Raw genomic sequence first — 62,470 nt, 5'->3', positions numbered from 1 at the left:
AAAGAGACTTGGCCCTGTAGGAATAGTTACACATGGCCCTGGGTTGACTTAGTAGGAAGCGAAGTGGAGGAAAACGCTCTCATTGCAAAGGGAGAATCAAATGGCAGTCCACATTCTACCGTTCATCCCTCCTGCTCCTTACATCCACTTGCTTGGGCCCCATCTTGGCTTTTTTATAGTCCTAGCATTATCAGTAACTAGCCTGGGGACTTTGGGCAGGTCATTTCATCTTTCTGGGCCTCAGAGTCCTCATCTGTAAAAGGAGGGTGTTGAGCTAGAATGACACCAAGGTTCTATCCAGCCCAAATTGATCATGAATCTGCACTCTTCTTTTCAGCTAGCCACCACCACCAACATTCATTCACGGGTTCATTGAATATTTATGGAGTTCCTCCTGTGTGCCAGGTAGTGTATTAGAATAAGAAATAACACAATGAAGGCTGATGTCTACTTTTAGTACGTCACTGATCCCTTCTGGTCTGGAACTTTGCCTCACAGCAGGTGCTAATAGTGACTTGCAGTGGAAATTAAAGCCCATCTCTTACTTAACTTCTGTGGGGTGTGAGTTGCTCATGTATAACTTGAACCGTCTCAAGATCCTTTCTCTTCTCACTATTCCAACACCTTCTTACCGTGAAGATTTCCACAAAGAAACAGCATGAGCAAGAGTACGGAGCAATGAGGGGCGCCTGGGTGGCTCAGTGGGTTAAGCCTCTACCTTCGGCTCAGGTCATAATCTCAGGGTCCTGGGATGGAGCCTGGCATCAGGCTCTCTGCTCAGCGGGGAGCCTGCTTCCTCCTCTCTCTGCCTGCCTCTCTGCCTACTTGTGATCTCTGTCAAATAAATAAATAAAACCTTAAAAAAAAAGTATGGAGCAATGAAATAGCAGTTCTGAATTGCTAGAGAATTTAGAGGAAGGCAGGCTGCAGTGGGAAATAAGGCTAGGGAGGCAGATGAGGGGAAAGTCATGGAAAGTGTTACATCCATGCTTAGGAGTTTGGCTTTTATCCTGTATATGCTGTACTTGTATTTGAGACAAATAGATGATACCGAATTATACTATTTTCCTACTTTCATGAAAATATTGGGTCTTACTGATATAGAAATTTAAGGTTAAAATTAAATATAAAGGAATTTTTAAAAGAGTGTCAAAGCCACTTAGCTTTGACAGGCACACTTAGCTTTAACAGGAATTTCTTGGAAGAAACAAGCAGAGAATAAATACCTGAAAGATACTCGACCTTAGAAATTAGAAAAATACAAATTAAGGTAATTTCACTGAAATAGTCTTTTATATCCACTAGCTTGGCAGAAATTAGGAAGATTTGGTGAACTTGTAATTGTTTGAAAATGATTACATCGAGTCTTTATTAGGCTACATATTTGCCAGTTATTTCAGTAACTTCTCCAATGCCATAGTTTCCAAATATCATCTCAGAAACTTTAAATGTGTTCATGTATTCCACGGCAAGTCTGATATCAAAATCCTGCAGTACTGTGGGTGTGATTTGTCCATCACAAAACAAACAGAAGTACTTGCATTTGTGGATTTAATACGAGTTTCAAAACCCTCGAACTACTAAAACAATCCGTAATCTAACTGAGTCTCAAAAACTCAAACGGCACGTCTGATGTCAAAATCCTGCAGTACTGTGGGTGTGATTTGTCCATCACAAAACAAACAGAAGTGCTTGCATTTGTGGATTTAATACGAGTTTCAAAACCCTCGAACTACTAAAACAATCCGTAATCTAACTGAGTCTCAAAAACTCAAACCCATCTCTGGCACAGCTGATATACTTTTCTAGTGAGTGGGCTTACCCAACCACCTGGTAACCACATCTCAGGAAGCTTATTTTTCTCAACATGTTATGGGGAAAATTATATCATGGTGATATTCACAATTTGAGGATTTACAAAGGTTAAGAGATACCCTTCCAACCCATTTCACATACATTCTGACTCTAGGAAAGATACACATACCCCCCTTTTTTTAATGACATCCTCATATTCTAAGACTTGTACGGGATATTAATCATTGAGGTCAAAAGATTCCTGGCTTTGACAGTAATGGATGTAAAATAATATTTTAAGAGAGAACATTTTGATGGCCCATAATGAAGCTGAATAACTTAGTAGAGTCTAAAGTCCTGTTGAAAGAGAAGAATGGTCAGGTTATATGAATCTAAGATATATAATTAGATATAATATTAAATATATATCTAGTATATTTGGGAAATATTGAAGTAAATTTTGACCAAAAGCAGCTTCTATCAGAATCTAAGATGTATGCTTTGAAATCATCTCATAATTTATGAAAACGATTATCGTGTATGATGATCTCTTCACCTTACAGAAAGGTCGACATACGTAGAAAAGCCAAAAAGAGGAAGGTTAGATGAAGATACAGGACAAAGAGAAATTATAAGATGTTTTTACTTATCTCATCCCTCTAAAATATTACTAAATATTTGCATAAAGATTATAAGAAGGAATAGTAGAGTGGATAGAAATGGTTTGAAAATCATAAGCTAAATACCATGTTTCTGCTGTTGGTAACCATGTCATAATCAAGAAATTTTCACTTTTTCTCTCTGCCCTTCTGATACTCTATTTTTTATTCTGTTGCACTGGCATTAATGAGTAAATAAGTAATTGAAGTAGTCTAATTTTTTTTTTCTGCTTGGTATATGCAGTACAAGGAAAGTTAAAGTACAAGGAAAATTAAAGAAAGAAAGAATAAATTCAAATGATATTAAAATATCTGAAGCATTGAGAAAATACTGCTTTATCTCCACCCTAAAGTGAGCACAAGAATGTCAGGAAGATAAAGAAGATCTCTGTTCTCTGTTTCACTTTAACAATTTAGTGCAATGACAATGTTCCCATATCAGCTAAGATCTTATAGGAAAAGAGAACCAATTAATTTCTTCTCCAGATGTCTTCCTGTTTATTTCCACTTCTAAAGAAAATTTTCCACTGACTCTGATGTCTTCAGCATCAGAGGCATTTTTAGGAGTTAAAAAACCCAACCAACTTTAAACTTTTGCTTTCCCATTGTTGGGTTTTTTTGTTTTTGTTTTTGTTTTTGTTTTTTAAGATTTTATTTAGTTGACAGACAGAGATCACAAGCAGGCAGAGGCAGGCAGAGAGAGGAGGAAGCAGGCTCCCCGCCGAGCAGAGAGCCCGAAGCAGGGCTTGATTCCAGGACCCTGAGATCATGACCTGAGCTGAAGGCAGAGGCTTTAACCCGCTGAGCCACCCAGGCATCCCTTTCCCATTGTTTTTATTCTTCCTTTTATGCTAGAGCTATTCTTTGATTTTTTTTCCTTCTCTCTACCTTTTCTGTATTCCTCTCTCACATTAATTTTTCTTTTCCATTTCCTGAATCATTGCTTATTTTAGAAGGATGCTGTACTTCTTCTATAGTCACTATAATGAATGAGCCTCTCTCATTCATATGAATGAGCTAACTTCTACTAAGTTATAGGGAAAGAACAAAACTCTGAACAACTTATATACTAATGAAATTAGAGTCTAAAAGAGTTAATTAAACTTTCATATGCCAAACTATCAGACATTAGCTCAGATTTGACCATATCTATGTGTATGTATGTATGTATGTATGAATCTACCTATCTATATCTAAATAATTGCTTTTATTACTATGAGAGGTACTATAGCGAAATAATGTGACTTTAAAAAATGTGTAATCACATGTGTATATCCAAATGAATATTGTTCTTCAGAGTAGCATTTAGTGAAGATAGACCCATTATTCCAAATATGTTGTCATTGTTCAAAAAATTTTCAGAAAACATTTTGGAATTGTAAATCTTATTCCGTAGTTATGGACTGGATGTTTATGTTCTCCCCTAAATGTATATGTTGAAGCCCTAACCCCTAATATGATGGAATTTGGAGACGGGCTTTGGGGGGTAATTAGGGTTAGATAAATTTATGGGGGCAGGGCTCTCGTCTAATGGGATTAGTGCTCTTATGGGAAGAGACATTAGGGAGCTTGCTCTCTCCCTGCCTGTGCTCCCACGAGGCAATGATAGCAGCCTACAACCAAGAGCAGAGGCCTCAGGATAAGCCTATTGTGTTAACCCTTTGATCTTCAACTTCTCAGCCTCTAGAACTGCGAGAAATTTATATTGTTGAAGCTGCACAGTGTAGTATTTCGTTATGGCACCCTGAGAAAACTAAGATGCTTCTAACAAGGGAATATTTAGAAATCATGATCAAAATTCATTTTGAAGTCATAGGGTGATCAAACTGGATTGAAAAATGAAATATGGCTAGAAGCCCTAATTTTGGTAACTCAGAAAGTGTCTCTGAGACAAATCTCAAAAGAGGAGCATCAGAACTTTGTTGCACAACTGTTGAAATTACTACAGTCCACCACAGTAACAGCATTTAAGAACAAATTTCATTTGGGTATAGTGAATATATTTGTTTTTTTTTAAAGGTCTCTATACAGCTATACCCATTAGACTATTAATGACAATTTAATTACATAAAGCAAAGAACAAGTTAACATAGTTTACTTTTTATATACTTACTGTTTTGTTACATAGTTAATATATTTTGTTCATCCCTTCCACAACTATTGGATGCTGGACTGTTGTCAAGCATATACAAGGTGCAATGAATACAAGTCCAAGAACAATACTGTATTTAAAGGAGTTGATACCATGAATATATAATCTTAATGTATTAGTAAATCTAAAGGTTACATGAAAATACACATTTCCCAGAAGAGAAACATGGCTTAATGAAATGTTAGCATGCAGTTATACTGTTTTGGAAGAAATGACTAGAAATCTTGTAAAATATTTGTTTTATGACCAGACAATGTATGACTGAAAAACATTTTAGTTAAACATTTATCAAATCCAGCAATTTACTTTAACTATTATATCCACCAATGTGATGAATAGTCCAAATTAGTTATCAAATCCTATTCTAAATTAGCTTCTTCAAAAATGATAAATTTTGAACTTCCAAAGTCCGTGTATTTCTTCAATTCTATCATTTTCTCCACAATAAACAAAATGTAAAATCTTGCAATTACTAAACTATATAAGAGAAAAATCTTAATTGCAACAAATTATCTTTCATGAACTTTGCTATAAAAACTCTTCAAGGAATTAATAGGATCTTCTCATTTTGTTAGGATGGCTTAGTATTTTCAGTATTTTCAGTATTTTTGTAGATGTTGTCACGTTTATGGTAGATGGCGCTCATGAACAGGCAACTGACTGTCTGTGAGTCCACCTAGAAGGATCTGTGATATAAATTCAAAATATTATAAAATGTTATATTCGGATTACATTTAATATTGAACACAACTGAACATGAATATGCATGACGATGCTTACTATGAGGAAATGCGATATATAGAATATACATTTTATATGTAACATTTGGAAATGTTACTAATTTTAAACGTGACATTTCAGATAATTAAACCTTTCCTTAATTCATGGGCAACAAAGTTTTTAAAAATAGACTTTCTATTGCTTTCCTAACAGTTTAGCATTTGTATGTAACACCTCCTGGAGAAAATACCAAGTGGAAAAAGAAAATGGCAGAGGAAGGATGGGCTCCTATGATTGACATTTACTTTGCATTATTTCCATTGTTTCTCATTTTGTACAAAGAGAGTTGAATAGTCCTCTTTCCTAAAATGGAATATAATAAAATATAGATTTCCTAAGTGTGACTTTTGTTGATGAGAAAATTTTGCCATTTAATCCTATTTCAAATTAACATTTTTGATGGATACCAATTAATTTTCCAATAGACCCCATTTTATTATTGACAATATAAGCATTATAAAAGATAATTTTATGTATACATCTCACACACTCTAAAGAATAAGAAACCATTTGTTTAATAGTGACAAGAAAAATCATATTCACTTAGTTGTCTGGCTCACGAGTCAAGCAGTTTATATTCTTGGGCTGCATATTCTGTGCCTTTTTCTTCTTGACTACATTCATAGGATTAGGCAAAGGAAGATATTTCATCAAGTTTAGCACATGTCCCGTAGTAGATTCTTAAACTATGTATGATTAAGTTACCTTTAAGATTTAAAATGATTAAAAGTTGGAAAAATGTTAACACACATTTTTGTAAGGATGTTACTCGGTTCTTTGTAGAGCAGAATTCAGGCCTAAATGAAACTATTACTGAACGTACTTGGCACCATTTATATAGCAAAGCAGGTCTTATTATTTCCTTGACCATATTTCTCTCCAAAAATAATAATAAATTTTTGTTTTAAATCTATCATCAGGACAAGCACTGAAACCTAAAAATCTACTAACAACGGGTTCCAATTTAACCTTGCTCAATTCATGAATCTTGACCCAATAAAAAAATAGTACCACTTGCCCTAGGCAAAAAAAAGTCATTGAGAATAAAACAGTCAAATTCCAAAAAGGAGACAAATAGGAGTCTCAGTATTTCAAGTCAGATCTGTCTGGTGGGCTTCACTGTAATGTGCTTTTACCTTTATGATGTATTTATGATTTCTTTTATTATGGTCAATAATAGGAAAATGAGAACAAGTGATGAGAAATATGAATAAATGGGTTAGTTTCAGTGTAAGTCTTCAATGTAAGACTTTATGGCATTTTTATTAAATCTATGTGCAGATGACATATGGGCATCACAGTGAAGAGGACTTTTGGCAAAATCCTAATGAAGGCCATACACAGAAGACAACGATTTCCAAACCCATTCCTCTGATCCAAAGAGCTAGGACTCTAATTCCCATCCACTTTAAATAGATAAGCTCCGCTTTACAAAAATCTAGTTCATGTGTTAGGATTGTGCAGAAGATTTCTTTCTTAAACCGCTGACCTAAGAAAAGAAAAGTTATTTACCTGATCTATTTTTAGTGACTTGGAGGAAATCATCCTCATCCTCATCACAGCTCTCGCAGTTTAATTGTTGCAGGATTGTTTCTGACTGGCTTTCAGCTTGATTTACATCTTTCTGCTTATTGAAGCTCCGAAGGGCAAGGAGCCGGTGATGTATTGCTGCGTACAGGCATCCTGTGTCTTTGGCGCTGGCCTGCGTGAGGAAAATTAAGTTGTTAAGAATATAAATATGGGCACCTGGATGGTTCAGTCAGTTTAAGCAGCCAATTCTTGATTTCAGTTCGGGTCATGATCTCAGGGTCTTGAGATCAAGCCCCATGTCAGGCTTCACACGCTCAGTGTGAGTCTGCTTGAGAGTCTCTCTCCCCTTCTCCCTCTGCCCTCCTCTTGCCTCCGCCAAATAAAGAAAATAAAATCTTAAGAGTATAAATAACTGGGGCACCTGGGTGGCTCAGTGGGTTAAGCCTCTGCCTTTGGCTCAGGTCCTGATCTCAGGGTTCTAGGATCGAGTCCCGCATTGGGTTCTCTGCACAGTGGGGAGTCTGCTTCGCCACCACCCCCCACCTGCCTCTCTGCCTACTTGTGATCTCTGTCTGTCGAATAAATAAAGAAAAATCTTTTTTAAAAAAAGTATAAATAACTTACTAATAGCCACATTTTAGAGATTTTTAATCTTTCACTATTAACAAGGAAGGGATCATACGGCATAAATCTAGACTATAAATAACCCTAAAAATTAAAGAGCAAAAAGCCACTCAACTTGAAGCAAATTGAATCTGAAAGTGAATAATCTTATAACAGGTCCCAATTTGTGCATTTTAAACTGAGAAATGAAATTCTGTGATTTAAAATTTCTTTTTTTAAGATTTTATTTATTTATTTATTTATTTATTTATTTAACAGAAACAGCGAGAGAGGGAACACAAGCAGGGGAGTGGGAGAGAGAAGTAGGGTTCCAGCTGAGCAGGGAGCCTGATGCAGGGCTCTATCCCAGGACCCTGGGATCACACCCCTAGCCAAAGGCAGATGCTTAATAACTGAGCCACCCAGGCACCCCGTGATTTAAAATTTCCATTTGAATTTAAGACTATCCTTTCTCCACTGTTTTACACTGTAGAAAAGTGTAGGGTGGATGAAAAAAGACCGCCTTTCCTTTACATAACCATGTTTAGACATTCCGTGCAAGCCTCCCAGCTCAGTGGGAAAACAGCTCATTAGAGCAGTCTATAATATTGCATCATAGAAATTCAGTGTGCCGTCCATTGGGCCACAGAGCCACCCTTACGATACTGTATTAGAAATACATCAGAAGTCTTTGCTCTCAGTATTTTCTATGCTGTTTTTATTGATGCGATTAATATAAAAAAATGATGGTAACGGTAACATTGGTATAACAGTTATGGTTACTACATTCTTTCTTTTTCAATCCTTACAATAAAACCATGAGTGGATTATTTATTTCACTTCTATTAGCAAAAGCACCCAGCACAAGTATTCAGTATATACTCATTTCCCACTTCCCCCTACAGATGAGGAGATTATGGCTCAGAAAGTTACAATGACTTGTGTGAGTGTATATAGCTAGTCAGCAAATGACTGGGCTTGAATGCCAGATCTTTGCCATCAGTGTTCTTTTTAGGTGACATGGCAGTGGTTTGCATTTTTTTTTTTTTATCTTTTCACAATTTCAAAGAGAATCTAGGTAAATTTTTCTCTTTGCTAATCCTCCAGAAAGCTGTCTTACTTTTCAAAACCAAGAAATTGAGGGTTGAACAAACTACATGCCAACTTTTTGGAAGAAGGGTTAAAATTATATTTTTTCATTTGAATGTTCTTAAGTTTCCTTAATTACTTTGGGGGGAAATAACTAAAAGTTAAATAGAATATTTTGTTTCTCATATTGTACTAAATATTATATAGTAAATGTTGAGAAAATAATTATTGACTCTTGACTGATTTCATTTTTTACATTATATGCAAAGGTGTAAGTTTTTCTTAGTAAGCTAGTAAATATTGAAAGAGTATTTGCAATTGAAATATAAATACTACTCTGTCACCTTGACTTTCTAACATTAAAATTTAAATATGTTTTCCACTAGTTAACATATTGCCTTTTGCCAAATTCATTCAGAAATATTCATTCAAGAAATTCAGAACAAGAAATTAAAAATAAAATCACAATGATATATTTTTTGAATAACAAATTTTCAGTGTTTAAAAGAATTATAATTCCCAGGAAGTACCATAAGAAAATGCTGGTGAGAATGAAAATTGATTCAGTTTTTCTGAAGAGAAATTTGTCAAGACAAGTCAAGAGGCGCCTGGATGGCTCAATGGGTTAAGCCTCTGCCTTCGGCTCAGGTCATGATCTCAGGGTCCTGGGATCGAGCCCCACGTCAGGCTCTCTGCTCAGCAGGGAGCTTGCTTCCCCCTCTCTCTGCCTGCTGCTCTGCCTACTTGTGATTTCTCTCTCTGTCAAATAAATAAATAAAATCTTAAAAATAAATAAATAAGTGTCTTTAAAAAAAAAAAAAGACAAGTCAAAACCTTATCCCAAGAAAATTAACATGTATGTACACAGAGAATTCCTCACAACTTTCTTGCAGAATTTATAATAACAAAAGACAGTAAATTACCTAAGTATTAATAAAGTAGAATTAGTGGAAATAAATTAGGGTGCATAATAGAATTCTTTTCACCTGTTAAAGATTTCTTAAAGACTGAACTATTTAATGACATGAAAACACTCATTTTCATTCATGAGTAAAAAGGTTACATACGTATACTTCATAATCAAATATTAACATTCTTATCTATTCAACCACTTTATAAAGTATATTACTATTATCTTTATTTGGCAGATGAGTAAAATCAAGTTCAGAGATCTAAATAACCTACCTGCAGATCATACAGTTTGTACAATACATACATAGGTATGCACACACATATATGCTAAAATATAAGACAAAAATGTTACTAGCGACCATCCCTTGGAAAGGAAATTGGGGTGATTTTTATTTGCATATAGTTTGCTTATCTGTAGCAGATATCCTACAATTTACGGAGTCAGTGTGGGACAGATATTGAACAGCACAATTCCATCTTAGCTATTGGTCTCAGTCACAGTATTAGCAACAAGCAGGCTGCTTTACTTGCTCAAAGTCAGGGGACCCAGCCCGGCAGAGTACCAGGGATTGTCTCCCTAAATGGATGAACAGCGTTTGGACATGCTCTTACTCTAACATCTTAATACTCAGCATCACTTACACCTAAGAGTACCCTTACTGGTAGTTAATAAAACCTTTGGTTTTTCATCACTGGGTACTTGGCAACTTTCCCCCCACCCCCCCACCGGCCGCCAGTACTATATGGGAGCTAATTTACTTCTACTGTTACCCTCTGCCTGGGTCACATGAGTACTCAGTCTTCGCCAGTATTCTGGGTCTCTGCCTATGTATGAAACCTAGCCTTTTTTCTGGTCTGATTCCTGCCAGCTCTCTCTCTTTTGTGCCTGGATCTTGTATTTGAGGTCAAGCATTCCTACTGCCAGGAAAAGCTAAGGCTGTGCTCCCATCCTGTTACCTTGGAGACTCACTCATGTCCAGAATGGGAATTTGCTCTTGGACTGTTGTGTTTTTTTTTTTTTTTAAACTTACTAGCCCTGTGTTTTTCCATTTCTCACTGGTTCCTTTCTAGTGATTGCAAAGCCTTCTCAGTTTCAGCATTCAGTATAAGCACTGGGCTATGTATTCCCCCGGACTCCTAGGAGCCCATCTTGACAACAGTCCCTTTGGTAGCTTTTTAAGATTGTTGATATAATTTCAATGGTAAAGAAAAATGTGGAGGTTTGAAGCAATGTCTCAGGACATATACCAACTGATTACCGTAGATTTTGGTGTCGAGCTATAAATTTCATATAAAATTTAAAACATATTAAACTGTAAACAACCAAAATCAGTGGCTGAGGTTTATTTGTTTTTTGCCAGTGGTACAGGTTACAATGAAATTAAACAAATTAGCAATTGCAGAGACCTAGAAATGTAGTAGAGTAATTCTCTAACACTGAACTTTGTTACTTACCTGAATTAAAAACACTTTGATGCTATAGTCTTCTAAATCAGTAGCTGTTATTCGCAAATTTTTGTGGTTCGCTCTTTGGATCTCCATTTGAGCCCAGAGTTTGCTATTGAGAATCAGCCTCAGGCTGCCTTGATTGCGCATAACTAAAATGGGAAGGTAAATATATAAGACTACAGAACAGTCGATTCCTTGACCCTCCTGGGGAATGTGCCATTTTTGAAAGCAAAGTCAATCATTACAGTTGTTTTTCAGACTGTATTTTCACTATGAAGTTGTAATTTGGCTTGATTATAAGTTGGTTTTCCAACCGAGCTTTATTATGTTGGAGGACTATGTTTAGCTTAAAAGCTGGAATTTATTTTTTTACTTTAGTATTAAAAAATGATGAAAATTTTAGAACTCCTTTGAGGACCTAGTGGTCTGAAGAATATTTATCCAAAAATTGTTTACAATGAAGAAAACTGGGCTTTAGGCATTCAAAAAATGGAAGTAGCGAAATAAATGATGACATGGCTATTCAAGATAATATTATGAATCCATTAAGAATTGGGAAGAAAGAGAATTACTGATGTGGAAAGGTGATCATGATATACCATATGAAAGGTAAAATCAAGGTACCCAGCAACGTAAACACCACACATTACAAATTTTGGCAGGCAGTAGAAAGAGTGGCGTGGGACAAGAGTAGAAAACAACTAGCATCCTGCCTTGGGAATAATGCTTGGTTGGGTTATTTGGAAACCTGTTTACCAGTTATAGAACTGAAGACCTGGTTCCTATTCTTTTAGTCTGAATTCTGTTCCTTACTGGGTTCTGAGCTCGGTATCTGAAGCTCAGTAAACATCCATATATGTGAATCCAACTTCTACCAACGGTCCCCTCCACAGCTTTGACTTCCCAGTGTTGACCAGGAAACCTACCCACCCTGCCCAGGGTGCCCACTTTCAGTTTGGGCCTCTGAACAAAGCCCAGTGTGTCTTTTCAGATGCCAAAAACTTTCTGAGTGTTTCAGTTTGACCAACTCCAGATTCTCACCATTGCTCTGGATGTCAGTAACCACACACCTTTATTTCCTGGGAAACTGGCCCTTTATCTCAAGCCACACGCCCTATGTAGAATGCCAAGAAGAAATGCCAGGGCAAATATTCTCTTTTGAAAAACTATTTTTCCTTCAAAACTAATGTCATCACACACCTTTAAGTCACACGGAGATTACGGTTGAGGTGTGTGCTGGGCTTGCTCAGAGCTGCTGAGGTGCATTATCTCAGGGAATTCTCCCAGTTGCTCCCATTAGTCATGGAGTACGAGTCTCCCCCTTGGAAACTGATGTAACTAGGGCGGGGAGAGATTAAGTACCTTGTCCAAGGTCACTAGTTAGTCAGTGATAGAGGCAGAACCAGAGCCTGCTCCAAACACGAAGGGGCTATAGCACATTAGAAACAACATTGTTTTCAACAGTCTGATTTGTTGACTCTGATAACACATCTCCAGAAGATGATGTGTATCTATTGGCAATTTTACTCTGAGAAAGAGTGGGTGGCTTTACAAAACAATTCCTTACTTAGTCTTGACTGGAATGTTCCACAGTCACTGCTTGCTGTGTCATTCAGCCTCAAAGCTCCTCTGCCCCTTTCAGTCCAGGACTGTGTTGTTTTGTTGAATATAAAAAGCTTGCAGTTGATCTAAAGGACAATTTTTTAAAATGTCAAATATATTAAAAAAATTTTTTTTCAAAGTGATTTCTTTCCTATGCTATAACACTTTTCCTTGTCTGACTTTACCAGAATAACTTCTGTTAATGATTTGTAAACCAGCTTTAAAAATTTATTTAACTTTTAAAACATGCAATTTTTGAATAGTTCAAACATCAAAAAGCAAAAAGATGTACAAAATGGAAAGTCCTTCCCAGCCCTACTTCTCCATCTGTCAGTTTCCACCCCCTGCAACAGGTGATCGCTGTTGCTGGTATTTTGTTTATCTTTCTAGAGATATTTGCATGTACGTACATGCCAATACGTATGTCCCTTATTTTTTCTGTAAATGGCAGAATGCCATACCTATTTTCTGCATCACTTAACAATATATTTATGTGTACCAACTTTTAAATGAAATTTAATGTTATTTGAGCTATGTAACTTAACGTGAAAGTAAAGGAATAGTGAAACTATTTGCATGTTTAAAAATTTTTGAGGAACACAGCATCAAAACTAGATGTGATACCCCAGAGTACCATACCATAATTTAATGCTTACCAAAATTATTACTGTGTATAAGAATCACCGAGATGACTTGTTAAAAATACAGCCTGCCAGGGCCTCAACAGCTAGCAATTACTTCACTTAATCTCGGTTTAATCTGATCTGAGAGTTAGGCTTAGAAGCACACTTGTACCATCAAATGTATCAGTAAATCATTGGAGGAGAGAAATGGAAAGATTTGGGGGGTAAATGCAGATGGAGAAAGAGAAAGGGAAACCTGCACCTTGTTGAGAAACGATTATGTCATAGTAATTACATTTCCTCTGCCTTGGCTGATCCCTAGGGCAATTAACATTCAAATCCTATGTATAATACTGGATACCACATCTGTGAAAGTCTTGCTTTATATGAAATCCAAAACTTATATAGAAGAACTTTTCAAGGACAAACAGAATTTTTTTAATTATCTTGAACTGAAATCTATTCATCTTATCATTTAAAAATGTCCAGGGTAAGGAGAACTTTTAAATCATAGGATGATAGCACTGATTATAAAAGTAGGCATGAGAAGTATAAAACATAGGTCTGAAGTTGTTTTAAGACAAGGTGCCTGGCTGTCTTCTTTCTAACAGACGAACGTGAATGCTTTTAAACCCAACCATCCAAATTCCTGAAAATTACATATACTAACGTACGAATACAACAAAATGTTGGCTTCGTCTTTGGAAGCCTCTCACGTTTTTATTGAAGCAGCTCTGTCTTCAGGAAAATGACACTTCTGCCTTTATTTGTAAAGGTGTTCCTGCTTATAGAAATTGGCTTCATGTATACACGTGCTGGCAGAAAGAGCACCGGGTGATATACAGACCTTTAATACATTATGCTCTGCTTCTTCCCCTGTTACAACATCAATTTTCTCTAGCAAGCATTTGGGAGACGGTGTAGAAGAGAAAGCAGCAGCTGATTCAATTAAGGATATATTTTTAACAGAGTCTATGCCTAAGAAAAAAAGAGGGAGAAAAGACACATAAAAGACCCCATTTTCTCTACAAGCTCTTCATTGTCCCCATGAATATACATGTCTGTCCCCTTAGCTTTTTATAACAATGAGTGTTTCCCAGGGCGCCTGGGTGGCTTAGTCTGTTGAATGTCTGCCTTCAGCTCAGGTCATGATCTCGGGGTCCTGGGATCGAACTCCACATGAGGCTCCTTGATCAGGGGGAGCCTGCTTCTCCCTCTCTCTCTGCCCCGCCCCCCCCGCCATGCTTGTGTGTGCTCTCCATCTCTATCTCAAATAAATAAACGAAATCTTTAAAAAAAAAAAAATTGAGTGTTTCCCAAAAGTGAAACTACCCGAGTTTAGATACATCTCTTTAATTTCTCATAGCCTCAAGTAAAAAAAAAAAATCTAAGCTTATGTATCATACAACCATATCTGTATGCTTTAATTTTTTACCCAAAAGTTTTAAAGCACTGCATTATTGTTTTTGTATTTTATAGATATTAAACAAATGACATAGGAAAACAGGAAACACACTAATTGAATCAATTTTTTTTTTAACAAATGAAATAATTCTTACTTGAATTTGGAGAGTTGGCAGGAAATTCTAGAGTGGATGTGAAGGGTTTTTCCTTAGTGTATGAGTCATTTTCAAGTTGAGGGTGGGTGAGATGTTGAGTATCCTAAATGAGGGAAAAAAATACATACTGAAAAAAAAGAAAGAAAGCTTTCTTTCTTCTACTTCAACACGCAAACAAACTCTACTGCAATGTTTCTGTTTTGGGCTCCCCGTGTGCTCAGCAGGGAAATCCTTCCTGTCACATCACAGGACCTTGGTCCTGATCCTCAGGAAGTGTAATGGAGTTACCACCAGCCTACGTCAGGTGGGACCTCATTCCAGGAACAAGGCGAGAAGAGACCTGAGAGGAGGTAGCAGCCGTTCCTGGCTACGACCAGACGAACCTGAATAAAGGTCATTTCTGTTGCAAGGTATTTCAGTATTGCCAACACTTCACTTTCGATCCAAAATAACCATACAAGTTACCCAGGGAACCCACTCGATGTCTCAGAGCTCATCTTAATTTTTCCTCTGAGACAATTTCTGCCAACAATCGCTTTTAAGGCTGCACACCTGGGGCCTTGCACAGATGCTCTAACCAAGGCCAGGGAATTGCCTGGCCATTTATGAGCAATTGCCCGGCCATTTATGATCCCAGAGAGCCCCCTACAGAACAGGAGGAATTAGAACAGCACTTCAGAACTTGGGTTTCTGTCTTTTTCTTTATGAACTCAAAATTCTTCCACATCATTTAATTGGAACTTTTAAGATATTCTGTTAAAACTGGTAGAGATGGGTGTGATTGTACCCATTTTAAGAAAATAAACAGGAAGGCACAGAAAGTCTCATGACTCACTGGGAGAGCCCATGGTCAGCAAACAAGTCACGAGGGCATTCTGACCCCCAATCACAAGGTCACAGGATTATAGGATTAACCAGAGGACACACACAAGTGATCACTGTAGCTCCTGCCATCCTAGGATGTTATCAGTTTAGAGAGACAGGAAGCTCTGTTTCCTTTGCAAGCCAGACTGGAAGTGCCCACAGGAAATGTACACGGGTACCTCCTCCAACCAAATTTCTAATCCCAATGGTAGTTCATTTGCTCAGGCATGTCTCTGTCTCTTCTGCTTGTAAGAACCTCTAGAATACAGTGTCTTGCTATAGCTTTGCATAGCCCTATCCCTATAGCTTTGCATAGCCACTCACCCAGGTGTTTAGCAATCCTGGCTGTACATTCAAATCACGTGACACTTAGCCTCCCCCAGAGACTTTGATCTAATCGGTGGGGAGATGCCAGGGCATACGCAACCCTTTAGAGACTCACGAGATGATTGTTAATATGCAGCTAAACTTGAGTCCAACACCAGAGCTTTGGAAATGATGAGAACACAAAATATGTTTGGTAAGTTGAATTGGATGTTAAAGTTGATCCTGTGGGGCTTGGAAAGTGTGTGTGTGTGTGTGTGTGTGTGTGTGTGTGTGTGTGTGTGTGTAACATCTTACAGAAGCTGTGGCTAATCTAGTACCAAATTTAGGATTAAATGATATGGAAGAAATGTACCTAAATGTATCGCCTAGAATTTTCCTCTGGAAGTTGGTCCATTCTGGTTCAGATTAAAAAATGTGGGTCAACAGCCCCAGAAGTGTGGATTTGCCCTTCACTTAGGGTGCCCCTAAGCTAGAAAGCTATGACACTACTCTCAGAATTTAGGCTTAGCCTGAGGCAGGTGTAGAATCAACCAAGTCTTAAAAGGGATTGATTTGTGAAAGCCCTAAAAAACTTGGAATACATAGGTCTCATGAGTTGGTTCTTTGTTATTCTGAGCCTCTATACAGGTTTTTAAATCTGTGTGGCCTCCTGTGGATCCTTGATGTAACTAATAGTCCTCATGCGCCCTCACTGTGGAGGGCACAGTGGCAACCGCTTCATGGAGGAGCACGCCCGCTTCTAAATAGGGATGCTGGTAATACTCCTTAACGGTTTCCACTTGGCAAGTATGTTTCCCTGGGCAAGTAAAGTACTGTGATTTTTCCTCTTAAAACCTGGAAAAAAAATTGTGATAATGTTTTTCACCATAAAAGCTTGAAGGGGAGGGTTGTGATTAACAAGAAATTGGCAAATGGTTTTAAGTGCATCTTGTTATGAAAGATGCTATCAAAAACCTGATATTAAAATATCATTACCAGTTAACTCATCTACTGCAGATAATTCTGGGATTTCCTCAGGTACCTTGGGTGTAACACGTTGAAGAACTATTTAATATTTCTCATCAGTAATAATGTTATAATTACACAATTCCCTTCCTCTGTGGGTTCCTGCCTATTATTCTAACAACTAGAACTTGCTTCCCGGGAGAATCTTTGCAGTTAAAGAAAGAAAACGTGCCTTTGGACTCAGGAGTTAAAGTATGCTCCAATTTAACATTGTTTTAATTAATTTGCCTCCAGAAACTCGAAGTGACAGCTTTTATAATAGAAACATTTGCCAAATTCTTACCAAAACTCTTTCTACCATGTTTTCTCCAAACACGAAATCAGAACTGCAGCTTTGAAAAGAATACTTATCTTCCTTTGCTTGACATCTAAGGAAAAGAAATGAACATTTGTTCTTTGATATAGGGATAAAGGCACATTAGACCTTAGCACATGAAATAATCCTATGATTTAACAGATTTATATAAAGCATAAAAACATCTGCTAACTCTTGTTCATCTGCATCTGAGAAATGAAGGAAAAATTGAGGTCCTCCCAGGGATGATATTTAAAATATTTGGCAGCTGTGATAGCACTAGCTAAGACCAGTCCAAAAACATGTCATGCCCATCACTGTTTAGGCTGTGTGATCAACCGGCGGCTGGCCCAGATCTTATCTTCTTGCCTTTCCAGCACAGCCTCTCCGATCTCTCATTTCTTCTCACTCCTTCCCCAAGTGACTGATGCTTTCAGCCACCAGAGGTCTCCAGACCAAAAGCACAGCCAATCTATCTTGTTATACTTAAGTGTGCTTTTGTTTAATGTGGGTTTTTTCCTCCTAGAACTTTTTTGTTCTTGTCGTTAAAAGTGTTTTGCATGATGAGAAACTCAAAGATATGCTGCTTTTTATCTGTAGGTTGATGTGGTCTGGGATCCCCACTGCACCCTAGTGTGCACCATAGGTAAGTACTATGGTACCCACACAGGCCCTAATCATGTGAGTCTGGTTATGACTATGGCTCATTTTAATGCCTTCATTGCTGAGGACACCAGTAAATACTAACTTCCATTTTGACATTTACACTGCTTTCTTTGTTGTCTATCCAATGTATGTCAATAAATAAGGAATAACACTAAAGATAATGAGAGATGGTGGGGTGCGGGGAGGGGGACACCAGAGAACGGGGAGGCTGATCTAGCAGCCAGATAATTAATTCCTAACTAAATAAAAATTTAGCTGTATTTTCTTGAAATATTCTCACCTAAGTCAACAAAACAATAGAGATAACCTGATATTAATATGATAATCTTTAAATATTAGAGACATTTTGAAAAGCATTTTAAATTTGTGTCTTTTAGAAAATCTCAAATAGAAATCTTAGCAATTTGGGGCACCTGAGTGGATCAGTCAGTTAAGTGTCTGCTTTTGGCTCAGGTCATGATCCCAGGGTCCTGGGATCGAGTCCCACATCAGGCTCCCTACTGCTCAGTGGGGAGTCTGCTTCTCCCTCTCCATTTGCCTCTCCCCCAGCTCATGCTCTCTCTCTCAAATAAATAAATAAAATCTTAAAAAAAGAGAAATCTTAGCAATTTATCTGTCTAGTATCAGAAACCTATTTTCCATAAATGATGATAATGATAAAGCAAGAATAAAAGGGTATCCTTTCTGTTTCCTCATCATTAACTTACCCTACTGATGTAGCACCTAAACAATTCTGGTTGGTAGTCAACTGGACTGAAATTCTGGCACTTGGTAAATTTTCACTTGGCAAAGAGGAGTTCCCCTCAGAAATCTGAAAGAAAGGCAATTTATCAGAAGGTTCCTTTCAATCGCCTTACTGAAGGAGCATCAGATAAGGAAACATTAGTTACAGTTAAATGTATTGAAATATTACCCTAAGCATTTTGAGAACATTATCTCATTTACTCCTCACAACATCTCTATATAGGTTGTATGTCTATTACCCACATTTTATAGTTTACAGATGAGTAAACTGACCTAATGGGTTTAAATAACTTGGCCAGGCTTGGGCAACCAGGAATAGGGCTGACCTTAGAGCTAGGGTCTGTCTGACATCAGGGACTAGGGACTGTACCCTTTGCCATTATATTCAGAAATCCCACTTCCTTTTGGTACTTTTATGTTTTTGGAATTAATTCCCATTTCTAGCTTCACAAATATATCCTTCAGGATTATTTAATCCTGAAAACACCCTAAGAGCTTCACCAGCACGGCCACCAAATGTTAGAGGAAATCTCATTCATCTCTTCATCTAAAAATTTTTGACTGGTGACTTAATCAACTAGTTACTCTGTCTGCTGTATATGAAATGTTTATTACCTGATTAATGTATAAATGAAGGCGTGAGCAATTTTAGAACTGGAAGGAGCCCTAGAAATGATTGGATCTAGTATCTCCAATGTTTTAGGAACACCTCCCTTCCCCCAGCAGGGGTTTGCAAAGATGTTTCAAGGAGTTCATATCTTTAAAGGTAGATGGGGTCTGTTTCCAACTTCAATTTTATATCAATCAATAAAAATAATTTGGAGCATTTTCCCCTTTATAATAGAATTTGAGAGCTGAGAAATATGTATGAAGAGAATATATGTTGTTGGTTGCAAAGATCAAAGTGCATGTTCACGAGTCCATCACTCAGATGATTTATCTCTCAGTCCAAATGGTAGTTTTTGCTCTTATGTACTTAAGATGGTTTTTATTGGGCATATATTGTTTAAATTGTACATAATAAATGACCACTGATTGATGACAGTGAATGAAAATTGCTCTGATTTTATATACAAGTCATTAAGGAACATGAAAATAGCAGTTCTATGAAATTCACCTACAGTTAATTTTCACTAGATCTGTAAATTACATTATTTTGTCAGAGTTCTTACATTGCATTTTATATAGCATGTCTTTAAATCGTCAGAGGTCATTATTAGATAGAGAAAATTCAATAATGGACATATCCGGTTAAGTTGTTCACTAATAAAGTGCCATTCATATGTTTTATTTATTCAAGAAGAAATGCTTGCAAACAATTACCTGAAAATTTCTCTCATTCTTTATCATTTAGAAAGAAAATGCAAGAATAAATTCTATTTTTAAAATATAGAATGCAAGATTTCAATAAACCATGCCAAAGAAGAAATATTGATTTACTTTTTATATCATAATATGTAACAAAAAATTTAATATATAATTTATAGTACATCCTGTTCCAAAGTCACATGCAATATAACATTTTAGAAATTAGTCAACATATCATACTTTTTCTTACATACCCTAACACAAATTAAACAACATGCATCTCTTCTTAAATGGATAAAAGCAAGAATTTATGTAATGTAATGATGATTATTAGGTTGTATTTAAATGAAAACTTTTAATAATCTACTGATTTGAAATTTAAAACATGTTCTACTTAAAACTCATGCCATATTCCATGCAGAAATAATGAAATGATTTTTAAAATTCACAGTGAGTCTCACGAGATCATATCTCACAAAGAAAAAGGTTTGGAATTACAAAAATGTTGTCAAATGCTGACCAAGTTCAACTCTCTCACTTCACTGATAAAAAGAGAAGATTGGGTGCTTTGACCAAGAATGTAAACATAAGTTAGTTAGGGGCAGAGGTAGGATTAGTACTGATCTGATTCTTTTTTCATTGCATTGATGAAATGACTGGCATCTTAATTTCCATGTGTCCCTGTCTTTGTGTTCAGTATTGAAAAACAAAACAAAACAAAACAGGTGACCAAGCCTCAACAGTTCAGCTGGAAACAAATGAAGAATGGAATGACTCTGAAATCCTGGGTGCCATTCCTCTCAAGTATTGGCTTATGGAAGACACAGCAACAGAATATCCCCAAACCCATATCTGCATGACTTGAGCAAAATGACAATCTCCCTAAAAAGGCCCACAGTGAGGGACTCAGCCACCCACAACCACTGGAAGGGACACTATTTCTCTGTCTTCAGAAGCTTCCCCAGTCCTCCCAATTCCCAACTCTGTGTGGGTAATTCCCTGCTGCCGTTGTCCATGAAGACGGATCTGGATGCATTCCCGGTGTGAGCTAAACTGGCAAAGCCACACTGGGATGTTGACCAGCTGCGGATGCAGAAAACGCCTGTTCCTTTTTTGATTCGTGGCTCCTGGTCCTGGCCACCTCATTGCTCCCCCTGTTCTCATAAGGAGTCAGTGCCCTGGAACAAGACCCCAGGAGTTTCTACCATAAGGGACTCAACTTTACAGCTAGGAGAGACCACAAAACTAGTTTCTAGGAACACTTTCCATTTCAAGAGGACAACTTTAATAAGGTCACCGAGGGCTGCTTCCTATCTATCGTCTGGGTGTTTCTCCAGCCTGGCAGCTGCTTTAGCAACAGAACTAAAGTCAGGCAGCCCCTAACGCTGAACGTAAGGCCCAGAACAGTCTACTAAATGAAAGATGGAGACTTGATGTCAATCCCACTATAGGAGATTTTCTTACCTTATTTTTTGTTTTTTCCTTAGTCTTGCAGGATTCCAAGGTATTGTGTCCAAATGTTTTTCTTAGTTTTTCACACCTTTGAGCTTGAGGTGGTTGCAAAACAGCAGGTCTTAGGACATGTTCAGAGTGTTTCACAGGACCTTAAAAGAACAGAATTAAGGAGTCACTATATCTTTAGTGACATACTTCTTCCTCCAGATTTTTGACTAATTTAACGTCTATTTTCTAAAGTCATCATTAAGTGAGGGATTAATGTTGACCGATCAACGTCAAAATAGCCAGTGAATTGCTTAGTGCTTACTTCAGACCTAGCTTTTACCCACTACCTATGCATCTTGACCCTGGGACTTGGCTTACCAAATTTGTTTTTTCACGTTTTGTCACTTGACCCTACCTCCAGATCCCAACACACACACAACGAATTAAACTATAAATAGTAAAATGTAAAATTTCAGAGGTTCTTATAATAAACTACATACCTTGTTCTGTACTGTTCATATCCACATTCTTTTGCACAAGAGTTGATGTCATAAAAACATTGTTTTTTTTCACTGTGAGAAAAAATATTTAGTGCGTTTTAAATCAGTCAGTTTCTAGGAATTCGGGTTTTAACAGTCCTGTACTAAATTCACCAGTAGATGTCGCTGTTGGCACTAATAACCGTAGGCAGTGAGCTGAGAAGGCAGTCCGCTAGAAATGGGTGATGGCAGGGAGTTCTACCACAAATGTCTGCTGACTTTCAGAAATATAAATGAAAATTGGTCCACTAATGGAACAGGCACTCTTCTTTAGAACCATGAAAATGATTACTGAAATGAGTACGTATTATAAAATCTAATGGTAGTGAGCCCTCTGTATTAATATATATATATATATATTTTTTTTTAAAGATTTTATTTATTTGACAGAGAGAGAGATCACAAGTAGGTAGAGAGGCAGGCACAGAGAGTGGGGGGAAGTAGGCTCCCCGCTGAGCAGAGAGCTCGACGCAGGGCTCTATCCCAGGACCCGGAGACCATGACCAGAGCCAAAGGCAGAGGCCCAACCCACTGAGCCACCCAGACGCCCCTTAATATGTATTTCTTATAAAATTTTATGAAACTAATAGTAAATTCTTCCACTTTCCCCACTCTAGTGATACCGAGAGAGAGATGACTGTTATGCTAGGGGATTTTTCTATGAAGTGTGTTGGTGACATAAGACTAAGGATGGTGGTTTCAATATAGGACTATTATACATTTCAAAGTGATCACCTCCCTCTTGGTTGCAAATTGCAGAAACAGCAACCTTTGAGGATTTGATTAGTGGAAATGAGAAAAGAATAAGAACTGCTTCATCTAAGTATTAAAAATACTACAGGGGCACCTGGGTGGCTCAGTGAGTTAAGCCTCTGCCTTCGGCTCAGGTCATGGTCTCAGGGTCCTGGGATCGAACCCCGCACCCCGCTCTCTGCTCAGCAGGGAGCCCACTTCCCCTTCCTCTCTCTGCCTGCCTCTCTGCCTACTTGTGATCTCTCCCTCTGTGTCAAATAAATAAGTAATGTCTTTATTTTTAAAAAAAAACTACAAAGTTTGGGGTAGAATCACTTCTCTAATTCAAAGTTCAATTAAATGCTTTATGATCTTTATTATTAAAAACCAGCAACAAATGGGCCATATCAAATTGTACTATTTTTCTCCATTCCAATACCACCAACATTCTGCACAACATAAAATGGAATGGTACTTACTGATATCAATGTTCCTTTAATCTTCTTGTATGTGTATGCCTTATTTAAAATAATAATGAATCAAAACAGTTACTTAGATAACTTACATTCATCCCTTCACTTTATGCACAAATACAATAAAACAAATTCTCTAGGATTAGGACCCCTATTTCTTTTAATGTCTGTAACTTGTCAGTCAGGTTTAAAGGGGGTCTACTGAGCTTGAAAATATTTCTTCTGTATCTGAAAGGTATCTGATGTATATTTTGCTCAGTCATGTTTGGAATTATTAATAAGAATATAAATTCATTAGTTTGAAAACCCTATGGCTCCCATGTAGAAAGGGATCATTTAGAAGGAAGTGAATAGTTTGTATTTTTTATTTCTTAGTGGCAAGCTTAACCTGGAAAAGGCAGCTGGTTGTTCAGTAGAAACAAAAACAAAAAGAATATAAAATTGTAATTTTAATGTAATGTTCCAACCATTTCAAATATTTTATGACAAGATAGATTTCATTAGCAAAACACTCTAAATGTCAAATTAAAAGAAGTAATGTTTTAGTGAGAAGGTTAAGTAATCATATTCTAAAAATATAAATCAGGGCGCCTGGGTGGCTCAGTGGGTTAAAGCCTCTGCCTTCGGCTCAGGTCATGATCTCAGGGTCCTGGGATCGAGCCCCGCGTCAGGCTCTCTCTTCAGCAGGGAGCCTGCTTCCTCCTCTCTCTCTGCCTGCCTCTCCACCTACTTGTGATCTCTGTCTGTCAAATAAATAAATAAAATCTTTGAAAAAAAAAATTTCCCACAGGAGTTAAAAATATAAATGAAAATAAAAGGAATCATATTCTCAACCTTAGAATAGTCACCTAAAGCGTAAATTTTAGAATAAGAATTTAAAGTTTAGCTGTATATTTTGAGCACTGTATATATTATAAACTGTACAGATGAGTATTAATGAATAAAATAAAGTTATAGAGCTGCCTTATATAACATTTTGCTATCATAAACATAAATTTCTTAAAAGCATCATCAAACTCAAAATTTCTGCCAAAATTAGATACACTGTCTGGATTCGTGGAATTGGAATTCATAAGGCATTCTACTAATCATAATTTGCTAAGGCCTGCATTTTATTTGCCACTAAAATGCCAGCATTTTATAGTAGCTGAGTAAGAAAGCTCACCATTAGTACCATCAATGAGAATGGATTTTGAAAAGTCAGAGTGTCAAGCTCAAGGTTCTAGAAGCTGTTTATTACCTGGCCCAGAAGGGGGGAAGGTCAGGAGGTTGGTGAAGGATGATGATCTCATTCGATTCTGGGACAAGGTGGGTGCTAGAAGCAAATTGCAAACTGAAGTCAGTGAGGAAGTAGGTTTTTGTGTTTCTTTTGATTTGGACTTTTGCTCTTTCTAAAATTGCTATATCACTAATTTAGAAAAGGTTTTTGTATTATTTTTTTAAAGATTTTATTTATTCATTTGACAGACAGTGATCACAGAGATCACAAGTAGGCAGAGAGGCAGGCAGAGAGAGGGAAGCAGGCTCCCTGCTAAGCAGAGAGCCTGACACGGGGCTCAATCCCAGGACCCTGAGATCATGACCTGAGCCAAAAGCAGAGGCTTTAACCCACTGAGCCACCCAGGCGCCCCAGTTTTTGTATTTTTAATCAATAGAAATAAAATATGCCTGTCATGAGAATTATAAATTAATTTCTATTCAATTCAATAAATACTGGAGTGCTCCCCATGTATAAGACACTCTATCAGGCATGAAGACGACCTCAAGGAAGGCGCAGTGGAGGAGACAGACATACACAGAGATAGCTGTCTTACAAGGCAGAGAGGGCAATGCGGTCATGTATAAAAGGAATCACGGAGTGCTTAGAGTATAGAAGAGAGGCAAACTGAGTTACTGGTTTATTCAGAACAGGGTATGTGATGAAGTTCTTAAAGTGTTCTTTTCAAGGCAGACATCTATTTGTTTAAGTAGATGGTAACTTAGGGAGAAATGTCAGTTTCCCCTAATTACAAAGTTAATGCATACTCAATGCGGACACTCTGGAAACATGACAGAGTGCAGAGTGGGTGGGAAACCCCAAATTGCCTGTAACCCCCCTACCTAATATAACCATTGCTGACATTATGGCTGATGTCCTTTCCATCTTCCATCCCATGTTGACAAATCGAATTTTTACATAGTGACTCACTGTACAACCCATCTTATAGATTGCTACTTTTATCCAGTAATTTATTATAAACGCTCTCCAATGGGTAGACTTTTAAACATTTCCCTTTGAAAAGTTTCTCACTAATTTCACACTCAGAGGAAACATAACAGTGACCAGCCAACAGTCAGGTCTATACCTACCTCCTTGGTACTGAGGATCTGTCGTATGCAAAGTAAAAGATGAAGACCGTGCACGCTTTCTTAGAAAACCATTGCATTCTGCAAGAAATTCAACAGGACGGGTAAAATTGCCAGCAATAACAAATTATCCTCAACCAAGATGGGGAAGGATAAATAGAATGATCTTTTGCCTACATAGATCATCACCTGCTAACATGTTAAGTCCTGAAGCCCAAGTTTAAACACTGGGGTTAATAGCTTGGTGATTTTAAAGTGATAGGCATCTCATCCTCCTAAGAAATTCTTAGAAACAAGTGGCTTCGGCAAGAACCTGCACGTGACTTTTGAGATTGTGTAGGGAGTGTCTTTGGTTGGTGGAGACCCAGGCACTGGAGAAACAAGGAATCTTAGGCATTGCTAACGTCAGTGTTCCTACATGTCATCTTTCGAAACAAAAGCCAGTTTATTTGGTGTTTAAACACCAGCAGAACCATGAAGTTTTCCCCAGTTCTTGCCACATGCCAAAAGACTTGTGCCTGCTTCTTTTCTTTGTCCGAAGACAGGTTGAAATATAGGACGTAAGTCATTACCATGCTCGGCTGCTTCATATGTGTCTTCTGCTGGTCTCTGGAAAGAAACAAAGTTGCCAATGAGAGCTGAGTGTTTGCTGCATCAGAATTCGACCCTGTCACTTTAGAAGAGAATTCTCAAAAGCCACGTCTATTCAGCTAGGTCAGGGCAAACCCACTCACCTTTGCTCCTTTACTCGCTAGGCATATTTTCAAGACAAAACAAAGTCTTAGTGGAGCGGTTTTGTATTTCAGTGACTGCAGAATCCCTTGTCAGAACTTGTTTAAAAGGAAGATTTGAAACACCAGCTCTCAAGATCTGAGCTGTAGGCCTGGGGTGGGGCCCAGGAAACTGACTTTTCGACCAGGGCTTGGGGGTTGAGCGTCTCTTCTTCTTTTCTTTTTTTCCAAGATCATCTTTAAATATTTTATGTATTTATTTGACAGAAATCACAAGTAGGCAGAGAGGCAGGCAGAGAGAGAGGGGGAAGCAGGCTCGATGCGGGGCTTGATCCCAGAACCCTGAGATCATGACCTGAGCTGAAGGCAGAGGTTTTAACCCACTGAGCCACCCAGGCGCCCCTGAGCGTCTCTTTAGTGAGTTTGTGGGTAGTAGGGTAAATGACTTGGATAAGCAGGAACGAATAACAGGAAAATATTAATTGAGCTAAAGTGGGAAAGCTACTAATCTTACCGTTGGTCTTTCAAAGCAGGTGGTTTCAGTATGATGCAGACAGGGACCTTAAGATCCCTTTTAAATCAAACATCACAGTTTAGAACTTATTTTGTACCCAGTTTTAGGCGAGGTCAGTGGAGACCCATGAGGAATTTCGACCCTGCTAACCTCTCTCAGTCCCGCCCCTTTCCAAGTCCCTCCAAAAAACCCTATAATTTTGGTAAAGATGGTATGTTATTCATAGCTTCAAGACAAGGCAGGCCTCTGGCCTCCCATTTAGGCCAAACTGCTGCCAGTAAAAACCTACTGTATAAATATTCTAGAGGCTCGGCTCTGCTAAGTGAGGAGCAAGAGGATAAACTCAGGCAACCATGATACCATTCAGCGTCTCTGGCTTCTTGAAACATCATTTTGTCAAAGTCAAAGAAAATTAGCTTGATCTTACCTTAAAAGTGTGTTCTCTCTTTGCAAAAACGAATACTGGTTGAGCAATGATAGATTTTTCTGTAAAAGAAAAAGAACAGACACAAAGTCAAATTATATTTGGACAAATTTAACATCACCTAAGGATGTTTGAAGATTTTTGTTGTTTCATTCTGTATTTTTCCTGCCTTTGGGTAGAATCCAAACTGTCTTTACATGGACACTATAACTTGCATACTTACAAATGATTTTAACAGTTAATTACAGAAATAAATACTCGGGGAAAGCGATAATAATGTGTTTCCATAAAGAGTGAGATCATCCCATTAAAAGAACACACTTTAAGTGTTTAAAGAAAACAAAGTGTAATTTCCTGCAATCAGAATATCATTAGGACATCGTGATTAACATCTTTGCTTTTAGAATGAAAAAAATGCAAGGAGTGAAAAATCTCATCTAAAAATAGTTCTTCTAGGGCCACCTGGGTGGTGCCATGGGTTAAAGCCTCTGCCTTCGGCTCAGGTCATGATCCCAGGGTCCTGGGATTGAGCCCCGCATCAGGCTCTCTGCTCAGTAGGGAGCCTGCTTCCCCCTCTCTCTCTGCCTGCCTCTCTGCCTACTTGTGATCTGTCTGTCAAGTAAATAAATAAAATCTTAAAAAAAAATAGTTCTTCTACTTGGGTTGGATCTCAAGGTAAAAATGGTATAGATATATTGCATTTCATCCTTAGAATGACCCAGAAATAATCTATACTTCCTTGATTGGAGTAGTCATATACTAAGCTGTGTTTTCAATATTTAGATTAAGAATCAGTCTTAGTCTTTTGTCCTCAGCCTGGCTGACCTTATTAATCTTTTATATTTTCTTACCTTAGGTAAGACAATAGAGAGAAACTCATTTACTATAGGGTGTAAATGAGTGATAACAACTTTAAATATCAGGAGTCCAGAATTCTAAGGGAAAATGACATGCTTGTTAAAAGCCTGGGCCCTGAAGTTAGGCACATGTAGCACTAATACTTGGGGAAATAATATGTTTGTATTTTAGTTTCTTCATCTGAAAACAAAATGAAGATTATAACCATAGTTACCTCACAGAGTTTATGGGACAATTAAATGGATTTTTGGAGGTAAGTACTCAGATTTTTACAAGACAAAAATAAAAAAGAGAAAATATCTTTAAAGAAAGAATGTTAAACATGTGGCATGCCACCAATCCCCATTCCAAAACTCTTAGCTGACATTGCCAGTTTATGACAACTCTCTTTCTTCCTTTCCATTTTTCTTCCTGTCTTTCTTTCCGTCTTTCTTTCTTTCTCTTTCCTTCTTTCTTAAATTGAAGTATAAGTGACAACACTTTCTTAATGAGCCCAAATATGATCTTAGAATTTTCTCATTACAGGTTTCCAGCAGCCATTACCAATATATTGTCCTGGAATACAAGCCAAGATAATTTGCCCTCCCTAGGCTGAATAAATAAAACTCTCAATGAAGAGTTTCAAGGAACTATCGGACAACTACTTTTTTTCTTTATATCCTAGGAAGGGGTCTTCAAGTTCCCCATAATCTAATCCCATAAGAGTGTCAAAACTCTGCCAGACCACCCTTGCCAAGCTCCTGGGCCCTGTGATCGTGGGTACCTTCTTTCAGTCCAGTGAGGTAAACTGTTCACTTTTTCATGCAAGCGCTTACCACACTGGCTGCCCTTGGAGCCAAGCGAGCCCCAGCAGAAAGCGCACAAGAACGTACTGCCGTTCCCATCCATACTAAACGACTCAGTGCTCTGTTCCTTCTCGAACAGGCTCCTCTTCCAGCAATTACATTAGATTTAAGAAATGAGAACTCTAGTGACTTTGAAAGAAAATAGTCTTTGTGAATGTTCCGGGGAATACTTATGAATTAGAATTATAAATTAGCCTCTTCGAAACTGGCCTTAGGGTAGTTCTGCCTAAAATAGCATGACAAGCCCTAACCCTAGACAATGGACATGCTGACTTTTCCTTGATCAAAACATGCAGCTAAACACAGGCAAAAGCAATCTTCTGGGTAGCATTATGTGTTCTTTGCAGCTTGGAGGACCTATGATAGAGTAAGTACATCACTGTTGTTCATTAATTCAATGAATATTTATTAAGCATCTTTTTTGTGCCAGCCATTGTGCTAGGACAGGGGTATACACCATCTGATTGAAGGTACAGTAGCCTCAGCCTAACTACTTTCTCCCCCTGACACTGCGTGGCACAGTGGTTGGAAAGCAGAGACTCTCCTCATCCCCTCCTCCATCTGGAATCTCCCAAACAACTCTTTTGGCTCCAAAGACAACGCCAAAAGTAAGCATTTTTCAAGCCATCAGATCCGTAACAGTTTCCTTACCTGACCAGTAGGAAAATTTCAAAATAAAAGCAAGGTTCTTATGACTATATATATATATATATATATATATATATATGATTTTATTTATTTATTTGACAGAAAGAGATCACAAGTAGGCAGAGAGGCAGGCAGAGAGTGAGAGGGAAGCAGGCTCCCTGCTGAGCAGAGAGCCCAGTGTGGGGCTTGATCCCAGAATCCCAAGATCATGACCTGAGCCGAAGGCAGAGGCTTTAACCCACTGAGCCACCCAGGCACCCCTGATTTTATATTTTTAAATTTATCCTCTTTTCTTTCTGATGTAGTCATTGATCAACCCATTTATTCAAAAAATGTGTTTTGAGGATTGACTGTGTACAAGACACCTTGCAAGGCAAGAGAGAGAGGACGAGTGGTACAAGATGAGGCTGAAAACGAGTGAACATAAACTTCTTTTTCTCCTCTTCTAATAAGTATCACAGTTTCCCCCTCCCCCAATTTTAGGTGGGTTGCAAGGCCTTGTCCCTGCCCTTACTTCTGTATGTTTAACCGACAGTCTCTGACAAACCTGCTTCATCTAGGAAAGCAACTGGAGGATTTTCTCAATGAATCATCCCAGAGAGGGAGGTTCAAAAGGATCTGTGTAGCCAAAAGCAGTTGCAGAGGAGGAGGAAGACCCTGAACAGGGAGTACCATTGACTCAGAGCAGCGGGAGTGGGGTGGGCTCCGCTAGGGGCCCCAAGTTTCTGCTACACAGTTTCTCCCACACAGGGTCCTGCAGACCGCCTCTCTGCTGCATTGGTAGTTCAGGAAAAGTGAAAACTGAGTCGTCCACACTGGATAGAACCAGGCTACTCTAGCCAGGGCCAGAGAGGTTATGGAAACAGTGTTGGCAGGAAAGAGAGTGGCAACAGCCCCCCTGAAGAGGGGCTGGCTCTGCCAAATGGGTCACTTCTTAATTGCTACCAGGACTGGAATTATCCACTTGGGCCGAGGCCCTGGCGAGTCCTGCATTTTCTTCTCCCCTTCTTCCTGGACCTATCCACATGTCTGCCACATCCTCTTCTCTAATTTCTTCTTGTGCACTCTTATCCCAGGCTCCAATACTGTTCTTTATGCCCCTGCCTCTTTTACTTGTGTCCAGCTCTGGGACTGGTCAAAGCATGGATTTTGGAGCTGTGAAGTTTAATGGTCCTAGAGCTGTTCTGTTTTTTGTTTTGTTTTGTTTTGTTTTTTTATTACTCTAAGCCTCAGCTTTATCACCTCTCTCCGTATGTATTTTGAAAAGGTTGTCATGAGGACTGAAGCAATGTATGCATATGGAGGAACTGGTACAGCTTCCTCTTCAAACCTGTTTGGAACAAAGCAGAACCTCATCCATCATCGATCCATCTACCTGTCTATCCATCCATTCTCCATATACGCACACATCTCTCCATCTATCCAGATATTTGCAGTATCTTCCATATCTACCAATCGATCTATCCACCCATCCATAAACATATAGCAATATATCAGACTACAGTTTGCACAGAAGACATTCACTAAAAGTCAGATTCCCTGCCCTCCTTCTCCTCTGCCATCCAATGTTACATGCAGGAACCCTATGACTCTTGTTAGTCTCGGGAAACATCTCATTGTTCCTCAAGGGTCTTTCTCTTTTCTTTCACTCATTACCTTATCCTTACCTTATTTCCTTACCTTATATCCTTATCCTTACCTTACCTTATTTCTTCTCCCTTCTCCTCATTGAGCTCCTATATTTCTTCTTTTACTCTCAGGAAGTTCCTGAATTCAGGCTGTGGCCCATACATAGTTTTAGAGATTGTTGGTCCTCGATGTGGGGTCCAGATCGACCAGTAGCATTATAGGGTGGTTATTAGAAATGCAGACTCTCAGACCCCACCCCAGACCTACAGAATGAGCATTTGGATTTGACACTATCCCCAGGTGATGTATATATATTTTTAAGAAGCAGTCCTCTAGACTACTCCCGGTTTCTTTCATCCGAGACCAAATTTATGAACATGGCAGTAGGGACTCATGGAGTCAATGATTAAACCTCCAGATGTTCTGAGTAACCTGACAGTTAATGAGAAAATGATTATTACTCAAACCACGTACTACGATTGTTATGACTCAATGTCGGGTGAAGTCAAGGGCTACTCTGAAGACTTAACTAGAAATCCCGGTAGTAAGGATATTAAAATATTGACATTGATATTGAAATCAGTCATGCAGCTATTTTGCCTAAAACAATTAATGATTTCCTCTGATGCAAAAGTTGGTTTCCTGCTTTGATGTGCCTGAAATCTGACTTTTTTTTCCCTTGTAAACTGTTTTCAGAAAATGTCTCTGCTTGAGATTATTATTATTGTTTTAAAGATTTTGTTTATTTGACAGAGAGAGACAGCAAGAGAGGGAACACAAGCAGGGGGAGTGGGAGAGGGAGAAGCAGTCTTCCCGCCAAGCAGGGAGCCTGATGTGGGGCTCAATCCCAGGACCCTGAGATCATGACCTAAGCCAAGGCAGATGCTTAACGACTGTGCCACCCAGGCACCACTCTGCTTGAGATTATTAAATGCTGATTAAAATATTCATTTCTGCAAGGCAAAAAATTAGGCAAAAGGCATAAACTAATAAAAAACCTTGCCATGGTACTGAGATTCTTTGACAAAAATCAGAACCGCCTAAAGTTTCAACTCTAAAAATGATCTCTTTTGTAGAAAAAATAGACAAATCATAGCAAGTGAACTTAATCTCTGTATGGGACCCCAGAAAGAGGAGACACCGAGGGTCTGAATCATAATCTTGATTTTTTTTTAAAAAGGAAAAAACACATACTCAACATTATATTAAAATATTCTAAGACAGTTTTAATAAGGGCGAGTTGCAACCCTGGGAGATAAAGGAATCTGTGTCAATTTAGATGGGAAGCACAAGCATGAGACATTCTGTACTTATTTCCAGCCATACATGGAGGAGTTCTATAAAAATGCAAAAGGAATGAAATAAACAACAAATTACCCACCCACCGACATATAAAAAGTAAGTCTTTGCAGAGAGGGTAGCAGGGTCACAGACTGACATTATGAACTGTGATGGGACACTCTTGGTTCTACGTTATGAGATGCTTTGTACTGCCTTGAAGATAAAATAACCAGGACCCCGGAGGAAACCAGAGGCAGTTTACACAGGAAGTTTCCAGGCTGATTACAAAACACTAGCTCAACTTGAGATACAGAATGAATGGACCCTGCTGGACTGTTTCCAGTCCTGGTCATTGCTGCTGAAGTCATAACCAATTCTGCGTACTATAAATACAAAACTGTCGTAATAAATACAGTGTATGAAGTAGAAGGGAAAAACACTCACCTTGTCAATCAACTTCTACATTTTTCTGAGATGCTTTAAGTTCTTGTTGAAAATGAAGTTATTAACTGCTAAGAAATCTAACATTTCTAGTTTTGATTCATTATGAGAAGCGCATGCTAGGGACAAAAAGAACCGGCATGAGAATTGCACAGGAAAGCTATTCCTCTTCTTGTCAATACCATGCTGATAAAGAAATCACTCATTTTCAAAATGGGAATCATATCAGATTAAGAAATTAGAGAAGATGAGAAAAGTCTCTCTCAATTCACTGAACACAGCCATTATCACCCAGAGTTTATGTAATCCATCCGATTTTCTGAACTCATCTGCTTCTCATGCTGATAATCTTCAAGGAATCTGTTCATTGCAAGTTCTAAAGAGTCTAGAGTTTTTCCTGCACTGGTGTGTACCTTGGTCTAGAACTTGATACGCACAAGCCAATTTTGCAAAACCAAGGAATAGAGATAATGAAAGTCTCCAGTGTGAGCAAGAAGCAAGAAGACTTAGAGGTTGTGTCAAATACAGATCCTGCTACCCTTTGGGAGGTAGGACCAAGCCCTGAGAATTCTGTCCTGAATACACCCATTCAACTTCACCTCCAAACTGTGCTGCCTAACTTATTATCCAATTTTATGTGATAGTGGGAGGTAGCCAGTGAATTAATTTCATTTGCATTTTAGAATCTAGAGATTTATAATAGCAGTAATTCAGTTGAAGAAAAATTCTTATTTTTTAAAGTCACTGAGTTCACTAATGTCTGTATAAGTAGAGAAGTGCACCAATTAAAAAGCAGGTAATTTTAATTAAATCATTTGGTATAGAAGATCTGGCAAAATCATTCTGTCAATCAAAACACAATGGTGAAGGGAAAAAACAGGCTTTATATTTCTAAGTGTGCTCTGCAATTGCCTCCCAAAATATATGGTCATCATGTACACTGTGCTTTATATTTGGAGGTGATCAGTAACTTTTAAAATAGATATCATAGGGACGCCTGGGTGGCTCAGTTGGTTAAGCAGCTGCCTTTGGCTCAGGTCATGATCCCAGCGTCCTGGGATCGAGTCCCACATCGGGCACCTTGCTCGGCAGGGAGCCTGCTTCTCCCTCTGCCTCTGTCTGCCAGTGCTCGCTCTGTCTCTCTCTCTCTGACAAATAAAAAAAAATAGATATCATAGCACACTCCTTTAAATTTTACTACTATTCCAGGGTCAAAACATAACTTTTTGAATTATTTCTTTTTTCATTCTTAAAGACAGTAGGTACCATGTGATATGCTTATGCATGTCATGATCAGTCTTTATCCTTTTGCCTTTTGAAGTGTTTAACTCAATATGACCTTTGAGAAGTAGAATAAAGGGGCACCTGGGTGGCTCAGTCGTTAAGTATCTGCCTTTGGCTCAGGTCATGGTCCCAGGGTCCTGGGATAGAGTCCCACATCAAGCCCCACAATAGGCCCCCACTGGGCTCCCTGCTCAGTGTAAAGCCTGTTTCTCCCTCTCCCACTCCCCCTGCTTGTGTTCCCTTTTGCTGTGTCTCTCTCCGTCAGAAAGAAAGAAAGAAAGGAAGAAAGAAGAAGTGGCATGAAAAATTAGACCTTGGTGATCTTCCAAGATGCTTCTTTTATGGACTGGTGTACTAGAAAACCTTACATTTGCATCATACTTCACCTATTATAAAACAGGTTTAAATACATCAGATTTTGGTGGCTACGCAGGGCCAGAATGCATAGTTTTAAACATCTAAGCTTTGGCAGAAAACAGACTTGGATTCAAATTCCATCTCCTGAACGTACTAACTATGAGCTAGGGCAGGTTTCCTCATCTGTAAGATGGAGAGCATAAAATATTCTTCACAGAGTTGTAAGGACTAAGCGAGTTGATGTGGGCAAAAGGCTCAGCGTGGTGGCGGACACCAAATGCTCAGTAAGCTCTGCTCTTACTGCATTACAGGATTCTCAAAAGAAACATCATGAAACCGTGTGTTCATCATGAGAAAAGAATGGCTCTAAAATTACCAGATGTGCCCAAGATCATACAGCTGACACTTATGGATAAAGCACGTGAGAGCAGATTCCAAATCTGGAGCTTTGTCCTATAAGCAAGACTCCCCCGACCCCTGCGCCCCAGCTTCCACTGTGAGTGAAATGACCACTGGCCGGCTTCCTGACACTGCGAGATGCCTGCGCTGTCACAGCTCCCCTCCTTCTGTGCTCTGTACGAGCCTTGCTGAGAGACCGTCTCAGACTGTGTCAGTCTCCCCGCACTTCTGTTTCACCCTCTGTAAACACCGTAAGAGGTTTCACGTAATCTCACCATTTCTGTTCCCATTCTGACGAAAGAAGGTATTCGAGAATGCTGGCAGACCAGTGGCCTGGTGAGCCCTGCCATCCAAAATCTCCATGTCAATATATATCTCCAACCACTGACCAAAATAACTCAGACCAATGTATTGCTTTCGACAGAGCATACCGACTTCTCCATAATTTGAAGGAGCTATTTTCTTGATAAATGAAACAATTTTGTGATAAGGTTACTTGCGATCTTTGATGACTTGAATATGTTTACCGGCAACAAACGTGGGACTTTTGGATTGCAAATGCCAAAAGGGGCTGTTTGTTTCTCTCGACACTGTTCCTTTATGCCCATGGGGTAATAAAGATGGGGAACGTGTCCTGGGATGTGCTTGGTCAACTTGGTACCATTTGGAAATACATATTTCATTTGACAGCGTTTATAAATCACATATTTTCCCCTCAGAATAACTTGCAGTGTGAAACTGCTTCCATATGTTAGGAACGGGTCTCTCTTTTGCTGAGAGAGGGGAAAGAGAAATATCATCTAAGTTTTATGACATGTTGAAGATTAATATTGAACAGGCACATGCACAGGTTTAAAATGGTATCTTTTTATTTTAAGTAATTCTCTAGTGTTTCTGGGCTGCTAAAATTAAAGAGGTGATTTTGACACGAAGTATCATATTAGTAAGAATTAAGTCACGCGTCACATAGACCTATTAATAAGTCAATATGGCTGAAGCATAGCTTCATACGTCGAATTCAGATAAATTTAAGCTCTTCCTCTTCGGTAAAGAAGCACACTATTTTTAAATTCCTCCATGATTCCAAGGACACAGGCCGGATGGAGAAGTTTGATTGCAACCTCTACTAATTCCAAATCTCTTTTCCTTAAACTTACTCCTCTTTGAGCCTTTGAGCAAGCAGGAGAAAAGGCTCCTTGTTTTCTTGTTTCCACAGGAATAAATGGATGTTATTCCCCTGAGAACAAGACCTTGGAGGCCTAGGCCAGAAGAAAGGAGCAGAGCTGCCCACCCAAGGCGCTCATAAGCCCAGAAGCCCTGGACCTCATTCTCTTCTTGGGAACTCACAGAAGCCGGCAGGCGGGCATTCAATGTCACTGAAATGCCCTGCGGGCCCTCCTCGGGCACAGAACTGGACGGGAGTAGAGTGATGCCTGCTGCAGATACCTTACTGCATTGATGTTAGATCTAATCTGGCAGAAGTAAAGACCAGGGAGCAATTTGCAAACCATACCAGAAATATTTTGCTTACCATGCTACAAGAGAAAAACACTTTTCAAATTTATATGACTTGAAAAATTCTCAAGAAAACAGAGAACGATCCTTTAAATTCATTCATTTTTTACCTTCAAGTTTTTTTTTAAACCGTGGGAAAAGATACATAACACAAAATTTACCATTTTAACCATTTAAAATGTACAGTTCAGCGACATTAGGTATATCCACATCGAGGTGTAACTATCACCACCATCCATCTCGAGAACTTTTGCATAATCCCAAACTGAAACTCCGTGCACAAAGCACTAACCCCTCTTTCAACTCCCCCTGCCCATGCCCTGTAACCACACTCAGCTCTGCCACTCTGTGAATCCAACTGCTCTAGGACACCTCGTGTAAGTGGAATCATACAATATTTGTCGTTTTGTATCTGACTTATTTCACTGAGCATAGGGTCTTCAAGGTTCATCTATACTGGAACATGTATGAAAAATTCCATTCCTTTCTAAGGCTGATTAATATCTCAGCATATGTATGTAGCACATTTTGGGACTTTTTAAAAAAAATCAGCTTTTCTTCATTTGCCTTCCCCTTTCCTTGTTCTCATTTGGCCGCATATTTCTCTCTAGCACCCAGTTGCTTGCCTCCCCACGTGTTTCCCTCCCTCCACATTTCCTGTTCTTCCTCTTCCCCTACATATTCATCATTTTCTCAACATGCTTAATATTAGGATTATTACACAAGTAAATACTCTTTCTATGGTATTTTTAAATGAGATAAAATGCAAGTTTACCTCATCTTGATTTTTTTATCCATTTTAGGTACTTTTCTTATGTGGCCATTTTATCATAAAATTCTCAGATAGATGTGGAAGGAGCACAGTAGGAGTTCTTTGCCCTATTAACTTTGGGGCACTTCTTTCCTCTGGTTTCGGTGTTTCTAGTGAAGATCGGTTGGACAAAGTGGAGTTTGAAGCTCTAACATTCAGTGATTGAGGAATAGTAATCACTTGGATGAACTTTTGGGGGAAAAACGTATTGATTCCTTTAAAAAACATTAATTGCCTGCTATGATCAAGGTAATAGGCAATAACAATATTCTGAATTTAAATTAAATTTAAATCAATAAATGTGAGAAATGTCTACAAAGAATTAAAATGTGAGGAATGTCTACAAAGATAGAATGACATTTGATACCTCTATTATGGTAATTTTTGAAGATTTGTTTTCTAAATCTTTTTTTTTCTCTGTATATTTGTAGCTGGAGTTCTTTTCTAGAAGTCCTTCGAAATCTACTTTGCTTTGTCCTACTATCAAAACAATCCCGTCTACTAATTCACTTTAGCTTTTCCAATTTTCAGAAAGAAAAATGGCAAATAACACCAAAACATGAATCCATACTTGAGAATGAAGTTCCTTGTGACAAAGTTGGTCTTCCTGGTCAAACAGCTTCTCCTAATCAGTAGCGCTGGCCTAAGTCTTACCCACGCTCAGTTTATAAAAACACACATGCACACGAGTCTTTATCTGTGACTCCATTTCTCTGCAAGACAACTAAAGTTTAACACAGACAGCCCTGGCCCAAAAATATCCATTTCCAGCAAGAAGGTGTTCTCCCTGCTCAACTCCTGCCTCTCTAGAGGGTCACACTCTTTCTTCATGAATTACCTCCTCTCATCAGAACAAGAAAGGTTGGTGCCCATTATTTAAACCAGTCATTACAGATGCCTACCCGAGAGGGACAGTCAAATTACCGAGCTATAGTGTCTGGAAGTCTGGTTGTTTCTCTGCATCTGCCGAGGGAAAGGAATTTGTGTCCTTGGGTTCTTTTTGGACCTGAAGCCCATCCTGCACTGATACAGGCCACTTACAAAAAATCCCTTTTCTCTCTCTCCTGTTGAATCTGTAGGTCCATTTTCATTTCCTCAGTTAGAGTTTAACCCCTGTCTCCTGGCTCAGCACACAGAGGCAGGTTTCATGCTCTTTTTTTTTTTTTTTTTAAAGATTTTTATTTATTTATCTGACAGATAGAGATCAGAAGTAGGCAGAGAGAGAGAGAGAGGAGGAAGCAGGCTCCCTGCTGAGCAGAGAGCCCAATGCGGGGCTCGATCCCAGGACCCTGAGATCATGACCCGAGCTGAAGGCAGAGGCTTTAATCCACTGAGCCACCCAGGCGCCCCAGGTTTCATGCTCTTTTGTTGTGGCTTTAGTTAACCCCGAAAGCCACTTCAGACTATCATCTCTCGCCGGTAGTCTAGATCTTTCTCCTATGACCTTGTGCTTACTTACTGGCCATCCACGCGGGGTGAGTCTTCTGATCGCTGGGTAGAAAGAATGCAGCTTTTAACTGAATACAGGTATTCGCTGCATCTTGAATCCTGACTTTTGGATATTATGCTGGTTTTCCCAACAGGTTTCATTAAAAAGCAACTCAGGTGTGAAACTTACCTTGCCTGAATGTTAAGACGTCAAGTCAAGTTAATGATTTAAGGTAGAGGTTGAGCCAGATCTTTGAATGGAGTCCTCAGTTTAAATAAAAGAGCAAATGATAATAATGACAGTTATTTAGCCCCTTTTTCATTTGGAGTTTTGGATACTCCTTGCGTATTTGGTTAAAACCCAAATCATCTCTCCAAGGCCATATCAGCCCAGCTCCAAAAGTGGTACAAAGCGACCTTTCACACTTCATGTGGGGAAAGATGGAGACCATGCAGTCACTGAGATTTAAGGGACAATTGCTCGCCCAGGAAGCAGACCACCTGCTCTAGGCTGGTAGGTCTGCACTGACACTGCTGCATTTTCTTACCTGTTTGTTTTAGGGTCAAATACACCCTTTTGGGAGACAGCTGGATGCGGCGAGCAATTCATATAGGAATTAATTGGTGACTTCAATAACAACACATTTTAAACGGAACCACAAACGGAGTTCATGGGCCAGCCATCACTCAGGTAGTTTGCATGTACTTCGCTGAGCATCTATCTTGTGCCCCCCAAAGAGGAAGCAAACATGGGTGAAACTGGCTCTGGAGTTTCTTGGGTTAGGATCTTGGCTCAAGACCCCAGCTATGAGGTCTTGATGTTTACCTACCTCACGGGACTTTAATAAAGAAATGAGCTAACACACGCAAAGTGCTTCAAACAGGGCCTGACGTGTGACAAAATGTGATTTGTTTATAGGTGACATGGTAGCACTGTGCTTGGTCCCTGATATAAACCCAGGTAACTGGTCCCAAAGAACTTGTACAACACAGTTGAGGAGGCAACATCCAAATGAATGAAAGAATTAGGGCCAAATCACAGAATCTTAGTTTTGAAAGGGATCTGATCATTCTCCTAGGAGATTTTACCATCTGAGGTGTCTACAGCATCCTCAACAGATGGCCTTCCGTAACACAGCATCAGGGTTAGAATGTGTGCTGTGGGCAGAGCTTACCAGCCCGCGGGCAGCAGCACCCTGCTGTATGAGCTACCTGGGTGCCAATCTCAGAGTCCTTCATTCCATAGGCTCAGCCTCTTGTCTTCATCGCCAAAATGTCGTGCAGTTTCAGATTCATCTGTGTGGTTCCGTGTATCAGCAATTCAATCCTTCTACTCCTGGCAGTACGCCAGTCTATGGACATACTAGTTTGCTTATCCATTTACCTGCTTAGGTACATTTGGGTTGTTCAAATGTCGGAGCGCATAGGTATAACATCCGCTATGAACATTCCTCTGCAAGCTTTCTGTGGACATATCATGTTCATTTCTTTTGGGAAAACACTTAAGAATGGAATTGAGTACCACAGGGTAGGCATAGATTTAACGCTAAAAGAAACTGCCAGATTGTTTTCCAAAGTGGTCACACCACTTCACAACAGTGAAGGGGAGTTCTGGTTGCTCCACATTCTCTGAAACACAGTAGCGTGGTGTATTTATTTATTTATTTACTATTTGTTTATTTATTTATTTTTTTGTACTGCTGTATTCAATTTTAGCCATTCTGGTGGATGTGAAGTGGTATCTCACACTGTTTTTAATTTACATTTCCCTGATGACTAATTATGTTGAGCATTTTTTGAGGTGGTTATTGGACATTTGTATATCCTTTTTCTAAAGTGTCTGCCAGGTCATTTGTCTATTTTTAAATTTTTAAAAATTTTTTTTAAAGATTTTTTATTTATTTATTTGACAGACAGATCACAAGTAGGCAGAGAGGCAGGCAGAGAGAGTGGGGGAAGCAGGCTCCCCGCTGAGCAGAGAGCCCGATGCGGGGCTCGATGCCAGGACGCTGGGATCATGACCCAAGCCGAAGGCAGAGGCTTAAACCACTGAGCCACCCAGGCGCCCCCATTTGCCTATTTTTAAATCAAATTGTTGATATTGAGTTCTTTACATATTCTGATTATAAGCTTTTTTCAGATTTATATATCACAAGTGTTTTCTCCTAGTCTTCTTTTTTCCTTTTTTAAAAAATTTATTTTATTCATTTGTTTATTTGAGAGAGAGACAGAGAAAGCAAGAGAGAGCATGAGTGAGGAGGAGAGGGAGAAGCAGGCTCCCCAGTATCAGGAAGCCCAACAGTGGTCTCTATCCCAGGACCCTGGGATCATGAGCCAAGCCGAAGGCAGATGTTTAATTGACTGAGTCACCCTCAGTCTTCTCTTTTCTGGTATTAATGCTATCTTTTAAACAAAAAAGATATTTTCTTAAACAACAAATATATTTTAATGTTGATAGTCTAGTTTATCTATTTTTTTGTGTGTCTAAAAATTGCCTATTCCAATTTTGTGAAAATAGTTTCCTGTGTTTCCCTCTAGATGCTTTAGGGGCTAAGCTTTGTATTTTCATATTTCATCTCAAATTAATTTTTGTGTGAGGAAGGTAATGAGGTCCATTTTTAGTAACATGTTTAGCCACTTGTTCCAGAGCTATTACAAAAAAATATTACCTTTCCTTCTTTGAGTTATCTTGGTAACTTTGTCAAAAATCAATTGGCCAAAAATGAATGAATCAATTTCTGGGCTCCTTCTTCTATTTCAATAATCAACTTTCTATCTTTATACCAATATTACACCATCTCGATTATTGTATCTTGAAATCCACAGCACAAATTGTCAACTTTGTTCTTCAAGATTCATGTAGCAGGGCACCTGGGTGGCTCAGTGGGTTAAAGCCTCTGCCTTCGGCTCAGGTCATGATCCCAGGGTCCTGGGATCGAACCCCACATCGGGCTCTCTTCTCAGCGGAGATCCTGCTTCCTCCTCTCTCTCTCTCTCTGCCTACTTGTGATCTCTATCTGTCAAATAAATAAATAAAATCTTAAAAAAAAGAAAGATTCATGTAGCTCTTTTAGGTTCTTTGCATTTCCTTATAAATTTTAAATTAGCTTGCCAATGAAAAAGAAAAAGTCTACTGGAATTTTGATTGAGATGGCCTTCACTCTCTAGATCAGTTTGAGGAGGATTAATATCTTAATAATATTGAGCCTTCCAATTTGTGTATTTAGTGCAATATTCTTTCACTTTTCTCTGCATTTATTTAAGTGTACCTACAGGTCTTTCACATACTTTGTTAAATTAACCTTTAAGTATTTTTTTTTTTTTTAGATTTTATTTACTTATTTGACAGGCAGAGAGAGCCAGCGAGAGAGGGAACACAAGCAGGGAGAGTGGGAGAGGGAGAGGGAGAAGTGGGTTTCCTGCTGAGCGGGGAGCCTGATGTGAGCTTTGATCCCAGGACCCCGGGATCATGACCTGAGCCAAAGGCAGATGATTAATGACTGAGCCATCCAGGTGTCCCAATCCTTAAATATACATATATATATATATGTATATATATATATATACACACACACACACATTTATAAAAAAGGTACTACTAAAAGAATACTTAAAAATTTTCAATTTCTAATTATTCTTTGCTAATATATAGAAATACAATTTTTTTTTTTATATTGACTTTGTATGCTGTTATCCTGGGACCTTGGTAAACTCATTTATTCTAGTATTTTTTCTTTTAATGGATTCCTAAACGTTTTTCTATACCAACTATCATCCATCTGTGAATATAGTTTTACCTCTTTTTTTGTGATATGTAAGACTTTTCTTTCTTTTTCTTAACCTAGTACACTGGCTAGGACCTTCAGTCTTATTGCATAATGTTGAATAGAAGTGATTATAATGGACATCCTTGTTTTCTTCCCAATCTTAGTGGGAAAGTGCTAAGTATTTCATTGATAGTGAAAGTACTACATTAGCTGTCAGTTTTTTTAAAACGTTCTTTGATTGAGGAAGTTCCCTTCTTTTCTAAATCCTTTTTTTTTTTTTTTACATGAGTGGCTGTTGAATTTTTTTTTTTTTTTGGTATCTTTCTGGCACAGTGTTAATCATAATATTCCTTTATTATCCATCTAGTAGCTAGCTGTAGGATCTGTAATAACACACTATCATTTCTGATATTTGGTAATATTTTGTTTCTTTTTAATGGAAATTAAGAGTTTATTGATTTTATTAATGATTTCAAAAAATAACTTTTGAGAATCAGAGATGAGCACAATATTTCTTTCTAGATTTGGTTTTGGGAATAGGAAAAATGAAGGTTTATTTTGTTTTGTTTTTGTTTTTTTTTTAAGTCCAAATTCAGAAATGTAATTAGGGATAGCTTTGGGCTGCCACGGCTTTAAAAAATTTTTGGTAAAGTACACATACCATAAAATTTAGCATCTTAATCATTTTTAAGTGTACCATCCAATAGTGCTAACTGCATTCACATGTTTGTGCACTCCATCTCTAGAACCTATTCATTTTGCAGTACTGAAAGTCTGCACCATTAAATAATAACTCCCTAGTCCCCCTCCCAGCCCCCAGCAACTGCCATTCTGCATTCTGTATCTGTGAATGTCTACTCTAGCTATCTCATATTCATGGAATCATATACTATTTATCTTTTTGTGACTTGCTTGTTTTATTTGGCATGATGTCCTCAAGATTTATCCATGCTGTAGCATGTGTCAGAATTTCCTTTCTTTTTCAGGCTGAATAATATTTTATTGTATGTGTGGACCACATTTTGTTTGTCTACTCATTTGTCAATGGACAGATGGGTTTGCTTCCACCTTTTGGCTTTTGTGAATAACGCTGCTATGCGCATGTGTGCAAGTATCTGTCTGAGTCCCTACTGTCTCCTTTTGGGGAGATACCCAGAAGTAGAATGGCTGGATCACATGATAATCCTACTTTTAGTTTTCAAGGATCCGCCATACTGTTTGCCACAGCAGATGCACCATTTTGCATTCCCACCAACAGTGCATACAGGTTCTAATTTTTTCACATTCTTGCCAACACTTGTTATTTTCTGTTTTTTTTTTTTCTTTTGATGGTAGTCATCCTAATGAGTGTGAGGTGGGAAAATGAAGTTTAAGCCATTACATATATTTTACAAATCCTTATATAGGAGCCATCTATTAAGGACGTTTTAATGGAAAGGATTCCTGTCCTAGGTGAGAGCTTGAATATGATCAAATCTAACAGAATATGAACTCTCTCCTTTCTAATTATTTTAAGGTGGTCTATATTTGTTTCCACCAATCTGTGCCTTTAAAAGAGAGTAAAATGGTTTTGCAGATAGGACAAAACTCATTCTAGCCTCCTTGAGGCTCCCTTTGGTGAAAGAAAAACAGAAATATATGTACGCCTTCTTCTTTGATCCTTGCTTATGTAGGCATGCATCATCCAAAAGACATCACACTGTCTAGCCTTATCATAGTTTTAGAATCACAAAAAAGGAAAGCTAATACAAATCTATTTTGAGAAGCATAATATATATATTTCACCTTATCTTTTCATATAAGAGGCATTATTTCATTGTTTGCCACTACTGGGCTCCCTTTCTCATGGTTGTGTCTTCAATTCTTAGCATTTAAATTTTTTAGGTGTTCTAAGTTAAGTACGTTCATAAATGCTCACAGAATATATTGAAGGGAGAGAGTGTGTTTGCAGCACTCAATAGTTTAGACTTCGAGCAAATTTGATTGCACAATAAATAGGCCCCACTTAGCCTTTATTGTATTTACTTGTATTTACTAAGTTCAAAGCTAAATTAAGTGCCTTCTGAAACCCTCAAGAGGAGTGTGGCTAAAATACAAAGAATGAGGGTGAATACAGCAAAGTCAGAACATTATGGAATCAAATCACATTTTCTTTCACTCAAAAAGTTGAAAAAGTATCATTAGCTGACTTCTCATTACTGAATTCCTCTAAAAAAACACATGATAGAAAACAAACCTGGGAGATAAACATCTTTGCATTTCTGCAAATCCAGAAGTTGGCAAAAACTGCACTGAATAGGTAAGCAGTTTTATCTATTTTTCTGGACTTGCAGGAAACTGACCTGACACTAAGAACAGAATTCATCCAGAAAATCACAGCCAAAGCATGATGTAATAAAGAATAGATCTGGTTTTTGTTCTCTATTCCTTGCACAGAGCTTCAAAACACTTAGAATTTCCCGACTAAGTGTCAGGTGTCTGTTTTGCTAATGAGGTGTCTCCAGGGAGGGGCTAGCCACACCAAAAAAACCAAGCAACTATACAGTTGGAACTTCTAGCCCTACATCCTACCCCCAACCTGCAAAGAGGGAAGAGAGACTGGAAATTGAGTTCAATCATAGTCAATGACTTAACCAATCACACCTATGTAATGAAGTCCCATATGAAAACTCTGGACACCCATGCTCACTGGAACTTCCTCGTTGGTGATCTCACTGATGTCCTGGGAGAGTGGTAGACCCAGACTCCATGGCGACAGAACTCCTGAGCTCCGAACCCTCCCAAACCTTGCCTTCTGTATCTCTTCAGTTGGCTGTTCATCTGCATTCTTTATAATAAAAGGGTACAAGGCTTTCTTGGATTCTATGAGTCATTCTACCAAAGTTTTAAACCTGGGAAAGTTGTGGAAAGCCTTGCATTTGCAATCACTCAGGCAGAAATGGAAGTGCCTGAAATTTTGTAGCTGGTGTTTGAAATGGTCCATCCCATGAGACTGAGCCCTTAACTTTGGGAGTCTTCACTAACTTTGGATAATACCAGAATTGAGTTAAATTGTAGCACACTCAGGTGGTATCAGAATGAACAAAAGCAGAAGGAATCCTCATGCAGCTTGAGGATTTGCAGAAAAAGTTCTTTGATATGGACCAATGAAAAAAAATTAAACATCGTAATGTTAGGAATCATGAATTCTATGATACAGCTCTATAGAGCAGAAAGCGCACTGAAAGTGGGCCTTAATAACTACATAACCTTAGAAAAATCACTTGACTTTAAGGATTCCCAGTTTCCACATCTTTGAAATTGAGGATAATGATGCCCACTTATAATAGTTAATTTTATAATGCCCAACTTGGCTGCACCACAGTGCCAGATATTTGGTCAAACATTATTCTGGATCTTTTGGTGAGGGTGATTTGGGGTAAGATTTACATTTAAACTGGTGGACTGTGAGTAAAGCAGATTGCCCTCTAGAACTTTGGTGGGCCTCAACCAATCAGCTGAAGGTTTGATATAACAAAAGACTAACCTGCCCTGAGCAAGAGGAAATTTCAGATTTCAGCAGCAACATTGGTCAGCTCTTTGCCTGGGACTCCAGCCTGATGGCCAACACAGAGGATTTTGGACTTGCCAGCCTCCCTAATTGTGTGAGGCAATATCTTAAAATAAATTTTTTTAAATTTCTAAAAAATTAAAATTTTAAAATTTTTAATCTAAAATTTTAAAGACTATTTTTAATTTTTAAAGGCTATTTATTTGAAAGAGAGAGAGATCAAGCATGTAAGTGGGGGTAGGGGCAGGGGAAAGGGAGGGAATCTCAAGCAAACTCCACACCAAGCACAGAGTCCCACACGGGGCTTGATCCCAGGACCCTGAGGCAATGACCTGAACTGAAATCAAGAGTCAGATGCTCAATCAACTGAGCAACCCAGGTTTTATTTATTTAAAATAAATTTCTATGTTTATCTCTATCTCTATCTACACACACACACACACACACATCATATAGATTTCTGTTTCTTTGGAGAATCTTAACTAATACATGACCTTGTGTGACTATTGTGAGAATTAAATGAAGTAACGTATTGAAAATGTTATAATTTTTAAAGCCTTTTAGAAATTTACTTTGTAAAATTTTAAAGTATACAGCATTATAAAACATAAATATGGTGAATTTTGCCTAGTACCTACATGTATTGTGTACTGAACAGTGTTGAGGTTTTGCATACACAGGTTAATGTTGACAAATGTGGTCTCAGATTAGAGTTAGAGATCAGTGGATTTGAACTCTCCCAGAAGAAGCTATCAGACAGCAACAAGTAGAGAGAGGACCTTCCTGGACTTCTGTTCCGGACTCTGTACCAGCTGTTGCTGTAGCAGGTAAATACTGGCTGGACTGGACACCACGGCTTAGTTGGCTTGATTCAACTCATGCACTCAGTGACCAGCCCAGTGCTTTGCATAGTCATTGTTCAGAGAGTTGCTAAAAAACAAGTGACTTTTATCTCAGTGATCACCCCAAAAGCACAGCTTTATGACATCAAGCGCCTCAACATAGAGTGCGGAAGGCTAGAAAGTATGTATGTGTTGAATCTGGCTGTGCCCTCGGAAGAGTTAAATGCCAACTAATCATGGCCCGTACATTAAGTTTAAAAAGATGGAATTTTGGTGTGGCTCGGGGTAGGCCAAAGCCACAAACTCAGAATACCTCAGTGAATAAATCCGCAGCTGGACCTCCCTCTCTGAAACTAATGGCTTTTGCTTTCTTGGACCTTTGCTGAACTTTGCATAATAGCAAGGTGCAAATAGAGCACGGAGGAAAAATCAAGGCCGCTACACTCAAAGAACACTTTTCAATTCCGGCACAGTAACTAGAACGCTATTTAGCAGCATAGCAAACACTGCCCAGTGTCACTTGTCAGTTCAGACCTCTAGATGACAGTTCTTGTAGCTGTCAATGGCCTGTCTGAATTGCATTAGCATGCTTTATAACTTTATGGATTGTGGCTTATGTGGGCTGATATTTTGCAACTTGGTTGTGGAAGAATATGGTTGCTTTCAAAACATTCTAGGCGAAAACTTCAGTCTGAGAAAAGAGACCAGACTTCTCGTCTTGTTGGTATTTTGGGAAGTATGTCATCATAATGATATTTCCAGTGTCCTCTGAATATGGCCAGTATGAGGAGGGAGTATCAAGACAGACTGCCTTCAGTGAAAAAAACAGCGGTATAGTATTTCCACTTATAAAATTGGAAAAAACTTTTAAAAATATTACCCCAGTATTACTGAAAATGTAAACTTCTGGTTGGAGGGCCGATTGGCAAAACAAACAAAGAAAAACAAACACAAAAAAACCCCACAAAATATTAAAAACATACATATTCTTTGACTTCACAGTTTCACCACTAAGGATGTATCCCAAGAAAGTGATCTTTCTCTGCAATGATTTATCCATTAGCTTATGTGAAACACAGTGTTGTTTGTAATAGCGAAAAAATAGAAATAAAATGTCCCATGGAGAGCTGCCTAAGGAATTTCATTACATCTATTTCAAGGAATAGCATACAACTGTTAAAAAAAAAGGTTGTAGGGGCACCTGGGTGGTTCAGTGGGTTAAGCCTCTGCCTTCGGCTCAGGTCATGATCTCAGGGTCCTGGGATTGAGCCCCACATCGGGCTCTCTGCTCAACGGGGAGCCTACTTCCCCCCTCTCTGCCTGCTGCTCTGCCTACTTGTGATCTCTGTCTGTCAAATAAATAAATGAAATCTTTTAAAAAGATAAGGTTGTAGAAGAATATATGACATGGAGATCTGTTCGTAATCAATTATTAAATTAAAAAGCAGTTCACAAGACAACTATATGTGAAATAACTCTATTTAAAGGTCAAGCCAAGGAATAAGCTGTACATGTGCACAGAATAAAAGGCTAGAAGAATATACATTAAAATGTTAATAGCAACTATCTTTGGGTAATGATTTTTACCATCTCTTTAATGCTCTCCCTGGCAAATTTTATAGAATAAATATTATATTAGCAATGGAGTGGGGAGGTTACTTTAAGCATTTAAAACAAAATGAAAAGCCAACAAAAACCTGTGATGATTTAGAGTTTACTAACAGAAGGGTAAGAATTTTACAATGTTATGATTAAACCCTGACACATTCTGGGACTTGACATGCTAAGGTAATTAGTTTAAAATAGCTTATAGGAGCCCTGATGATACAGAATGGTCTTAAAATTTTCTGCTATTTCCATTTCTTGTAAAGTATTTTCTACCCACACTATGCCAAGCCTTGTACAGCATGAAGTCCAGGAATGAATGCAGGGAGGTGGCCTGACACTGTCTTGCAAATGTCAGCACATAGATGCTACCTTGGAAATGGGAGTTTTCAGGGCATGAGCCAACACTTTCCATGCCACTAAAATCTAAAACTGTCTGTGGAAAAGTAAATCAAGATCTGGTAGCCTAGATCCATACACAGACACATCCACCAGCTGTTATAGGGCAAGTTAGATGCCTGGGGCCAATACTCAGCCTCTGGGGAGTGATGATGTCATCTATGACAGCACCCTGCCTTTTCCCCAAGTGTCCTTTGCTGTCCGTGACAGAACGGATTGGAGGGATCCTCTTGGCTATTCACGTCCACCATCTGCCACTAATCGATGCAGCTGGGTAGTAGATGTAAAATTTTAAAAAGACTGATAGTGAAACTGGCTGCCAGGTAGATAGTTTAGTCTGAATGAGGACCCATCACGTAAAATGTGACACTTCTCCCTGTCTGTCTCCAGCTGTTCCTACATCATAACAGGAAGAGAGTTAAGAATGTATTTATTTTTCCCACAGATGAATGACTCAGATACCCAGGCAAAAATTAGGTTTAAACTCTAAATCCAAAAATGTGCCATTAGTGGCAGGGCAGGGAAGATAATTCCAGGCTAACTTAAAGCTACTCTCAGCAAATTCCCCTTGGAGCTGATTCTGCTTTGCCTGGATGGGCATTTTGAATTACACAAGTCTATCACACTCTAGAAAAATGACAGTGGCCAGAAGTTTAAGCATACAAGCCTCCGAGTTGCAAGTCCAAGGAATTTGCTTTCTTGATCGTCTCCCACGGTCCTTTCAAAACCAATAGTAGATCCAAGTTAACTCACCCTCATGCATCACGAGTATGTCCGGTCTCAGAGTTAAAAAAAAGATGGTAAAGCATTTTACAACCAGAGATTCCCCAGGTACTTCCCCAGCCTACCATTCTTCCTGAAATGCAAATGGCCCAGAGATCACTGAACACATAGCCCATTAGCCTGGCTGACTCACCTTGCCGTCGCTGGTCTTCTGGAAGCTTCAGTTTACAGGTGTACAAACTGTTAAACAGGTGGCTGCTGCCTTTTCTTTGTATGGTAGACATGGTGCTGGTGATAGGGCTGTGGCTGCAGTCTCACTAGGGCATTTCCTTCCCTTGGTCAGTCACCTAAAATGGTCTTCATCAGACACCCAGAGCCACAGAGAAACATGCAGGTCCTGTCCTTGAGTGTAAAACATTTACTTCTCTAATAAACTTCCAAGTGCTTCCGAGTCATGATTCTTGAAATAAATATTTACCAGTTTAATTTCCCCTACATATAAAGATGACAATTTGGATAAAAACACAACTTAATTCTTCTTTCATTTCAAAGCGCTTTGAAGCTTTCCCCCCTTCTAGTGCAAAATCCTCCAAAATAACTATTTCTAACCAATTACAGTTTTGGCAATTCTTGCCTCATCTGCTGACATGAAATCAAATGCCTCTGGCATTTAGAGAGGACTGCTAGAGTAATAGACACAAAATTTAAAAAGTCCTGCTGAGTTAAATCAAATGATTTCGAAGCCTGGTCTGAGTTACCCTTCGTGACAGCTGAAAGTGAACAGTTCTTAAGGGAAGCTGAGGGAGGAGGAGCCGAGGGAGCGAGGCTGATTAGCATAAAGAGGCAGGCAAGAAATGGCATTGGAGTTGCTTTGAATGATAGTGACCAAAGCAGGGATTCTAAAAAGATGCCCTAATGTTACAGTAATCACATACCCGACTTCTTCTACTCTGTAATTTAAACAAAAGCTCAGAGCAGAGGTTTATACTGCGTGGATATTCATTTGCACATGCAACAGCTAAAGGGTATAACTGGAACCGGTAATGAGCTCATGGAAATATACTGCTGGAACTTTCAGTTTCTGTAAACACCTCTGAGTCTTCAGAAGGGGGCAGTTACAGAGCAGCCTGCCTGCCAACACAACTATTTGGAGTTCTGGAAGACAAATAAACACATAAAACATTATCTTTCCAGCAATCTACCTCTCTTTCCCCTTGCACTCTCTATTTCCACTTCTAGGTCATAAGACACAGCTTTCTCCAGGGGTTTCTTGTGCTGCCAAAGCATATTTCATTGAAATAATAGGATATTGGATTATTGTTTAAAAAACAAACCCCGAGCACCTTTCATTTGACTGGGAACCCTGCTACCTCTGAAGTTGTAATGAATGTTAGCAGATCCTGCCCTTTAAGATTCACAGCTCGTAGATTCTGAACCCAGGTGGGGGGCTGGGGCAAAGGAGAAAGGCAGAGTGGTCCACCTCAAAGTCTGGGTGGTGCAGCTCCCTAGGCATATTTGGAAACTGGTGCTAAACCTGACACCTTAACTAGGTTACCCACTAGCCAGATCTGGGTAAGCCCTTCTCTGACTTTGACACAGTTAACAAGTCCCCAAGCATCCTCGGAGTTATGAAAAGTCTTTGGATCTGTGTGCTGGCTCTTTCACGGTTACTGTTATTTATTAAACTGCTTTTATTATTTCAATAGCTTACTTATTGTAGTTTGAGGTCCCTCACAGCGCAACAGGTTATAGAAGTATGTAGCTACTTGGAAACAGATTGTTGTTACTAGAGAACCATAGTTTCTGCTTTAATGGTTGGCAGTTGTCTCCTGTCATGATAGAAGGCTGGTGGAGGCAAAAGCTATCAATATTCTACCAAGTCGTGGACCTCACTAATAAGCCTATTATTATAGACTTATTATTATTGAATAACCCACAAAAATGTAAGCCAGCCCTTGAGAGAAACAGATTCTTTAAAAAAAAAAAAGTGTTATAATGAGAAATTTAAAACATGCATATGAATAGGTAGAAAGAGTAGCATAGTAAGTCCTATGCACCATCACTTGGATTAATCATTATCAACTCACGGTCAAACTTATTTCAAATTTGTTTCATCAAAGCCACTCTTGTCCCCCACCCCACCACTGGATTTGAAGCTTCCCGGAGATCGTTGCTTTCATAAATATTTCAATATGTATTTCTAAAATGCAAGGACTTTGAAAAAGAGAGCCATAATAAAATTGTCACCCTTTTAATATTTAAACACAATTCCTTAATGTAATTGAATATTCAGGTGATGTAGTTATTTTCCTGGTGTCCCATAATTTAAAAAAAAATTTACATTCTGTTCAAATTGGGACCCCAAGGTCCACACGCTGTCTTTAGTTGATATGTGTCATAAGTCTTTTTACATTCTGCAGGTTTCTCTCTGAGAGAAAATATTGCTTTGGGATTAATATCTACATTTACCCTGATTTACGTCTGATTTTTCAAGGAAGCCCCTAGATGCCTCCATTTTTCTTATGCATGGATATAAAGCTGAGGGAAAAGGAATGATGAACTAACCACAGAGGCTAAAACAAACAGCTTCCTAGTCCTGGCACTCCTAATTAGTGTACTGTGTAACCTTGAACCAAGTACTTAACATCTCTGAGTTTGTGTCTTCATTTGTCAAATGAAACAAACTTTTGGTAACCAATGCAAGAAATTATTCAACATTCATTCTGGAATATAAAGACCTGAGAAAGGAAAAAGAAATAGGTTAAAACCTAAAAATATGAGTAGGATCAGGGAGTGTATTTGAAAACCTAAGCCCTCGGTTTTCGAACCTGGCTCAGTAATTACTCTGGCAATGTCATAAAGGGGCCTTGGCCCCAAATGCAGAGTCAGAGATATGGGATGGTATCTGAAATATATATATACATATTCTTTTTAACCTAACTCCCCCACCCCCAAGCTTCATTCATATATAATGGACACAGAACATCCTGTAAGTTTAAGGTGTACAACATGGTGATTTGATACATTTATACCTTGAAAGATGATTACCACTATAACATTAGCTACACCTCATCCTGTCACATAATTACCATTTGTTTTTTGTGGTGGGAATGCTTAAGATCCACTCTCTTGGCAACATTCAAGTACATGATACAGCAGTATTAGCTATAATCCCAATCCTGCACATTAGCTCCCCAAATTTGTTAATCTTATAACTGTAAATGTTTACTCTTGACCAATATACTTCCCATTTCCCCCACCACCAATCCTGGTTACCACCACTCCATTCTCTGTTTCTCTGAGTTTGACTATTTTAGATGGAATATTTTAAAAGTCCTCTTATCAAGGTATATAAGCATAATCTGCTTAAATAGATCTGGTATACTCCTTTATTTCTTTCATTTTTGTCTTTCCTGAGGGCTGATGAAACCAAACAAGAACTCCCTAAATGTAGTTTCCAGTGCCACAACGTAAAGGACTAGGGACAATACCAGGGGAGACTTGCTGCGTGGTTCCTCTGTGTCCCACAGTCGTGCGTCATTGACTCAGCACTGGGCAGTGACCCTGTGTTTGATGGTGTTAAGGAGATTCCTGGGCTCCTACTTTGCATGTTGGGTCACATGCCTGCTCTGGGAGGAGTCTCTGTTTGACTCACCAATTTCCACTGGAAATAAGCCAGTGTAGCTGAAACCAGAGTTTTATAGGAATATATAAAATAACATCAACTGCCTCAGCCATAGTAAGAATCTGCTATAGTAAGCCATACTGTTATTTTTCAGAAACACTACCGAGTTAGTGGTTCATAATGGACATAATACACTTTGTTTTTTGGTTGTAAATAAAAGCAAGGAGTCAGACTATAGAAAGTGAAGTCCAGTTGGGTCAAAAAAACAAAACAAAAACAACCCAGGTGAATAATTTGGCATTTTTTTAAACTTGCAATTTGAGTAAAAATGAATCAGAATTTCTATGAAATTCAAGCTTCATCCCTTGTCAACGCTCTGTGATGTCAAAAAGATGCCACTATTGAAGGCAAGTTGATGCAGCCACTCTGGAAAACAGTAGGGAGGTTCCACATAAACTAAAAATAGAGCTACACTACAACCCAGTAATAGCACTGCTGGGTATTTACCTCAAAGATACAGATGTAGTAAAAAGAAAGGGCACGTGCACCCCATTGTTCATAGCAGCAATGTCCACAATAGCCAAAGTGTTGAGGGATCTGAGATACCTTTCAACAGATGAACAAATAAAGAAGATGTGATTCATATATACAATGAAATGTTACTCAGCCATCAGAAAGGATGACTACCTCCCATTTACACCAACATGGGTGGAACTGGAGGGGATTATGCTGAGTGAAAGAAGTCAATCAGAGAAAGACAGTTATCATATGGTTTCACTCATATGTGGAATATAAGGAATAGTGCAGAGGATCAGAGGGGAAGGGAGGGAAAACTGAATGGGAAGAAATCAGAGAAGGAGACACACCATGAGAGACTCTTGATCTGGGAAACAAATTGAGGGTTGCAGTAAGGAAGTGGATGGGGGAATGGGGTAACTGAGAGATGGGCATTAAGGAGGGCATGTGATGTGATGAGCACCGAGTATTATACACAACTAATGAGTCCTTGAACATTACATCAAAAACTAATGATGTACTATATTTTGGTTAACTGAATTCACTTAAAAAAAAAGATGCCACTATTTTTCTTGGTCTGGGTTCTTCCTTCTCTCCCATATTCTCCTTGCTTGACCTGTGTCTTTGTACTCCCAGAGGGGTAGAGTGGAATGGCACGTCACAGGTAAATAATCTTATCGGCTGGTGTGTTTGGGGTAGATACTGGAAAAATTGGTATTTTAGGATGAGAACTTAGCTCAGAATGCATAGTACTTGGTTGAATAATATAAATGGTCCTAGGTTTATAGAAGTTTTTGTCTTTCAGCTGAATCATGTTTAAAAAGTAGGAGGACATGCATTGTACGTTAGTATGCAAGTGAGTTACTTGTTTAATTAATAACCTGCCTTGTTTCAAAAGTATTTGTGATATTTAGTGTACAAGTATATCTACTCTTTGATAGACTGTGGGCTGCTTTAAATGACAACTATAACATAAATAAAAAGCAGTAGTACTGCATTTATCACTCTTATCCTCAAATAATATGATAAAAGACCCTCAACATAATGCAAACTTGAAAGTCATGAGCTCCTGGCCAGAGCCTCACTATGACCCCCCCAAGCACTGAAGGATTATCACATGGTCATTTTAGTTCAACACTGAGGAACTAGTGTTGATACAAGTGTTGATAAGTGTTGATATAAGTGTTGATCTAAGACTTTAGATATCTATTGATTTTAAATAACAGATCTTCTGCTTCTTGATATCATTGCATGGTAGATTTTTTTTTTTTCTCTAAATCACTCTTCCTTCCACCAAAGACACGGTGGAGGAGACTTTTGAGTTTCAGCATCTCACAATGGCTTATGCAATGTGTATATCATAAAATACCAGCAAGGCAGGTTTTTGTGGTTGTCTAGAGTTGTGTTACTCTAAGTCACTGTATGTTTTTAGCTCAAAGAATTTCTCAGGTAGCACAGTTGGCTGGATTCACATAATTTCTATTTGTCAAAACATAAGCAATGCAAATGGTGGTATTAGAGATTGTTCTGCTTGAATACTTGTTCCTCTCCACGAATTCACAGGCTACATTGGCATAGCCCCAAACTGCTTACTTATTAAAGGTGCTCACTATTCTGAAATTACTACCATTGATCTTTAATCCACTGAACACCAACATTTGGGTCTCGGTTATCAGAAATATTGCCTCACTCCATAAACATTGCCTTGGCATTTGAAACAAAATTTCTTTTGGCCCTTTCACAGATGAGCCTCAGCTTTGGCTGCTACAGAGCTCCCTCTGGAGGTCAGCAGAGTCCAAGGTCAGTTAGTAAAATAACCTTGGCCCCAGAGCAAAATAAACCCATGTCTTCATCCAATGCTTACAGAACGGGGTCTTGTATTTGTGAGCTCAGGAAATGATAATCTGTGTCTGAGGTTGTAGGAAAGTTACCTAATTATTCTCCTATGGGTGAAATTTGATTGTTGCTGTGAACTGGTATTTAATCTTTATAGCTTTACGTTTTTTCTAGCTTTATCGAAGCCTTTCAGCCAAAGTGAAAGCAAGACAAAATAAAACCAAAGGGCAGAAAAACGCAGAGTTTTATGGTGTTTGTATTAAGTGACAAAGAAACCCAGGATATGGTGGTTCTGATTCCATAATGTCCACCATCTGGGTAGATCAAATGATCCTACAGAGTCTGAATTCTACCTAAAAGTGTTTGAAGTACACAGGCACGGGGTCAATGGGTTTGCAGCAGAACTGAACTCTTTGAAGGTAAACATTCATTAGCTGGGATCATTTCCAAAATAAAGCAAATTAACTTGCATCATGACCAAACTTTTGTTACTTGATAGGGATTTATAGTCACAGGAATAAAATAGTAACCAAACTATGTTCCTTCCTCCCTCCCTCCCTCATACCTTCTTTCCTTCGTTAGTTAGCATGCTGGATCCTTTCTTCCTTTCTTCTTTTTCACTCTTTTTCTCTATTTCTTCTTTCACTCATTTTCCTTTGATGTTAATTAAGTGGCATTAAATACGATTTTGATATATTGAAAATGAAATTATATGTCTGGAATTTGCTTCAAAATAATTTGAATCAGGAAAATATGGAAGGTATAGATGACAGAAGACATGCCATAAATTCTACTGTATTTTAACCAGTGGTTATAGGGGAGGGGTGCCGGGAGAAAACAAAGTCACTTCCCTTTTTTGAAACAAAACTAAAACTTGAAGAAGTGTATTTTTTGTTCAGTAAAAATGGGAAAGAATCCCAACGTCCCTAGCCCCAAGGGACCAGTTCCACTGATAAGTGAAGAGTGGCAACTCAAAATTTTGAAAACATTTGGGGATGGGAAAAATTGGCCTTCCGTTAATTGGCGAGTGTTGTAGGGGGACTCTGTTTTTGTTGGGATGTGTTATGTTGTAAGTACACACATAGGTACCAGAATCTCTGCTGAGTTTATAAGACCCAGAAAAGATGACTAATGAAATCTTGGGGGTTTTATGTTTGTTTTTGAGATTATTTGTTTATTTGAGAGAGAGAGAGAGAGAGAGAGAGAGAGCAGGAGGGAGAGGGAGAGAGAATCTGAAGGAGATTCCACACTGAGCGTGGAGCCCTATGCAGGGCTCGATCCCACCACAGAAATAGCATGACCTGAGCGGAAACCAAGAGTCAGACACTCAACCAACTGAGCCACCCAGGTGCTGCTTATAAAATCTTGCTTTTTTTTTTTTTTTAATATTTTTTTATTTATTTGACAGACAGAAATCAGAGCTAGGCAGAGAGGCAGACAGAGAGAGGGGGAAGCAGGCTCCTGCTGAGCAGAGAGCCCGATGCAGGGCTCGATCCCAGGACCCTGAGATCATGACCTGAGCTGAAGGCAGAGGCTTAAACTACTGAGCCACCCAGGCGCCCCTAAAATCTTGCTTTTTGTTAGTTTATCTCAATAAAAGCCCACTGGGACTCAAAAAAAAAAAAAAGCCTCGCCCTAAATGGATCATTATTAAAACAAAGTGATAAATACATGGGACTTATTATTCTTTCATGACTACTCTTACAGACATATTTTTAATTTTGATGATAAAAAAAATAAAATATGATTACTTTTAATGAACCTGACTGAAAGGATACAAGGAATGGGCAATGCGTTTTATTAGGATATGGAGAGAAACTCTCTAAATTTCTTTTCCTATTTAACTTTTCACTCTATATATTATAAAATATGTAGAAAGATAGGAAATTTTAACATTCATAATGTATTTATGGGGCAGCACATGAATATAATTTATAAACAAATAAACAAAGACACGCACATTGCAGTACACTGGGTAACACCTGCCATTGTCCAGGGGGCATGACCATTGACTCAGAGGCCTCTGTGGCAAGGGATGAAGACTGGACTTTACATGAAGATGGCAAATTCACATTTAAAGAAAACCAGAGTCATTTTACTCATTACTGCTCAACTGTACAGATGTTCCCTTCTATACCATTCTTCTAATTTTATTACTGTCTTATTATTTCTATTACAAGTGTAATTAGGTTGTATCTTAGTTTGGGCTGGTGTAAGAAAGTTCCACAAACTGATGGCTTACATACAACAGAAATTTATTTCTCCCGGTTCTGGAAGCTGTAAGTCCAAGATGAGGGCACCAGCATGGTTGGGTTCTGGTAAGGACCCTCTTCTAGGCTGCAGGCTGCTGACTTTCACTGTGTTCTCACATGGTGGGAAGAGGGGGAGGGAGCTCTCTGGGATCCCTTTTAGGAGGGCACTACTCCCATTCAGGAGGGCTCCTTTCCCATGACCTCTTCACCTCCTAAAAGCCCCACCTAACACCCTCCCATTTGGAGGGTAAGATTTCAACACATGAATTTGGTGGGGGCGGGGAAGGCCATGAACATTCAGTCCACAACAGGTTGCATTTTCAAGGATGGAAAAGGTTTTTAATCTAACTTCATCTCCTTGGTGGGGCACTAAAGAAAAAAGATCTAGGAGCTTTTTATATTCCCACATATATGACTTCAGAGGCCTATTCACTATAGTCAATACATATCAACTAACATTATACTGTAGGACTACAACCACTTCTTGCCTCCCAACACACCCCCCCACACACACACACCCCTTATCTCCCTGGCATTCACGACTGGCATGTGAGGATCAGGTGTTGTAGCTCAGATATTGATTTTCAACTTCAAATAACAACAGTGCCCAGTGTGCTGCAGCATGGGGGCTCCCTGAACAGTTTAAACAGTACCAGGGCCACTGAAGCCACTCCTTTGTTGTGCAGTGAGGACAGAGAGCAACTGAACTTGAAAAGGTTGGAAAGGATGTGTTCATATATCCATGAAAAGGATGGAAGGGTCAGAATACAAGATCCTACTCATTGTCTCAAGGGTAAATCAAGACAGGGTGAATCAAGAAAGAATCAGCCTTCTATTTCTTTTTTTTTTTAAGATTTTTTAAAAAACTTATTTATTTGAGAGAGAATGAGAGAGAGAGAGCATGAGAGGAGAGAAGTCAGCGGGAGAAGCAGACTCCCTGCTGAGCAGGGAGCCCAATGTGGGACTCGATCCCGGGACTCCAGGATCATGACCCGAGGCAAAGGCAGTCGCCTAACCAGCTGAGCTACCCAGGTGCCCCAGCCTTCTACTTTTGATTCTTTAAAATGTCTTTCAATTTGGAGCAGCGTGAAGCTCCCCCAGGAACCATGAAGCCTAGATTTAAGTGTTATTGGTATGATTAGATAAAACTTCTGGCATGTTTTCATGGATATTACACATTCCACCTGAAACAACAAACATATACTTCATTGTCAGCTTTCTTAAGCAAACCTGTGTAGATAATCAACCCTACATAAACATTTAAAGAAGAAAATAGAGAAGAGATTATTTAAACTTAGTACAGAAAAGACTAATTAAAATAAGAAACTGAGCACACAAAATGCATTCAGGAGCACCTGGGTGGCTCAGTTGGTTAAGCATCTGCCTTTGGCTCAAGTCATGATCCTGGGGTCCTGGGATTGAGCCCCAGGTTGGGCTCCCTGCTCAGCAAGGAATCTGCCTCTTCCTCTGCTGCTCCCCATGCTTGTGATGTGCTCTCTCTCTCCCTCTCTCACTCTCTTTCAAATAAATAAACAAAAATCTTTTAAAAAGTCATTTCAGATCACATGAAAAATTATACAATGGGGTATATAAAAAAATATAGGTGATGCTGATTAGAAAGTCATTTTTATCTGTGTGTCATCATTGGATGAGAAATTATGAGGACTTACAAGATAATGAAAAGGAGAGGGGCAGAGATAGTCCAAGATGGTGGAGGAGTAGGAGACCTTAGTTTCATCTGGTCCCAGGAATTCAGCTTGACAGCTATCAGATCATTCTGGACATCTATGAACTCAACCCAAGGTCTAAGAAAAGAATAGCTGCAACCCTACAAATAGAAACATAACCACTTTCTTCAAGGTAGGAGGTATGGAGAAGTGAATCCAAGGCAATATATGGGAAGATAAACCATGGGGGTAGGGAGCCTCTGTGGCCTGGTTACTGGAAAAAGATATAGCAGTGGAACATAAAACCAGAACATATAGAAGTCTGCTCCTGTGTGGGATGTCCCTGCCTGAAAGATGCTAAGGTGGCAAAGTGGGGCAGAATCCTAGGTGGGACCTTGTGGTCTCAGGATCCTTGGGATCACAGAAAGACCAGGGGTCCCTGAGTGTGGCAGAGTTCCCAGGCATTGGAGCAGGGAATTGGGCTGCAATCAGAGAGCCCAGGAGTGGGCTCTCAGCTCTGGGGTTGCCATAAACCATGAACCCCAGCATGGTCAGGCTACTGGTCTCCTAGCAAGGGCCCAGCAAGTGGCCAAACCACAGCAAGACACAAACTACAGGAGTTTTAGGGTTTGGAGACTCAAAATGAGGTTGTGTGCTTGAGATAGAAATGTTTGGTCACATGCCAGGTGAGTGCAAAGTGTGGATGGAGACCAGGGAGACAGGGGTGATTGACTGCTTTTCTCTGAGGGTGCATGGAGGAGTAGAGCCCTGGTATTTTGGCTCCAGGGCCAGAGATTGGGAGGCCACAATTTTCATTATCATCCTCTAAAGTGGCATGGAAAGCCTTCAGGGAACAAAAGCCACATAGACCAATCCAGAACAGCTTACTTAGCCTGGCCCCTGGCAAGGATGGTAAAATTCCATCCCAGGCAAAGACACCTGAGAATCAGTGCAATAGCACCCCCCCCACCAGCCCAGAAGATCAGTAAGAATATTCAGTCAAGACCAAGTTTACTGACCGCACAGAACTGCAGAACTCCAGCACTAGGGGACAATAGTATATAGAATTCATGTTTTCCCCCCACAATTCTTTAGTCATCCAATTTTAATTTTTTCCTCTTTTCTTTTCAACCAATTTCTTATTTTATCAACTTTTAAAAAATCTTTTTAAATTTTCATTTTTATACTTACATTCTATCCTTTCACTGTATTTAATTAGATATATAATTATATATATAATAATTATATAATAATATATAATAATATAATTAATTATATAACATAATTATAATGAATTATACAATTATAATTAATTATATATTAATTATATATAATATAATTATAATTAATATAATATAATTATAATATAATATAATAAAATAATAATATAATATATTTTATATATAATAAATTATATATAATATATTATATAACTATATATTATGTATATAATTATATATAATTATATTTATAATTATATAAATATAATTATATATAAATATATATATTTATATAATATAATTATATATAATTATATACATTATATATATTATATATTTTTATATAACATATAAAAATATATAATATATATATTATATTTAATATATATTTTATATATAATATATAATATATATTTTTAAATATATATATTTAAATATATATATTTTATATATATAATTATATATATAAATTTTATTTTAAATAAATTTAAATTTAAATAAAAAATAAATAAATAAATAAATAAAAAATAAAATTTAAATTTTATGTACTTTATAATTTTGGGATGCAGTTTTCTAACAAACAGACCAGAATACACACAGGATCCAGTGTATTACTCTTGTCTGTTCACCTGTCTGATTATATTCTCTCTCTCTCTCTCTTTTTGTTTTGTTTTTTGTTTTTTGTTTGTTTCAGGTCTCTTCTGATTTGTTTAGTGTATATTTCTCTGAGGTCATTGTTGGTCATTTTATTATTTTGTTCTCTTGTTCATCTATTCTTCTCTGGACAGAATGACAAAACAGAAAAACTCACTTCAAAAAAGAGAACAAGAGGCAGTACTGACTGCCAGGGACCTAATCAGTATGGACATAAGAAAGATGTTGGAACTAGAGTTCAGAATAATGATTATAAAGACGGCAGCTGGGCTTGGAAAAAAAAGCATAGAAGATACTAGAGAATACTTACTGGAGAAGTGAAAGAACTAAAATCCAATCAAGTTGAAATCAAAAAGGCTATGAATAAGATGCAGCAAAAAAATGGAGACTCTAATCGCTAGGATAAATGAGGCAGAGGAGAGAATTAGTGATATAGAAGACAAATGATGGAAAATAAAGAAGCTGAGAAAAAGAGAGATAAACAAGTACTGGAGCATGAGGAGAGAATGTGAGAAATAAGTGACACCATAAAGTGAAACAATATTAGAATAATTGAGATCCCAGAAGAAGGGGAAAGAGAGAGAAGGGCAGAAGGTATACTGGAGCAAATTATAGTGGAAAACTCCCTAAGAGAACTTCTGGGGAAGGAACAGGCATTCAAGTCCAGCAGGCACAGAGAATCCCCACTGAAAATCAATAAAAATAGGTCAACACCTTGACTATAATAGTGAAACTTGCAAATTTCAGAGACAAGTTGAAAATCCTGAAAATCGGGACAATGGGTCCATAACCTACAAGGATAGAAACATCAGATTGGAAGAAAAGACCTGTCTACAGAGACCTGGCAGGCCAGAAAGGACTGGCATGATATATTCAGGGTGATAAATGAGAAAAATATGCAGCCAAGATTATCCAGTAAGGATGACATTAAAAATAGGTGAGATAAAAAGCTTCCAGGACAAACAAAAACTAAAACAATTTGTGATCACTAAACCAGACCTGCAAGAAATATTAAAGGGGATCTTTTAAGGGACAAGAGAACCCAAAATTAACATGCATCAGAAAGGAATAGAGACAATGTACAGAAACAGTGACTTTACAGGTAATACAACAGCACTAAATTCATATCTTTCAATAGTTACTCTGAATGTAAAT

The 62,470-nt window shown here is 38.5% G+C and overlaps 1 protein-coding gene across 2 annotated transcripts; it reads right to left on the bottom strand.

The window, feature by feature from the left end:
• Positions 1-4,414: 4,414 nt before the first annotated feature.
• RANBP3L (RAN binding protein 3 like) lies at positions 4,415-50,327 on the bottom strand. Of its 2 annotated transcripts, XM_080803949.1 has the most exons (15): positions 49,739-50,306; positions 27,167-27,225; positions 26,067-26,103; positions 25,498-25,575; positions 24,389-24,463; positions 21,905-21,976; positions 21,426-21,565; positions 18,617-18,720; positions 17,232-17,316; positions 14,753-14,855; positions 14,041-14,171; positions 12,536-12,656; positions 10,975-11,117; positions 6,898-7,087; positions 4,415-5,291 (listed from the first exon to the last, which is right to left on the bottom strand). In XM_080803949.1, the coding sequence occupies exons 1-15, from the start codon at positions 49,827-49,829 to the stop codon at positions 5,248-5,250; spliced, it is 1,473 nt and encodes a 490-aa protein (XP_080660075.1). In that variant the 5' UTR covers positions 49,830-50,306; the 3' UTR covers positions 4,415-5,247. The 2 variants fall into 2 exon arrangements, with proteins under 2 accessions (XP_080660075.1, XP_080660076.1); XM_080803950.1 differs by lacking the exon at positions 24,389-24,463 and having other exon boundaries at positions 49,739-50,327.
• Positions 50,328-62,470: the final 12,143 nt, after the last annotated feature.

This window comes from Martes martes (assembly GCF_963455335.1).
Source record: "Martes martes genome assembly, chromosome: 5".
Taxonomy (NCBI): Eukaryota; Metazoa; Chordata; class Mammalia; order Carnivora; family Mustelidae; genus Martes; species Martes martes.
This window is presented reverse-complemented; position numbering and strand designations above follow the sequence as displayed.

Bases quoted from the DNA above. Each gene is read 5' to 3' on its own strand.
- RANBP3L (XM_080803949.1), bottom strand. From the start codon at position 49,829: ATGTCTACCATACAAAGAAAAGGCAGCAGCCACCTGTTTAACAGTTTG. The intron at 18,721-21,425 runs GTAAGAAAATCT...CCTTTCTTTCAG, and splicing joins AGGAAAAAACAAAAAATAAG to ATTTCTGAGGGGAACTCCTC. The intron at 7,088-10,974 runs GTAAGTAACAAA...TTCCTCACGCAG, and splicing joins TCAAAGTGTTTTTAATTCAG to GCCAGCGCCAAAGACACAGG.